Below are 72,089 nucleotides of genomic sequence, written 5' to 3'. Positions count from 1 at the left end.
ACTTTATTTCTTCCTGTTTGTGGAACTCCGTATGAGGCTGTAGGTGTGTATTGAAGGAGAGGAAGAAACACAGCATGAGTAATTGTTAAAGGAGTGTGAACTATCTGCTCGTACATCTTGTATCTTCCATACCTGTGTGAACCCAGATTCTTTTATACTTTTTTTCCTTTGATTACAGATTATGTCAAACATGCCCAAACTCATGGTTTGGTCTATCAGGTCCCAGCTTATGATAGGAAGCTCAGATTGCATGACCAAATGATATTAAATGGATAGGCTTTCAAATCTCTATATAGCATTCTCATTTGCCAAAGACACTTAATGTCATTAGGTCTACACTCAAAAGACCCTAGCGGAAAATCAGTTTTCACTGCAGTATGAACTTGCCTTCTTTTTCTCAAACCCAGCAAACTTACCAGAGACTTGGTAGGTGGTCAGAGTAGCACATTCAAATGTGGAATATGTTGCCTCTCAAATCCATGAAGACTTACCGTGTCTTGTACCTATTTTTGCATGGTAGGTTGTGAGAGATGCAGTAACTCATTTTTCAAACTCAAGAGGATATCATCACACACTCCAGACAATTGTACCCCTAGAATTTTCACTGAGTTTATAGGTCCGTGAATTTTCATGAGATTTATTCCTTATTCTCTGAATTGCCTGTCTTACTAAGGCATCTAAAGTACTTGCTACTTCCTGTGTATCAGATCCAGTCATCATAGTGAACCAATGTGATATTTTGCAGAATATTGAGATGGCCAACATCTCATGAACTATGTTGTGACAGAGAGCAGGACAGTTGTATTGTAAGATGTTATGGAAAAACCTGGGCAAACTCTTTGGCCAACCCAGTATTAGCCCTGAGGAAAGATTGTGAAGGTGTAATTTTGGCCTTCTCAGGTAAAATAAAACTACTTTTGTTTGCTCTCATATGTTGTTGCAGGAAAACACATTAGCCTGGTCACTAGCTGCATACTAGGTACCAGGGGCCATATCAGTTTGCTCTATTACAGATATTACACCTGGGAAAACAGCTGCAATTAAAGTCACTATCTGATTAAGTTTGTGAGAATCCAGTCATCCTTCAGTATCCGTCCAACTTCTTAACCAGCTAACTGTATTATTTAAGTGAGCATGGGATAAGTATTACTACCCCTGCATCTTAACAAGTTTTCAATGTTGGCAGTAATCTTTGAAATTCTCCCAGGAATGTAATATTGCTTGTATGAATATTCCAATGGTGTTCAATTGGGCCTTTCTACTATGGACATTACCCCATGGCTCAAAGGGTCAGTTTAGGTATTCTGCTAATTTCCAATTAGTCTATTTTAATTATACAATGACTGTAAGAACAAACAAACAAGCAAACACATGATAGATCTATGGACTTACTGGGTTCACTATCGTTCAAATTTGGGATAAGACTCCATTCATCACCTTACCATTATTCACCCTCACTTTGATTTGCGGGTTACGATAGCATTTTGAGCCTCTAGGAATTATTGACAATTCACCATGCCTGGCAATCCCCAGAAAATCTCCATATTTACCTTTCCCTTGTGCACTGTCATACTAGTAATTGGCTGTAGTTCCCTTTGGGAGAGGCTTGAAGAAATAATTATGGTATATACAAATAGCATTGCTGCAGGGTTCTTCTACAAGGAGACGCAAATTCCTCTTCAATTAAAAGATGCTGTGTTGCGTGGTTTCCAATAAATACAGATGTAAATTTGTGTATATTATATAATATGTAATTTCCTAGCTCTGTCCATTGATACAGTCTGAGAGCAGTGACATCCCACTAGCAGTGAGCACATCTATCACCCAGATCTTGGTTTGAAATACTGTTCTCCACTAAAAGAAACCAGAGCTTTTTGAAGAAATGGCTGATTCTAAGGCTAGGGTAGGGAAAGTAGAAGATGAGTCTGGAACAGCTTGTGCTACCAAAAAGTAAGGAGGTGCTCAAAGAATGCTGGAAATACGTCAAAAGGGTATAGGAACCAGTTAGAATGGGTTCCCACTGACCAAATCTGGAAAAAATAGAGCATCAAAGTAAATGATAATAGTAACAGATTATAGCAATTGAATAAAATAAGAACCATAAATCCATACACAGTTATAACATTTTAAGTGGATAAATAAATGGGGAGAAGGAAGGCTTTTCCTTGTGGTAGAAAGACAACTACTAAATGTAAAAAGGGTCATGGTATTAGAAATTCACCATTTGGCAACCACCGAGGTAATAATGAATTCAGGCAAGAAACAGTAAGAGATGTTACAACTAGTGGGTGAAGGTGGAGTCACGAATGGGACTTTACACAGTGAAAAAGTACCTCTCACAAAACATGTGTTAAATACAAAGTGGGGGAAGATATCACTTTAAGTGGAGAAACCTGCAGCTACCATCTTAACCAAGCGATCAAAGTTAAAATCACCAGTAAGAGGACAAATAGACACCATGCACATACCACTCAATAGGTTTCCATGAAAAGAACACAGCATATACTCACTGAAGATACATAACCTGGGTCTAATGGAGAGGGAACAATGGACAAACACAAACTGAGGAACATTCTACAAAATAACTACAAAACACACTTCAAAAAATTTAAAGTCATGAAAATCAAAGACAAAGGAGCTGTTCCAGATTGAAAGAGCCTAGAGGAACGTGACAACCAAGTCCAAGTGTAATCCTGTATTGGACCCAGTGCTATGATGGATGTTTCTGGAACATTGCCAAAACTTGAGTGGGGTCTCAGGGAGAAAGATATACAGGAGTTCTTTGTACCATTTTCACAAATTTCTGTAAGCATGAAAAATATTTTAAATAAATTTTTAAAATAAAGAATAAGAGATTCTGTGCCTTTGAACGGCTTTAACTAAAAGGTTATAATTTAGCATTGTGATGGCTCAAGTTAGGTTTTGGCTATCAGACTCAGAGTTATTTCTGTTATATGGTTCGAACAGTATCCTTGTAGGCCACCCATCTGTTTTATTACTAAGGACACTGTGATCAGTTAGTCACTGGCAGAGATCCTTAAAAGCCAAAATATATTTTTCAAAAAATATTGTAACACTTTATTTATAATGACTTTTACAGCACTATACGTTCATTTCCCGCTATTGAGTTTTTTGCTATTTTGTCATACATTGTACATCTAAATACTACAAATCCCATATTACATTGTTATTTTGTATTTTATTTTATTCTTTAAGTATTTGGCTAGTTTTAAAAGAACATTATATTAAACTTTTTTTATATTTACTGAAATGTTTACTGTTCCCAGAACTCTGCATCACTTCAACTAGATCCAAATTTTCACTTGTCATTTTATTTAAATTTTAAGAACTTCCTTTAAGATTTTCTTTGGTGAGTTCTGATGACTAAAAATTCTCTCAGCTTTTGTTTTTCTAAAAGTGTTCTTATTATGCCTTTATTTATTTTATTGAAAAATATTCTTATTATACCTTTATTTTTATGTAATAGTTGATGCACAATATTATATGTTACAGATGTACGATATAGTGATTCACAATTTTTAAAGGTTATACTCCATTTATAGTTATTATAAAATAATGGCTATATTCCCTAAGTTGTACAATATATCCTTGTAGTTTACTTTATACATAATAGTTTGTACCTCTTAATCCCCTAAAATGTTTTGATTACTGGGATATCCCTGCTTCCTTTTGCGGCAAACATGTTCATCTTGTCTTTGGCAGTTAAGTGCTGCCACTTGGTCCCTGCCGTTCTAGGAACCCCATCATCTTTATTGAAATCAGGGGCCCATCTCAATTGTTGCATCTCCGTTGTCATTTCTGGCTAACCAAGGAGAAGAAGCAGAGATTTTCAAGGATGAGGGTGTGAATCTTTAATGCATTTTACAATGCAGAATGAAGGGAGTATCCTCTGGTTTTCTTGGTCAGTGACGGTGCAGATCACACGTTAATCCACTCCAACTTTCCCATCTCCTTAAGCTTTGAATTCCCTCCTGCTCATCCTTCAAGGGAAGCCTTAATATTTCCTTCTCATTGTACATAGCCATTAAATCGTGGTTTCAGTCAATCAATCAAGTAAGATATCAGAAACACTTCTAGGTACATGAAACCAATTCATTAAATTCTGATTATCTAGTAAGTGTACTCATATAAATGCATTTTGCTTGACCTGGTATTATATTCCACCTTCTCACATATATCCTCCAGGACTCACAGTCTTGCAGTTCTTTGGAGTATGGTCTATTTCATCTGGGTCTCACCGTGTAACTGATACCTAGAGTGTACGCTTACAAGCTATCTGTCCCAGGTGAGGCTGTCACAGTTTTCAAGCAAAAGAAGAGTAGTCTCCTCAGACAGAAGGGTGGAAGCTACCGATAAGGGAGGTTCAACTTGTCTCAGAGATTCAAGGTGCTCAGTTTCATCTGAGTCCAACCAGACTTCCTCATTTAAAGTTTTAGGGGCTATTGTTTTCTAATCAATATCCTGATGTTCACATTAGAGAACTCGAGTGGTATAGAAGTAGCAAATGAAAAAAGCAGCTACTTCCTCTAGGGTTTAGGCACAGCAAACAAGGAAAGACTAAGAATTTATCAGATCTCTTTTACCACAAGACTGAAATTCAAACCTTTTTGGAGGGGTTGGCTGGAATAGGAAAATGCAGCCTACTAGTAACAAAGAAATTTGCCAGAGGTTGCAGGCCAGAGGTAGTGCAGTGTGTAAGAGTGGTCCTCCACATGACTGGAAATACTCACCAGAGGTTGCTAGTTGGACTGGTACATAAGAATAGCCAGGTGGGTGGTTAGAAAAACTTGCTGGAGAGTGCAGGCCATAGTTCTGTGAGGATCATGGGGATGAGTGCTACTGGGGCTACCCACACACCTGGGCACTCCCACATACCAATCTGCTGGCAACAAAACAAAGCCTGCACACTAGAATATGGAAAGGATAGCCCTTCCTTCTACTGTGGCTTTGCAGGGTCCCTCCATGACCCTCTATTAACAAAGCCTAACAAAAAGCTGGCTGGCAGAGGCTTCAGAGTCCAGATCCAGTATCATAAAGCAAGGAAAACAAGGGTGGATCTGGAGCTGAGATGAATAAATTGTAACTAGTATAGATAAGATGCCAAGTACAGTTTTGGACATTGGGATTGTTGACTGAAAAAAATGCATAACCTAAAAATTGAAAATTATGTCTTATTCATAGGCCTTACTGAGGACTATAGCCTGGGATGGCAGCCTCTCACATAGCTCTGAGGGACTGCTCCAAAGACGTAAGGGAGGAGCCAGGATGTATAGGAGTTTCTGCTGAAAAAAAGCCATGTAGTTGAACATCAAAAGATTACAGCTGATCACAATACACATCTCAAGTTAATGATTTTAGGACTTTTTTATGTATGGGAAGATGCAAGAGTCTGGGCTTTTTGAAATCATTCCTTTGATATACATCTTAACTTTCTAGGACCAGTATCTTGTTTTTCTCCATCTTATATTCCCTTCAGGGTGCACTATTGGGTGGCTGCAGTAACTGATGACTTTATGGCTGCCACATATTTTGTTTACTGAAATGGCAGGTTTACTGACATTCTTTGTCCATAGGATTGAGGTGCCTATAACACATTAATGTAAATAACTAGCAAGTCTTTAGATATGGTGTTCCAGAAAGATTTCAGGGGTTTAATGTAGTCAGAGCTGTTATCCACATATGAGTGTTTGAAATCTCCAAGAAGAACATGCAGAGCAATGGCTAGTGGTCTAAAACAAGAGCCAGAGGAAAGGTTATTATTTAAGGGTTGGTGAAGGAGGAGGAGAAGCCTACAAAATAACTCTAGAAGTCCGAGTAGGACATTCAAGGGTGATAGATTTCATGGAAGGCTAAAGAATAGAGTTTCAATAAGGAGAGAGAGATCACCAGTGTCAAATCTAGCAGAAGGGCCTAGCAAGAAAAGACATGAGTAAAGACATTACATATTCCTGATTTAAAGCAGTCTGGAATAAAATGAATCTAAGTTTTTTATTTGGAGAGATATATGATTATTTTGAGACGTTTGGTTTAAAAGGATAGACAAGAAGCAGAGCTGGGGGTGTGATGCAGGTGGCAGCTGAATGATCGAATGAAATATCTAACTTTGCAAGGGAAAAACCTGAACATTTTTAGCCTGCAGATGTCCTTTGCTTGGCTCACATTATGTTCTTTTTTAAAAATGTGACCTTGACAGTCTTGGTGGGAGGGCATGAATTATCTTTTATTTTATTATCCTTTATCCATCTTGAAACATTTATTTATGCTAACTGCCTTATTCCTGCAGACATTTTAGAATACTGACATTTGCAATGCATGTTTCTTGAATTGAATGAGTGGACAAAAGGAGATTGTTAGTAATTTTTCCAGAAAAGCAATTTATAGCATTATAAATATAATGAACATTGGGATTCAAAAAGAACTTTGAAATAGTTGATCTCCACGCCTTTAGTTTTCTTTCTGCTGGGAACATTTTTTTTAATTGAAGTGTATTTGGTTTACAATATTGTATTCCATGCCTTCATTTACTATTTGTGTCCTAAGACAATTGTTGTCCTAAGATCAGCAAAGGTAAATGACTTTCTCAATATCACACAGCCAATAAATGGCAGACTGTGGTTAAAACTGAGGCTCTTATCCACTCCACTCTTAAGAACATCACCATCGTCTACACGGCACTTTCATTCCCATCCTGCCACTCTACTCAGTATTTAGTTTCAAAAAAAATGTAGACCAAAGAGAAAGCTTATAAAAGGCTCTTTAGGAATTGGCCAGAATGTGATTTACTTGTTTTTCTTTTCAACCAGGAGATTTTTCCTATGTATTATTAAACAAGTTAAAACTCTGACTTGCAACTTGCTAGCCCTGGTTTTTAAAGTCAACAATATCACTTATTTTCACCATACCTTAGAGAATCTCTTGGTGTATGTCTTCTTTCAGCCATACTGAAATGGCTAAAAGAAGTCGTTACTGGAAACTATGTAGTCAGTAGAAACACCGTTCTTTAGTCAGTGAAATTGCTCCTTGTCTCTCACTAACAGAGATGAGGTGAGAGTGAAGGAAGTAATGTTGATAAATTGCTTTGAGATTCTTAGATGTCAGTGGAAACCAAATATCAGAAATCTCAATCTTCCTCTTCCTTCTCCAAGGAGTGTATTTTTTTCAGTGTTGCAGTACATAGAAAACCAAGGAATATCAAACTACAGAAAAGGGAGGGAAACGCTCAAACTACTTTTGTAAACATTTTCATGGAGACAGGAAGGAAATGAAAAACCTGCTACCAATTGTTGAACAAATGGTCTTTCTGACAAGGCTCGCTGAGATCTAGCTTGCCCCATTACCTACCTTGTTTTTCATATGGACTGAAGAGACAGTTGAACTCAGTAGTTAAGAAGAGCCTTCTAGAGAAAGACAGATATGGGTGTGATACCAGGAGCTGCTTCTTGCTGTCGGTGAAAACTTGAGCAAGTGATAATCTCTTTGACACTTGGTTTCCATCATTATCAAATATAAATAAAATGATTCTAATTTATTAGAATAAAAATAATGAAAGAAATTGTAAGAAATCAATGAAAAATGCACAGGAAGTGCTTAGCAAAGTGCTTCACAAGCATTTAACAAAAGTTATTATTTATTACTATTATTACTATGGGTAATAATAATACTAGTAATAATGAAAATAATCATACAGTCCTTATGTCACTATTTGGTATAAACCCTTCCAGTGACTTTGCTCCTGCCAGAAAGTTAAAGTTCAATAGTATGGATTCAGGGTCACGAAATTCGTTACTTCCAGATTATAACACACAGACACGAACACACATAGACACGAACACACATTATACTACATCTAGATTGGCTTGCTCATCCTTCCCAAACATGTCAAGTCATTTTGCACCTCTCTGGTAGATGTTTGCACTCTTTTCTCCACTTATCAAGAAAACCTTTACCTCTATTGCTATTTTAATAAAATTCTACTCTCATCAGAACACCTATTATAGAAAGCATTTCTAATCTCCAAAATAGCAGTTTTCTCATTCATTCTTGTGTGGGTCCACTGTTAAGAAGATTTTCTTCTATATTAAATTGTAAGCCTTTAAGATTATGGACTATTCTGTCTTTATCTGTACACACACAAGCATTGGGCTAGTGCTTTGCAAATACTATTAAAGATGCCATACAGTCTGTGAAAAGAGTAAGTTCCATTTCACTCCAGATGAAGAGGGCAGTCCATCTCTGCCTCACAGGCTATTGATTGCCCCTTTTATTAAGTTTTCTTGCTTGGCTAGTTGTCTCCCCTACCTGGTTGTAGATTGGCAGTGGATGTGGTATTCTGTAACATATGACTGTGCTCTGAGGACTAGGAATGTTGGAAGTAGACCGCATGAGGAGAGAAGGAGAGAGACAGTGTGATGGGAAAGCATCCCAAGTTTGCACAGCAGACTGCATGTTTTAACTCTGACATTTATTAGCCATGTGACCTTGTATGTGTTCCTCAGCTTTCCAAGCCTTTGTTTCTTCACCTGAAAAAAAGAGAATAGTTATTTTTACCTCATAGAATTCAATAAAGGACCAGATGAGATAAAATGTGAAGCAACGTGTGCAGATCTTGGCACTCAATACATTGTACTTAGGGCAAGTTTCTTTTTTCCTCTTTTTCTCCTGAGAGGTGTCCAAATATAATTTATCACCAAAAGAATAGGTTCTTGTCCTTCTTATAGGTAAGATATTCAAAGCATGTAGAGTTTTTATGAATATAGGTCACTTGATAATTGAAAACGAGCAAATGAACAGATGATAAACTAGAATTGATAGTGAACATAGTGTTTATAAGGCATAAAAAATCATAGAACAAGTGCTCATTAATCTCTTAACAATGTCCATCACAGAATCAGAGGTGAGTGAGATTAAAGTGTCAACCTTGTGATATGGTTTTTTTACCTTCTAAGTTCTTGGTTTCCAAGTGACACAAAATCAATTGAAGCCTGACAGCTGTTTGGTAAGCCATGTAAAAATGAATTCAGTGAGTCAGCTGAGCTCCTAATGGCTAATGTCTTCAAAGTAGCAGATATGTCTGATAGGTCTAATTTGTCATCGGTTATTGCTGGCTATTCTAGCAATTTGACTGAAAAAAAAAGGATGGGATGTGGGTCCTATTACTGAGTTTTTCTTCTCTCAACAAAAATATCAAAGCACTGAATTATAAACGGCATTAAATATTAATAAGGTACATATTCATACTACAAACAAGCATAAGAGTATACCCTGATCCATTTTGTTCTATCTTTTCTGTTATTATACATTAGGAAACTTTAATACAATTCTGTTGTTATCTCTTCCCAGAAACATACCTTCTCAATTTTCACGGTCTTTTTAATTAATTAATTAATTTATTTATTTATTTATTTATGGCTGTGTTGGGTCTTCGCTTCTGTGCGAGGGCTTTCTCTAGTTGTGGCAAGCGGGGGCCACTCTTCATCGCGGTGCGCGGGCCCCTCACTATCGCGGCCTCTCTTGTTGCGGAGCACAGGCTCCAGACGCGCAGACTCAGTAATTGTGGCTCACGGGCCCAGCTGCTCCGCGGCACGTGGGATCCTCCCAGATCAGGGCTCGAACCCGTGTCCCCTGCATTGTCAGGCAGACTCTCAACCACTGCGCCACCAGGGAAGCCCACGGTCTTCTTTTTGAGTCCTGCTGCTGATCAAATCATAGCTGGACAACTTCTCTTCCTTTCTAATTCATTCAAATTAAAGCAACAATGATTATTTCCCTAAATTATTTTAATCAGATTGCTCCCTACACAAGAAACCACTGTGGCTCTTAATTAGCACTTGAATCAAACTCTTCAGCATCTGACCCAAGGCTTTCAAGTCCTGTTGCTCATTTTACTGGTTTTAATCTATGGTACACATATTCAGATAGAATAAGCCTCCCTCTTTTCATTTAAGCTCACCTAGTCACTTCTGTCTCTGAGTTTTCAGGCTTCTTTTTCTTCCGGTTAAAAACGTGCTCTTCTTACATTGTAGTAAGTTGTGTCCACATCCAACTTCAGATTTTTTTCTTTAAATTCACCATCTTATTCACCTTCTCTGATTAACTCCCCTAGATTCTGGCAAATCCCTCCACTTTAGCATTTACTTAGTTTTGGGGATAAGAATTCTACAGGGTACTCAATAAACTTTAGCTATAATATAGATATATAATAAAACATAAAGATATAAATTAATTATATAAATCATATAAATATATAAATATAACATTAAATTTCATAAATTACGTAAAAACATATAATATAAATTATATATAATAATATATTAAGCACAATGTATATTTATTTAACTATATAAATATATTTATGTAAACATAATAAAAATATATTTATTCCAGGCTCTCTTTAACCACTTTAGACATATGTCAAAAAAAATGAACACAACCCTATAAAGAAGGTGTTTTTCTTATAGTCATTTTACTAATAAGGAAAATGAGGCACAGAGAGGTAAAATACCACGCCCAAAGTAATTGGCTGGTAGGCGTTAGGAGTGGATTCTTTTGTATTCTTCATCACCAAACGCTAAGACAGCTGCATTAGCTTACATTCACCGGTGAGTTTTCTCTGTTGGAGGTTTTCTGTCTTAGTTACATTTTCTCATTTAACTCCCATATTTTATTGGCAGAACCTAGAGGTCAGAAACTCCACAGATGAGTCACATATCTAGAAATATGCTGTCCATAGAATAGAATCTCAAAACATATTGCTGCCTGACCCACTAGCTAATATTTCAGGAACGTTTATTTTTCTTGTGAAATTTTGGACTAAGGTTTTAATTTCTCATGTGGTTTTCACTCAAATTTAAGGAAGTAAAAAAGTTGGACCTCTACAAAATTTTGAAGATGATGTTTTCTTCATGTACTAAACACTACATGTTGGACATTGGGCTAACACTGGGAATAAGCAGGGAAAGAAATCACCTCTATGTGATGGAAACAGCTATCCCATTGGAAGGGATGAATATTAAAACAAAAATAGGCAAATATTAATTTTATTGTAATTAAATTCTATGAAAATATATTTAATTATAATTTTAATTGTAATTTTATTATGGTTTTCACAAGTTCTCTGAAGTAGACATACAGGGAATTATAGGATTGCATAACTTTTTTTTTTAACATCTTTATTGGAGTATAATTGCTTTACAACAGTGTGTTAGTTTCTGCTTTATAACAAAGTGAATCCGTTATACATATACATATGTTCCCATATCTCTTCCCTCTTGCATCTCCTTCCCTCCCACCCTCCCTATCCCACCCCTCTAGGGGGTCACATAGCACCGAGCTGATCTCCCTGTGCTATGCGGCTGTTTCCCACTAGCTATCTATTTTACATTTGGTAGTGTATATATGTCCATGCCACTGTCTCACTTTGTCCCAGCTTACCCTTCCCCATCCCCGTATCCTCAAGTCCATTCTCTAGTAGGTCTGCGTCTTTATGCCCATCTTGCCCCTAGGTTCTTCATGACCATTTTTTTTTTTTAGATTCCGTATATATGTGTTAGCATACGGTATTTGTTTTTCTCTTTCTGACTTACTTCACTCTGTATGACAGACTCTAGGTCCATCCACCTCACTACAAATAAGTTTTAGGGAATCAGAAAAGGGTTCCTTGAGAAGGCAACATTTAAGGCTTAGAGGATCATTGGAAGTTGGCCGAGTAAAAGGGATGGGTATGGAGGAGCATTCTCAACAAAAGAACAGCATATGAACAGGTCCTGAAAGGATTAGGAAGGAGTTGGAAACTTTGAGGAGCTAAAAAGAAAGCCAGAGTGGCCGGACCACAGTGACTAACAGGATTATAGAGCGGGATGAGACTGGAGAAGTCGGAAGTGGGCCGAAAACACAGGGCTTTGTGCATTGTAGTGTTACCTGTGTTTAGCACCATAAAATCCTTTTTCTGCATCCTTGTCTTTCCTCCTAAGAGAGCTCCCTCAGCCCTCAATGCTTCTATGTGCTCTATCTCTTTCCCCAGCTCTTGTGAAATGATGAACTTTTCAGTAGTGATTGCGGAGTCTTAAAGTATAATATTGCTCATGGACTTTTGTATTATAATAGGAAGCAGAGCCTATGTTTTGTTCCAGCCAAACAAACAAAGATATAGTCACTGTCTTTTACTCATTGACCATTTAGATATGTGAGCAGAAGAGCAGCTATTTTGGAAGTGGTAATACTGCCATCATGCCAGTAGGCCAACGACCTGCTAGTCTAGGCTTGGTAATTATATGAAGAAAAAAGTTCTTTCTCCTTATTCTTTGTCCTTTAGGCATGTCGCCTTTGTCTTTTAAGCACATCGTCTATGTTTCCTGTCCTTGTGAGGGTGAAGGGAGTGGGGATGAGAAGGATGTGGGTCATGGCGTGTAAAGAAGACAGTTGAAGCATTCTACATGGTGTGTGTGTGGGTGTGCATGTGTGTTAATAGGAAAGGCAATTCCAATCCAATAAATTTGGTATATAATTCTTTAATCAGGTGGCTGGCCACTCCAGCCCATAAGTAAATCAAAATTTTAAAAAATAATCCTGAATTTTCTACATGTTTTTCACTTAAAGGAAGAAAACACGTTATGAAAGTCTTTCTTCACATATCATGAATCATGTGGTACTTGAACCTGCCACTTAGAGCTTTGATTAATAGTATGCTTAATTGCTTTCCTTTTCCTTCTCACAGCTGGCAGATGGAGTGCTATAGATGTGACTGAACCACACGGATGGTATTTATGTTGCAAACAAATGGTGTTACAGTCTGTGGATTTCTTTGATCCAAATACCCTAAAGACAAAGCAGAATTCTTGAAAATTTATCTGTGTTTCCACTTTGGTCTCTGCTGCCTTCTTAATTTTTAGAGGAGCGCTTTGGGACTTGAGCCCATTTCAATGTGAGCTTGAGGACTGTAGCTTGTTTCTGTTCACTTCTCAAGATGAGTGACTTAGAAAGTAGAAGCCTTGAGAGTGATAATCAGGATATGTATTGTTTGCTTTGAGAAGAGCATACAGTGGCATTCCTGTTCTCCATGCTCTTTGTTCGTGCACGGAATGCGTAGCTACACGATCAGAATAAATATGTGTCATTCATTCACCACATTTAAAAATATCCATTTGGATGTTTTGCAGCTCCCAAACAATTTTATTTTTCACTTTTGCTAGTGTCTCCCTTCAGCTTGGGATACAAGTTCTATTCAGTTCCGTGGCCTCTGGGATTGGAACACTTGGGAGAAGGAATCTCTCTTACGAGGTATACAGTATGAGGGACAGGCAGGTTTTAGTGTTATCAGAGGTGAAGCCATCCTCTTCACGGGTAACACCTGCTGAGGGAATGATTTTTTGAGGGAGATTTTAGTTGCACAAGTCCTATTACCTGAATTGACATGTAGCAGATGGGTAGAGAAGAAATAAACAAGAATTAACTTTCAAGGATGGAGTTTGCTGAGCAAAGGTTTTTACATGGGGTTAAGTAATGTTCAATAGCATCAGGAAAATAGAAAAACATTAAAATAATACATTTTGGATTTTGAGGTTAAGTCAGGGTATATTATCATTTTAAGGTTTAAATAATTTATTAAAATATTGATTTGATAATGCACTATGTTATGTGTTGTAAAAATTAACTGCACAAATAGCCAGCTTCTTGAACCTGCTTCATTCCCCTGTTCCCTCCCTCTTTCCCACCTTCCTTCCCTCCCTTGTTCCCTCCCTTCCTTTCCTCCTTCCTTCCTATCCTTTCTACTTTTGGTTTTTACCAAAGTTACACACACATAGTCTTTAAGGCGTTGACTAATCTTCAGTCTCTTAGCTCTCACCACTGCCTATAACCTTTACCCCTCACGACAGCAAGAACACTTTCTTTGGACTATGTTTTGGTTTTTTCATTTACTTAAGCTATTTAGGGCTATTTTTATATCCCTAGGTAACTTGCTTTATTGACAACTTTATTTTTCAATTAGGTTATTTTTTATTCTCCACTATAGAAGAAGACGATATAGTCTTTTCCTTGTTTCACACTCATTTGACAGCCCCTGTTACACACAAAAGAATCCTTTCCATTCCCATTGTCCCAGTGTTGTTATACTGCAGTTTCAGTCAGATCAATTCCATGTGTATAGTATTTGACTGTGTAAGCACTAGTCACAGCTGAGCCATGATGCTTCTTTGGATTATGTTCTCCGTCCTGCCTATCTTATTTTTCCCCCTTATAATTGTATAGTTGTCTCATTTTCATATAAAATAATTTCTATTCACCTATCATTAATTGTTTCCCAAATCTTCAGTCAATTGTCTAAATCTCAAAATATTTAGATGATTTAAGAGTCTGTAGTTTCAAATTTTTGAAGATACCTTTGCGATCTTTTAATCTTCTGGTTGCCCTGATACTGGGTACATGGTAGTTATTGTGAGAACTCCTTTACCAGCATTGCAGGGCCTCTTTTTACCTCTATTCTGATAAAACCCCTATCTCTTGTATTCCATGTCTTCCTTCTAACTTTTTCACTTTGTTTGCGCACAACCTCTAGTAGCTGTGAAGAAAGGGAGTGATGGGATTTAAAATTTTCAAGATCTGGACTATTTGAAATATTTTTATTCTATTCTCACATTAAGTATGTAAAATCCACTGTTAGACATAATTTTCCTTTTGTCTTTTATAGGCTTCACTGTCTTTACTTTCCATAAATATTATGTTTGGATATTCTGATCCTAGGTGTAGAAGTGAGGATGATGATATTAGTAGCAGACTCACATAAGATTGTTGTGAGGATTTAATAAATTACTCTGAGTCAAGCACTTACAAGAGTACCTGGCATATATTAAGCTTTTAATAAGCCTTAGCTTTTTAAATTCACTTAGGCAAAATTCTTTTGAATGATGTATTTGGGTGAATTTCTCCTCTTCCATTTCTCCATTCTCTCTGCTTGTAACTATATTATTCCTGAGCAGGACCTCTAAATTTCTTATCTTTTCTCTTCTATTTTTTTTTTTTTTTGCCCTTGTCTTTTGTTCAACTTTCTAGGAAATTTCCTTACCTCTGTCTTCTCTTCTCTTCAGTTTTTCATTTTTAATGCCATATCTTAATTTCCAACACTTTTTTTTTGTTGTGTGTTTTATAGAATCTTGTTCTTGCTTCACAGATGCCATATCTTAAATTTCTGAGGATATTAATTGTGATTTTACTTTTAATGCTTTGTTTCCAGTGAACAGTCTACTTTTCTTCTAAATTTAAACTTATCTTTGTTTGGTTTGGATTCTTTCAGTTAGAGACTTTTCCCAGGTACTCAGTCATACTTAATTGTCTGCTTTATTAGAGACCTCTGTTGTCTAACCATTGGATACAAATCTGTTTTTATTGAAGTATAGTTGATTTACAATATTGTGTTAGTTTCATGTATACAGCAAAGTGATTCAGTTATATATATATATATATTTTTGTTTCAGATTATTTTTCATTATAGGCTATTACAAGATATTGAATATACAGGAACTATATTCCTGTTTCAACAAGGACAATTCAATAAGGACAGTAAATCCTTGTTGCTTATCTATTTTATGTATAGTAGTTTGTATCTGTTAATCACATGCTCCTAATTTATTCCTCCCCTCCCTCCCTCCCTTTCCCCTTTGGTTACCATAAGTTTGTTTTCTATGTCTGTGAGTCTGTTTCTGTTTTGTAAATAAGTTCATTTGTATCATTTTTTAATTACATTCCACATATAAGTTATATCATACGATATTTGTCTTTCTCTGTCTGACTTACTTCACTTAGTATGATAATCTCTAGGTCCATCCACGCTGCTGCAAATGACATTATTTCGTTCTTCTTTATGGCTGAGTAATATTCCATTGTTTGTGTGTGTTTCACATCTTCTGTATCCATTCACCTGTCGATGGACATTTAGGTAGCTTCCATGTCTTGGCTATTGTAAATAGTGCTGCTATGAACATTGGGGTGTATGTATCTTTTCAAATTGGAGTTTTTGTCTCTTTTTGGATATATGCCCAGGAGGGGAATTGCTGACTTATTTTAGACTTCTTTTAGATCCTTAAAAATTCTATGCTTGTTTCGCCCTAAGAATATTTGTCTTTTTGCTAGAATGATCTTCTTCTGGATTTTCACAGAACTTTCTCCCTTTTACATTCGACCTTGGCTAATTACAATCTCTTCAGAAAAGCCTTCTCTGTTGTTGCAAGTAAAGTAACAATGCACTGATTCTCTATCATGTCCACTGATTTTAATTCTGTATAAAGCAAAGATCACTGTTTGCTGTTTTTTATGTTTACACTATTTATTCCTACATGTACTGTATTTCTGTTTATTTGTTATCTCCAATCAATTAGTATAAAGTTCGTGAGTGTAAGGACCTGGTGTACAACTATATTCCTACTGGCACTCAGTGGTTACTCAGTAAATATTTGTTAAATACAAAATAATGTATGTAATATAAAATTGCTTATTGAAGGCCCTGGATATAGAGGTATGAGTAGAAAGCCATTGCTTTCCCCCAGTACTCACTCTGCAAATGTATTCCATGAACTTCTTTCCCCCTATGTATTAAATCTCCACCAGGTCCAATAGCTTTTCCATTTGCTCTCAAAAACGAAAAACCTCAGCTAATTTTATATTAAAACTCTAGACCCTTATCTAATGAAAAACGCTCCTGCCCTAGTGGCCTTGATTCCTTCCTGGAGTCCTATGGTAGGAAACGGCCAGGAAGGAAAGCCCAGGGGACTGCCTACAATTTTCCCACATTACTCTTTCCTCTTCAGTGCTCACTCACTAAGATTTTTCTGTCTCCTTCGAGAGAAAGCTGGCTGCATAGCATATCATTTATACTGGGACTCTCTTGTGAGGAAAAGGGCATTGTTAGGAATTACGCCTGCACAGCAAGCATCAAGTGGGACTGCCCCTGGCACACTAGGACAGGGTACATGGCTTTCTTATTCTTGGCCCAGGAATAGTGGTGGCGGGGAGAGATAAAGGGCAGAAAAAATTGTAACTTGGCACCCAAGCTTTCAGCATGGTAGATGCACACTTGCTGGTTTTTTCTTGCATGGAGCACCTTTGAGGACTTCTCAGAACAGCACTGCCCCTGCTTCCCCTATACCTAGACCCAGAAACCTCTCTTTCTGAGGTTTCTGGCACAGGTGTTACCACCTCTGGCTGTTAGCCATGGCCTCTGCCTCAGCATCTGCATTCTCAGCCTCATCCTCTGCCTCCTTCTGCTGAGCTCACTTCAGGGCAGGTGGAGAGCTCTCTTGGGTACGTGTACTTTTCAAGATGAATTACTGTCACCTCCTCTGTGTGGGGTCCATGTTGGGTACCTTAGTCTCTGCCATCAGTTAATGGACACTTTGTTCTTCGGTGGCCCCTTCTCCCTTTTCTGTCAACTCTAGATCACTTGTCTTCTGTAGCCATAAGTCAGGTACAACTTGTGTACAAAGGGATGGCCCCATAACCCCCAGGGATGTGTCAAGCTCCCTAAATATTTTTCTGAAGGCCGCCTTACAAGGTTTGGTATAGATAATCTTCCCTCTTCCTCCCAAAGCTCTCCACAAGCTCTAAAAAATCCTTCCGACCATTGACTTTAACTTCCTGAAGTCTCCTTTCTCCTCCCTTATGGAGCCTGGGGGTTGGCTGTTAATACTGTCAGCACCAGTTCTACAATTAATTTCTACAAAGGCCTAATACCTTCATACCTAGAATATGGAGTTCTGAGCACCTATGGTAGAGTTCTTAGCCTTTAACTCTCAGTTCAAACTCCAAGACAGTAAGAAAACGTCACGTGTAATACCCTGTTACACTAATTTTAATCAAAGACTGTTTATGTGCTGAGAACAGCATTGGGCATTTTGCATGTTATTTCTGATTTAATCCTCATGATACTTCCAATGAAGTGGTAGCCATCTCCATTCTACAGATGAGGAAACTGAGGCCAAGAAATGTTAAATAATGAAAAACAGACAAATCAGTCACACAAATGATGTAAAGTGGAGCCTGGATTTGAATCCAGGAAGACTGCTTTAGACACCATAGGCTTGATCACAACACCATCCTGCAAGTGAGGGGTAGGTGAAGTAGGCATGAAGTCGTCTGCCTTCTTCACTCCTTGTCTTGTCTCAATCTTACCCTAAGTGGTTTATAGCATAATGAGACAGCAAAGGAATTTTATGAAAGCTGATTAATAATAGCAAGAGAAAAGCCTGTTTGCCATGTAGGTAATCCACTTTAGGATTGTGAGGATCCAGGCTAAACTGCGTTCTCCCAGGTGAAGTATAGTGGACAACTGCAAGATGTAGCTGGTACCACGCAGGAAACAGAGATAGAAAAGGGAGGTGACCTGAGGGGGAGAGTAGAGAAATGTTTTCATCTTTCTCTCTACTTCAGGTTTTTCTGCTTAGCTCCAAGGAAGGTAGGATTCTTTCTGATGATGGAACAAAGTTTTCCAAATACTCAGGAGCAAAAAGACAGCATACATATAGTATAGAGAACAGAGAGCCAGAGTATTTATCAATTAGAATCTAAATAGAACAGAGGTGAATAGCAACTCAGGTCCCATTGATTTTGGCTGCCTTTCTAATAATTATCATGACTATTTCATGAATAAAAGTATTTTGTTCTTGCTTCTCCAGCAGTTTAAAATATTTTCAATTTTATTCCTTTATTATCCCATTAACACGTTGCTAAATCATGGTATTTGTAATCTTCTCCATCTTAGAACCCTACAGTTCATACTAGTTTAGCTAAAATAGATTTGGAAATTAAACTTGATATTTTACTGGAGAAGGTAATGGAGCGTAAGACACAATATTTTCCAGGAGGAAAAACATTCTCAGTGATTGTCTAGTAACCATGAAAACTATTGTGTTTGTTTTAATATTGACATTATCCATCATCTCTACAACTATCAGTTCAGGTAAGATAGTTAACTTATTTAATGATATCCCATAACCTTAGTTCCCTTACCCCCACCTTCCTCTGCTAATATACAGACATTACACAAATAGATGGACAGTTTTTTTTACAGGGGAGAGAAATGTATGTAGTATATCTAAGGGCAGCACCAGATTAAAATTTAAGTAGTCTCACATTATAGAATGCATTTAGACTCATGAATCCAGTGCCTGAATTTATTGCTTCCAATAGGTCAAAATTGTCAGAAACTCAAATTGGAACTCCTTCCTTTTTTGTAACAAGGACTTATCCAAATTTAATTTCTAATGCTCTCTCCCTCTTGATCTTCTTTTTATTTCAACCACTTATTCCTTCAGAAAACAGACTAGAATTTTAAACTTTTGTTAACATTGAAAGAGTCCTGATAATTTTAATTTCCAACCACTTGATTAACAGGGAAAAACAGTGAAATATTGGGTTAGGGACATCGTGAAGGTAAGTGTCAGAGGTTGTATCATTCGAATCCAGCTTTCCCAAATTCATTTCAGTGCATGAAATCTTTCTCTATCCCAGGCTATGGCTCTTTTCATGCAGTTACTTAGGAATAAAAAGTAATAACAAAAGCAAAATATCACTGAGAGTTCTCCTCAGTGAGGGAAAACTCATTGGTGTTGGTCATCAATCCCAGTACTACGGTTCAATTTCATCCTATATATATATGCCTATCTGTGCTCATGTTAGCACAAGACATTTCTCTCTTGTCTTTAGGAAGAAATCTTCAATTATGAGTAAAGGGACAGAATGGCTTTCCTTGCTATTTTAGCTTGTTAAAGTAATCACTTAGTGTTTCTTATACTAATTAATTATCTCCCTGTTTATTTTGTGCAATCATTTGCTTTTACTTAGTGGGTAGATAATGAATTCCTGTTGGCAGAAGGGGATAAAAGCAGTAATTAGAAGAGATCTAAAACCTTGACTCAGGATTTGGAACATGAATGGGAAAGTTCAAAGGCGTCATTAGGATTCCATGTATTGGCATGAACTAGCATTGCCTTTGGTCACTTTTTGAGCATCAGTTCTGCTTGCTGAATTACTGAATTATGGTTCCTCAGTGTTTGAACTTGCAATGAACTGCTTGCTCTAATAGGCTTCATCTTCATTATAAGTTGATATGACAAATAAGTGTAAACATGTAATTAGAAGCTAGAGCCCTTAAAGAGTGATCTATTAGAAGACAAATTTTGGGTAACAAATATAAGGCTATTAAGATGTTGACTGAAGATTAAGACAGTCACTATCAGAATTTTATATACAATATACTGTTTTAATGAAACAGTATATTTAAATAAGCAAATTATTGCCTGCATTTCTCCTTGACATTTCACTAACCCATGAATTACGTATTCAGTCTGGCCATCACGATATAAAAGCTTGGTTGCTAAATAGCAGATTAAAAAATTGATGGTGAATATTTCAAAGATTTCAGTCTCTCAGCAGTTCTTATATCGATCCCAGCAATCTATTTCACAATGTGTCAGCAGACAAATGCATTTTAGGTAAACTTGATATATTAAATAGGATACCATCTTTTATCAAGATTTATAACAATCAGTTGACATGTTCTATGATCTACTTTCTGATCGGCCAAATTGATTCTGTCAAAAGCAAAGGAAATTGCCCTTAACATTTCTATTTGTGTTGTTTGCAGCTTGTTATTCAGTTATTTACTAGAATATGATACACATATATATTTGAAATACTCTTAAGATTTAAACACTTTTTGAAGTTTTAAAGTTTTAGAAAATGAAATTATTTGGATTTAGTTGGGAACTTGTCACAGGTTATTTCAATTGGATTCAATTTTCAGCTATGAATATGGTATCAGAGCAAGATGGGATGAAAGTGTTAGTGATGTTTACAACTTCTAGGCATGAAAATTTTTGCTGTTCAAATTAGCTTGAATGCCATTATGAGACATATTAAGGAATTTTATAAGGAATTTAAGCAATTTTTAAAAAGATGTGAAAGGGCATAACTATTGGAGTCAGAAAAAAATCTGCAATTAAATCATTGTTTTGCTACATTCATTATTTAATTTTTAGAAGTAACTTGCTGTATAATTACCTTTTCTTACCTATTATATGGGCTAGTAACATGACTTGTGATGCTGCTGTGTGGACTGAATGTAAAGAAAGAGGGAAAAGTATCTAGCTCGTTCTTGCTTGGCATTTAATGCAGTGTCTCAAGGATGTGTTAGACACTTAGTACATATGATCTTTAATCTTCCCACAATGACAAATAGATAATATTTATTGAGAACTTACTAAATGCCTCCCACAGTTGTAAATGTATTTATAGGTAATAACACATTTGATTTTTTACCATAAGTCTATAAGCGACTGTTGAATTAATTATATTTCACAGGCAATGGAACTTAAATAACATATCCAAGGTCAACATATTTTTATTTGACTTTATTGTGCCATTCCTTATATGATACATCATTATTTTATGTTAAAACTACAAGACAAAAAAAACACTGGAGGTAAATTATGACTTATGCCATCTATTTTGAAGAAACCAATTTCAGAGATGTCAGAATGTGAAAAAATGTGCATTCTTTAATTGATGAAACAATATGACATCTAGAAAGTGGGAAAACGAGGACTTACCATCCAGGCAGTCTTTTTCCAAAGTTTTCCTGCTTATTCCTGCCAATATTCTTTCCCTACACAGAGTAAAGTTTCAACAGATAAAAATTTACTGATTAATACAATGGGCAAGGCCAACAATATGCCAATCACTACACTTTTTGGACAGTTTTCACCTAGCTATTTAGGAGATTAAGGAGGTGAAAGAGTGGGGGTAATGTGGAATTATTTGAAAATATTTCTAACTCCCTTCTTGACAAACGTCACTGGGTGTTTACTGAACAAAGACACACCTGGTATGTATGCAATAAATAATTTGTAGAGGAAATGATCAGCTAATTGTGACAAGCGAAATGAACAGAAAATGTTTATGAATCCTCTTTTCCTGTCACAGTTATTTTTTATTTTATAACATCAACATATAAAAGGAAAGATAAAAACAACTCTCCTTATTCGATGTCCCAAAACAAAACAAAACAAAAACTGTGAGTGCCTTTTTCTGAATTAAAGTTAGCATTCTAGTGTAGAAGGGTATTTCTACAGCATAATGTTGTTTATACTTATATATTCCATACTTTATATTAAGTCATTAGAGACAATTCTCTTGAAACTTAAAACAGACAAGAATTTCTCGTTCATCGATTTCTGGAAGAGTATTTAAGAAAATGAGTATAGGAAGTGCCTCTGAACAGGGAAAAGGGTGGCTGGAAGACAAGGAAAGGGGCATATTTTACTGTATACCATCTCGAACAATGAAAGAAAATGGTTGTTGTGTCATGAACGTTCATTAACTATAAAAAATAAACAATATAAAGTAAAAAAAATTACAAACTCAAAATATTAGCATGCAATTTTACACCTTCCTGCATTTTCCAAATTTATATAATGAACGTGAATATTAGTTAAATAGCTTAGCTTATGTTTATACGATGGGGCTGAATTCACAATGCCTGCTTCACCACTTAGTTATGAGACATTGTGTTGCTTACCTAAGTCCTAACTAGAGCTCTTTGTAATATATTTCAGTAGCATAATTTAATTACACTCATCACACTTTTAGGTTATTAGTCTTGTTTGTATTATCCATCAGACTATAAGATTTAAGAAGGCAGGAATTGTGTCTGTCTTGTTTATTGCTGAATCCCTAAAGCCTAATATAGTGTTGGAGATGAACTTGGCAGTCAATATATATTTATTTAATACAACAGGATAAAAATAACTAAAACAATTGAAAACGTTTATACTTTTTAAATCTTAGAAAAATAATTTACACTTGATATAAACAATAGATTTACAAACACAAATTGAAAATATTAGAAAGCATTATGCAATCTTAGAGAAATACAGTTATTACTCATAGGGTAAACTCAGATTTGGGGTTCTGAATAAAGGGATTCATAGAAGCTGCTTATCTTTCAGGAATAGAGCAGACTGGTTATGTAAATGTTTTGGGAATTTTTAAATATTTAGCTATGGTTGATTTACAATTTTATATTAGTTTCAGGTGTACAGCAGAGTGATTCATTATTTTTATAGATTATCCTCCATTTAAAGTTATTACAAAATAATGGCTATATTTCCCTGTGCTGTACAATATATCCTTGTAATTTACTTATTTTATACATAGTACTTTGTACCTTTTAATCACCTGCCTCTGCCTTACGTCTTGCTCTTCCCCTCTCCCCACTGGTAACCACTAGTTTGTTCTCTATAGCTCTGAGTCTGTTCTATTTTGTTATATTTATTTGTTTGTTTTATTTTTTCGTTTCCAAATAGTATACAGTATTTGTCTTTCTCTGATTTATTTTACTGAGAATAATAACTTTTTGGTCTATTCATGTTGTTGCAATGGCAGAATTTCATTCTTTTATGGCTGAGTAATATTCATACATATAATCACATCTTTATACATTCTTCTGTTAATGCAGGGATCCCCAACCCCCAGTCGGCAGACTGGGCCTGTTAGGAACCAGGCCGCACAACAGGAGGTAAGCGGCGGGCAAGCAAGCGAAGCTTCATCTGCCGCTCCCCATCGCTCACATTACCACCTGAACCATAGCTTGCATTACCGCCTGAACCATCCTCCCCGCCCCCTCCCCCCCATCCCCCCTCCATGGAAAAACTGTCTTCCACGAAACCGGTCCCTGGTGCCAAAAACGTTCAGGACCGCTGTGTTAATGGACACTTAAGTTTCTTCTATATCTTAGCTATTGTAAATAATGCTGGTATGAACATTGGGGTGCACATATCTTTTAGAATTACTGTTTTTATTTTCTTTGGATATATACCCAGGAGTGTAATTGCTGGATCATATGGTAGTTTTATTTTTATTTTTTTGAGGAACCTCCATACTGTTTTCCACAGTGGGTGCACCTATTTACACTCCCACCACCAGTGCACAAGGGTTCCCTTTCTCCACATCCTGGCCAATATTTGTTATTTGTAGACTTTTTCATGATAGCCACTCTGACATGCGTGAGGTGATATCTCATTGTGGTTTTGATTGGCATTTCTCTAATTATTAGCAATGTTGAGCATCTTTTCAAGTGGCTGTTGGCCATCTGTATATCTTCTTTGGAAAAATGTTGAAGAGAGGCTTAACCCAAAAATAAACTTCCAGTCAGTGACTACTGATAATTGGAGCATGTATTTCTTTGGCATGGAATAGGACATTTCCCCCCTTATTCTGTCATCTTAATTTCTTAATAATTATAAACTTAGGAGTAGATCCAGTACCATACTTAAAAGCTGGGGTCTGTGTTGCTTGGCTCCCACGTTGGTTTATTCCAGGTGTGGAGTTTGTGATTAAATAGATCCCCTGGAGCCTGTGATGACCACAGAGATTTCCTTCATTAAAAATGAGATTAAAGTCTGTGTCTTCAAATGTAAGCAGACCAATCACAAGCACTGAAATTGAGACTGTGATTAAAAATCTTCCAAAAAACAAAAGCCCAGGACCAGATGGCTTCACAGGCAAATTCTATCTAACATTTAGAGAAGAACTAACACCTATCCTTCTCAAATTCTTCTAAAATATAGCAGAGAGAGGAACACTCCCAAACTCATTCTACGAGGCCATCATCACCCTGATACCAAAACCAGACAAAGATGTCACGAAGAAAGAAAACTACAGGCCAATATCACTGATGAGCATAGATTCAAAAATCCTCAACAAAATACTAGCAAACAGAATCCAACAGTACATTAAAAAGGATAATACACCATGATCAAGTGAGATTTGTCCCAGGAATGCAAGGATTCTTCAATATATGCAAATCAATCAATGTGATACACCATATCAACAAATCAAAGGAGAAAAAACATATGATCATCTCAATAGAAGCAGAAAAAGCTTTTGTCAAAATTCAACACGCATTTATGATAAAAACCCTCCAGAAAGCAGGCATAGAGGGAACTTACCTCAACATAATAAAGGCCATATATGACAAACCCACAGCCAACATCGTTCTCAATGGTGAAGTACTGAAATCATTTCCTCCTAGATCAGGAACAAGACAAGTTTGTCCACTCCCACCACTATTATTCAACATAGTTTTGGAAGCTTTAGCCACAGCAATCAGAGAAGAAAAATAAATAAAAGGAATCCAAATCGAAAAGAAGTAAAGCTGTCACTGTTTGCAGATGACATGATAGTATACATAGAGAATTGTAAAGATGCCACCAGAAGACTACTAGAGCTAATCAATAAATTTGGTAAAGTAACAGGATACAAAATTAATGCGCAGAAATCTCTTGCATTCCTATACACTAATGATGAAAAATCTGAAAGTGAAATTAAGAAAACACTCTCATTTACCATTGCAACAAAAAGAATAAAATACCTAGGAATAAACCTACCTAAGGAGACAAAAAACCTGTATGCAGAAAACTGTAAGACACTGATGAAAGAACTTAAAGATGATACCAACAGATGGAGAGATATACCATGTTCCTGTATTGGAAGAATCAACATTGTGAAAATGACTATACTATCCAAAGCAATCTACAGATTCAATGCAATCCCTATCAAACTACCAATGGCAGTGGCATTTTCCCCAGAACTAGAACAAAAAATTTCACAATTTGTATGGAAACACAAAAGACCCTGAATAGCCAAAGCAATCTTTTTTTTTTCTTTTTTTCACACACACACACTGTATTTTATTTTTACAAGAGATAAATAGACTGACACCAAGCTTTGTACATGGATGACCGCAACAAAAGCAACAATGATTGCAATTACCAAACATGAAACACACTCATACTATGTCATAATATTGACATTCAGTCCAGTAATCCTCCACTGTAACAGCTCCTTTACTTTGCAGTGAAAATTGATTTGTATATTCTTTGCCTCTGAGTCCTTGTGGGATTTTTTTTTTTTAAATTCAGACAGAAAGTCACAAAAATTATAGTCATCCTCATCAGTTCACTCAGTCCCATGTAATTAATTGTTTTTTTCATCTTGATCTTTTGTTAGCACTTTTATGAGTTCATCAGTTTTTTATTAGAGTTCTGAAAATGCTTATTCATTCAGTTCAGCAGTACAGTCAGTTACCAGAAACCTGTACTTGTCAGAGTGTTTTCCATGAATTTCTTGAAGATGAAACCCTTTTATAGGAACATATTTCAAAGCAATCTTGAGAAAGAAAAACGGAGCTGGAGGAATAAGGCTCCTGGACTTCAGACTATACTACAAAGCTACAGTAATCAAGACAGTATGGTACTGGCACAAAAACAGAAATATAGATTAATGGAAAAGGATAGAAAGCCCAGAGATAAACCCACGCACTTATGGTCACCTTATTTTTGATAAAAGAGGCAAGAATATACAATGGAGAAAAGACAGCCTCTTCAATAAGTGGTGCTGGGAAAACTGGACAGATACATGTAAAAGAATGAAATTAGAACACTCCCTAACACAATACACAAAAATAAACCCACAACAGATTAAAGACCTAAAGGTAAGGCCAGACACTATAAAACTCTTAGAGGAAAACATAGACAGAATACTCTATGACATAAATCACAGCAAGATCCCTTTTGCCCCACCTCCTGGAGAAATGGAAATAAAAACAAAAGTAAACAAATGGGACCTAATGAAACTTAAAAGCTTTTGCACGGTAAAGGAAAACGTAAACAAGATGAAAAGGCAACCCTCAGAATGGAAGAAAATATTTGTAAATGAAGCAACTGACAAAGGATTAATCTCCAAAATTTACAAGCAGCTCATGCAGCTCAATATCAAAAAAACAAACAACCCAATCCAAAAATGGGCAGAAGACCTAAACAGACATTTCTCAAAAGAAGATATACAGTTTGCCAACAAACACATGAAAGGATGCTCAACATTACTAATCATTAGAGAAATGCAAATCAAAACTACAATGAGGTATCACCTCACACCAGTCAGAATGGCCATCATCAAAAAATCTATAAACAATAAATGCTGGAGAGAGTGTGGAGAAAAGGGAATGCTCTTGCACTGTTGGTGGGAATGTAAATTGGTACAGCCACTATGGAGAACAGTATGGAGGTTCCTTAAAAAGCTAAAAATAGAACTACCATATGACCCAGCAATCCCACTCCTGGGCATATACCCTGAGAAAACCATAATTCCAAAAGAGTCATGTACCACAATGTTTATTGCAGCTCTATTTACAGTAGCAGGACATGGAAGCAACCTAAGTGTCCATTGACAGCTGAATGGATAAAGAAGATGTGGCACATATACACAATGGACTATTACTCAGCCATAAAAAGAAACGAAATTGATTTGTAGAGAGGCGGATAGACCTAGAGTCTGTCATACAGAGTGAAGTAAGTCAGAAAGAGGAAAACAAATACCGTAAGCTAACACATGTATATGGAATCTAAAAAAAAAAAAAAAAAAAAAAAAAAATGTTCTGAAGAACCTAGGGGCAGGACAGGAATACAGATGCAGACGTAGAGAATGGACTTGAGTACACAGGAAGTGGGAAGGGTAAGCTGGGGCAAAGAGAGTGGCATGGACATATATACACTACCAAATGTAAAATAGATAGCTAGTGGGAAGTAGCCGCATAGCACAGCGAGATCAGCTCGGTGCTTTGTGACCACCTAGAGGGGTGGGATAGGGAGGGTGGGAGAGAGAAGGAAGAGGGAGGAGATATGGGGATATATGTATACGTATAGCTGATTCACTTTGTTATAAAGCAGAAGCTAATACACATTTGTAAAGCAATTATACTGTAATAAAGATGTTAAAAAAAAAAACAACTCTCGAAACACATCCATGCAGAGGAATAGTATTCAGTCATAAAAAATAATGAAGTGCTGACACCCACTACGACATGGATGTACCCTGAAAACATGATGCTAAGTGAAAGGAGAGAGACACAGAGGCCACATGCGTTATATTGTTCCATTTAAATGAAATATCCAGAATAGGCAAATCTACAGAGACAGAAGGTAGATTAGTGGGTGTCCGGGGATAGGGGTAACAGAGGGGATAGGAGTGACTGCCAGTAAGTACAGGGCTTCCTTTTGGGGTGATAAAAGTGCTCTGGAATTAGACAGTGCATGGTTGCCCAACCTTGTGAATATACTAAACACCACTGAACTGTACACATAAAAGTGGTGAGTTATATGTCAATAAAAATAGTAAATTAAAAAAAAAAAGTCTGTGTCTTCATAGCTGTGAGTACCACTACACCCTTAGAAAAACATTCCTTGGTATCTTCTTTCCCTATTCCAAATGATATGCTTATTATTTGTTTAAGGCTTCTGTTTTTGTCCCCAGTCCTTAGTTTTGATCCATTGCATTTTTTAATATTCCAGTCCCTAACTGACTAGTCCTACACTGTATACCACCAATGGAGGCCCTGGCCTCTGCCTGAGCTCTGTTTATGAATCTCTCTAAAGTTGAGTCTCATCTTGTACCTCTGGAACACTGCACTGGACCCTACTGGGTTTGGACATATATCCCTCCTTTATTCTATGGCACCATGATTGAATGTTTATTCAGTTGTAACTTGAATCCATCCAGTAACAGGAAGCTCATTATTTCATAAAGCAGATCACTCCACCATTAACTATTTGTTTCTCCTCCTGTTTGAAAATTCTGCCTTTGGAATCAGATTCTGGTTCATTGTTCTACTCCTTAGGATCACATGAAAATTGTCATTTATTCCCAAACTTGGGGAGATTTAGAATGAATAAGTTCAGTTCCTCAACTCTGTCTCAAATGTCCTGGTCTGTAGAGATAATGGTCATCAGCATTTGTCCATGTTCCACCTTCTCAAAATTCTTAAAATGTGGATGCTTGAACTTATGCCAAGTGATTCATTATTTAATAGGAATATCTAACTTTTATTGCATGCCTAGAGTGTATGAAGCATTATTCTAAGAGCTCTACATCTATTAACTCATTACTAAAATTCCCTACATTTTTTAACAGACAAAATGAGGAGTAGAGAGGTTATGTAGCTTGTCTGAAGACACATAATCAGTGGTAGAGCTGCATATCTTTAAATTATATACATTTTCTATTTCTACCAGTAATATACAATGCCAAGTTCCCATATCTCATGTGGACAATTAAAGTAGTGTCCTAACTTCTTCCCTCATTTCCATTTGGTCTTTCTTCTATGCACCTTATTTAAAACACTATTATAAAATATACATACAAAGAATCTATCTCCTAGATATTGAATTAATGAAAACCATAAAATAAACCTCATTACACCATAGAACATTTTCAGGATCTTTGAAGACCTTGGTGCATTCCACCCAGTATCTTCTCCATTCTCCCACATCAGAAGTAATGAGTGTTCTCAAATTTGTTAATCATCCCTTTGCCTTTTTAAAAATAGTTTTACCACACACGTAAGATCTTTAAATAGTGTCTTTTAAGTTTTATCTGCTATCATTCTTCTATAAAAGGAGTTCTACTTTTTAATTTTTTGTGACTTGTTCCCTTACTCAGCAATATTTACTTGAATTTTTCAGTGATAGCTGGATACAGTGATAGCTGTATCTGTAGTTCTTCATTTCTAATGACGAATAATGTTCCAAATATGTCTACAACTTTTTAAACATTACAATGTTTAAAATCCCTTATTTTGTTTTTGACTTTATTTTCTTTTTGTTTTTTTCTATTTTAAAACAATTGCGGCATGGACATTCCCTTTTATGTCTCTGGGTAAGCATGTACACGTGTCATCCCAGAGTTACCACATTATAATTAATCAAAGAAAATAAGTATGACAATAGCAAGGGATCAATTAAATATTGTTGTATAATGAAACAGCTTAAAGTGTTAGCAAATTAATGCTGGTCTTGTGAGATTGGCTTAGCTGTTCTGCTTATCTGGCCCAAGCTAAGCTGATTCCTCCTGGGTTTGTCATGTGTTAGCCATCAGTCTGTGAGTAGGCTGGGACTGGATAGACCAGGATGGCGGCATTGGGGAAAATTCAGCTCTGCTCTGCATCATCTCACATCCTGAGCAAGCTAGCTTGGGCTCATTCCCATACTCATTCTCATGCAGTGTCAAGGTACCTAAAAGACAAAGCAGAAACATGCACAGCCTCTCAGAAAAGGCACACCATCCCTTCTGCCACATTTCTTTGGCTAAAGTAAATCTCAAGTCCAGCCAGGATTCAAGGAATAGAGACATAGACTCTTGATAAGTGGAGCTGTGAAGTCACATTGCAAAAACCATGAGTACAGGGAGCAGGGTTGAATTGCACCATGTTTGTAATCAGTATACCACACTGACTCAGAGGATGAATTGTAGCGGGAGCTCTCCTACTCTGCTGGCATCAATGTAATTGATACAGTCACTCCGGCAATCAATTTTGCATTACATAGTAAACTTCAAGATTCCGTTCTGTTGCTCCATGTCACAAGTTTTTCAGGGGCAGGTCATCTAGGAAGGACAGCAGGCAAGCCTGTGATTGTCCTGGTGTACCTGTGCCTGAGTAGGTACATTACATGCCTAATTCTGGGGTGCAGTGTTAGGAAGTCTTCTGTTCCCATGTATTGGAGGTATCAGGAATAGGGCTGACATTTTGACCTCTATCTGCCTCACTCCTTGTTTCTCTACTATTTCAGAACAAGGGCTGGGAAAAGCATTATTATGAATTGGGCTCCCTCAGATCACAGCAACACATTGCCTAATATCTGTCTTCATGTCTAAAAAATAAACCTCTTTTCCCCTGCAATATAAGTCATCATGTCAGTGTAATTCAGTACAGTATTTCTAGCACTCAGAACAGTGTCAAGGTACTCCATAAGTGATTACTGGACTGACTCAGTGAATGAATGAATAAAAGAACTTTTTCCTCTTGAAAGCACTAAGAGAACAAGGTGAAGCACAGTCTTGTTCTTTAGGCTGCTGAGATATTTTTGGCTCCGACCCGTTTTATTTTTACACCACACTATAGTCAGCACGTTTGGCTCGTGTTCACATGGTGTATGCGATCCTTCACATTATGACGCTGAATAATCACTACCCACTGGTAGGTATCACTTCTTTCCGGGTTGTCCTGTGATGGTGACCTCTATAAAGACAAAGGCAGCACAGTGAATTAGCAATCCTGCCTACTTAGCATCTCAGCAATGGACAGTTGGTTTCAGGTTTTTGGCACCCCCAGCATTTTTCGTTCATTATGATTCATACAGTGGGATCTACTGAGAGCAAACACATTAACAAGGGCATTTATAAAACCACCCTTTGTAGAAGACGATAAGAGAAAAAACTAGGTTTCGTTTCTCTTAGAGGGGAGAAATCTATGCCAAGCAGCTTTCTCCAGAGGGTGTTGCTGATTTATGGGACGCTTGAGAATTATGTATTTTTAAGCTCGTTATTTTAGAAAATTTCATATTTATACTAAAATAGAGACAATAGTATAATAAACTTTATTACCACCATCATGCTGAAACAAGATACAAGAGGACTATAATCTGGATAATAGGACACAGAACATCAAAAAGCTGAAGGTATAAATTCTTATCTTGTTCCATCTTTCTTAGAATGTGATGGTTACAGAGTAATAAGAGCTCTAAAGTCAGAGTCAGAGGTTAAACAATAACTCTGTAGGACTGTACTATTGATTATTATCATTTCACCTATAAGGACACAGAGGCAAGGAGAGACAGAGTAATTGACACAAGATCACAGAGGTGGTAAGCAGTGGAGCGAGGTTCCACGGGTCTCTCTCAGTCCTGAGGTCACGATTTTACCACCATCCCACTCAGTCTTACTGCTCTCCTCAGCACACCTGCATCCATGCCATTGATTCTTACTTGGATCTCTGGATCCCCTCTTTCATGGTGAACAGACTCTATGAAATCGATAAATTCTCTTTCCCTTTTTTCTTGTTTACTTCTCCAGTGAAGCTCACTTGTCCCATGCCTTCTGGAACCCATACTGATCTTTGCTTTATGTCTACTTCTGGGCCATTGTTGTGCTGTACTGCTTAAATAGTATTTTTTGGAATATCATTCCTCTGCCTAAGACATCTATTTTCTTGGGGGGGGCGGTCATCTCTTGTCTCTTCTGTCTTCCCCTTTTCACAGTATCTTGCTTATCCTTCCCCTGACATTAGCCTTTAGCATTTGTGTTGATGACCCTTAAACCCCTGTAGTCTCACAATTATACAAAATCCTTGATGGTGATGATGTTCTCCACTACTTCACATTTGGCAACTCATTATCATTGCAGAGAGGGTGAAACAAAGCTTAGTGATAAAGAATATCAACTTTGAAGTTAGATAAACCTAAATTAGAAAATATGGCTTACTAGCTACATGGCCTTGGGAAACCTGTCCTCTGTAAACCTTATTTATCATGTGTAAGATTACTTAAGAGTATCTTTATAATACAGTTGTTGCTAAAACTAAGCGAGAAATTATCTGCTAAAAGTATAGCATAAAGCTTGGCATGCTGTGTAAATCCTTAGTAAATGTTGGCACTAACAATGTGTGTATACACATTCTTCTTTCCTTAGAATTACTCAACCTTTAAGGTCTGTTTTCATTCTTTTTATAACCATTTCTATGTCTCTCACTTCTCCACTTACTATAAATACAAAAGCTGTATTCTACATTCACAGCACATTTTTGGTTATTGTTTCAATTTGTTAATCCTTCTAAATTCAATGGCCTGTCTCTTCACTATAAGCCATTTTCATAAATTGCTTGCTAACAAGTACCATTGAATCCTTTGTACTCTTCCAAATGTAGAAATTCCTCAAAAACTACTGCCCTCTTTCTTTGAGCCTGTATTTTCAGCTTACATATCTTTGGAAAAGTCATATTTTTTCTTAATGAATCTCTACATATTCATGCTGTTTAACTTCATCTGGTCCATTTATGTTCAGAAATGTTTTATTTATTTAATTGACTCCAAATAAATTGAATCTGATATAATTTCTTAAAATTTTCTTTTTTTCTCAGAGTAGCAACATTGCTTTAGTGAGACTGTCAAGACTTTTGGATGAAAATATCATTTACCTCTTTGTGGGTCTTATTCAGAAACACATCGCTCCTATTCTAATTTTTACCTGATTGCTAAGATATTAAGTTTGGCCCTCCCAGACTCGGTGGGGTCATTTTTCCTATTAGACATTTCTGAAAACAGAGAAAACAATTGCAACTACCATTCTAAACAACTGCACATTTCTTATTTTAGACTGAAATTGCACACAATACAGCAGGAATATCAGTGTGTCCATATTGTTAGAATACTAGCTTCTGGTGATCTTGGGTCTTGTCAAGGATAGCAGTTCTTTATAGTGGTTGTTGCAGAGTTATCTATGTTCTTTATCTGGTGGTGTCTTTTACTTCCAGTAGACAGCAAGGACATTGATAATTCCTTCCCCTCTCCTTCTCTTTCGCTCTTTACCTAACATTTATTATACCACTACTACTGTAGTCCCTATTATATTGTGTTGGCCACTGCAGGATATAAATATCCAATCTCTAATTTCAAATATCTTATAACTGATATATGCCATTCTGATTTTTCAATATAAGCCATTCTTATGTTTCCTCCCTGTATTTGAAATAACGATTCTCTCTACTCAGTATCCACCCTGTCTCATCCTTCTCTTCAGCAAAGGGAAAGTCTAAGCTAGATCTGTAAGCCACATGGTCTGGCTTACTCATTTCACAATTCTCAACCAAGTAGCATTCCTCTCCTGTTGTAATTTACAAGTTAGACTTTCTGTAACTTCAGAGTTGGGGATCAACTTAATTTCTAAAGTTTAAGAATGAAGTAGGAAAGAAACAGTTCAGCAACATGATTCAGATGTCATGTCTAAGCATTATTTTTTCATCTTTAAATTTTGTTAAAACTTATATTGAAGGAAGAGAGAAGGGACCTTGATTGGTCTCAGGAGATACACAAATCAGAGAATGAGATGGTCTTACAAAGTCACCTCCGGGAAAGCCCAGCCTATAGAGGATGCTTCTCTTTATTTATGGAATCAGTGAGCTGCTTGTAAAAGACTGGCTGGGAAAAATATGCTTTTTTAGAGAAGATGCTGTCTTCGTCTTTGACTAGAAAGGAAGCAGCTTTAGCTTACCCTCATTTTGCCCTGGGACTGCCACATCTGCAGCTGAGACTTTCCTGAGTCTCAGATGAAAGAATAGGCAGATGGAAGTTCTAACCTTTATAAAGGGTATATCACATAAAAACTGTTGGGAATTTAATCAATTAAAAGATAAAGCCATTTATTCAGTGGTCTTTTTCCCTGAACAGGATGATCTTTTGCCTGCAGGCATGCAAAGGCTACTTTACTGTTTCTTAGGTTATTTTTAGGTCAAATGTAAAAACAGAAAAGTCATTGCCCAAAATGTCAGTGGACACTACTTTCAATTAGTACTGACACATAAGTGAGTTTTCAGGAAGAAAAAAAGCCCCCTTACAAGATGGTTTTATTTTAAAGTCTGAATATACATTCTTAGCAATTTTAGTAGGCAACAAATTTCTCTCCAATGAAACTGCATGTTTTTCAGAGTCTTTACCTTCTTGATACTTTAAAGATTAGAGATTACATCTGTTTAATGAAAAAAAAATTCATTTACCAATGTATGAAGTGTTATTGAAAAGAAAATCTTAATAAAAACTAACAGCATAAAATTTAGTGTTTTTCTATTTCTAAGAAACACATTAGGTGGAGTATACTCATCCACCTCAAGTGTTTTAAGTGGGTATTTTGAATTCTCAGCCTCAGAAGAACTTAAACAGCTGACAGGATGTTGGCATATCTGTAAATATCTAAATAATGGTAAGGGTAATAGGGATGAAAACAGATAGTCAGAAGGAATAAATGGCATATCCAGAGACTATCTGGATCTGGAAGTACTCTTGAGAGAGAATTTGATCTGTTACAGGTGAAGATACCATATTGTAAACAACACTATGGAGAGATGTCACCTACCACTCTACATCTAGTACTGAGCACAGTGCCTGGCACAAACGGTCATGAAATAAATCTTTGTTGAATGGATAAATGAGTGAGTGACCTGGAGTGGAGTCATTTTATTTGGATTTGATGAAATTCTCTTGTCTCCAGAATAAGCGTAAGACTGCCAGGGATAACAGCTCCACTCAGGGTATCACAGTATTGAAGGAACAGCTCTGGACAGTTCGTCCCTGAGGATTCAAATCTCAAATGTCTATTTCTCTATGTATTTTTCCTGTCACTTACTAAAATTATTTTTAATCCATAGATTGAGGAGTCTAAAATTTTTTGGAAAGCCTTTCCTGCAATCTAATCTATAACAAATTTCTGTTGGTTCTACCTCTGAAATATATCTTAAATATGTTTCTTCTTCACCATTCCCCTTCCTGGTGTATATCATGTGATTGATAAATGCTTTTTGAATCAAGGAGTAAATGGATTAGAGAACAGAGTGATCTTATTTCAGGTATTCACTCTGAAAGTATTGAAGAAGAGAGGTAGCTGTGCACAAATACACTTTCCTACTTTACAGGGTTTTTCTCTGTGTACTTAAAATCAGGATGGAATAAGATATTTTCTCAGCTGTTATTTTTATTTCTGTCCTCTACAGCTCCCATAGTGCCTGTTTGGTATCCCTATTTGTACGTCTTATTGTGACTGCAAACACAACACTTTTAAAGCAAGTTTATAATCCCCTCCCCCTAAATCCCTCTCCCTTCAGACTTGCATTTTAGTTAATAATGTCATCATTTTTCAGACCGTACACTCCCACAGCTGGGAGCCAAGTTTAACCACTGTTCCTAGCAAAATCAATGGCCACATCCTTTAACATATTTCTCACATCTATCCCTTCCTTTCTATTCTGACTGCTGGTACCCATGCTTAGGTACTTATATTTCAAGGCTGGACAATTAAAAGAGATCCATAATTGAACTCTCTGTCTCCCAGTGTTGCACAAGTTCACCCAGGCTGTAGCTATGGGACACCTTCAGTAACCCCAAGTCCTTTGGTATTTATATGTCTTTGGCATTTGAGGTTATCTAAAATCTGATTTAGCAACTTTCTCTCTGTGTCTCCGATTGTTGCCCCAAAGGAACTTTTTGCTTCATTCAGACCTGATCATGAACACTTTGATATCAGACACAGGACCCACCCTCTTTCAAGAATAATACTCCACCCTCATACTGCCACCCAATTAAATAGTTCAGTTTGACTATTTGCCGCTGCATTATAGAAAATGCATGTAAATACTCTAACTGCGAGTGCAGCCACAATTTATTATAACACAATATGAGCAAGAAACAAATAACAAGGGAAACGACTAATACTTGAATAATACATATACAAAGAACAAAGAACATGATAATTGGCTCTGAGACTGGGGGGGAAAGATCATAAAAATCTTTTATAACATTCCTAATTGTGCCCAAATTGAAAACTAAGAGTTTATGGCTAAAAAAAAGGGAGCATAATTCAGCAATTCTCTCTTTTGTGGATAATGGACTGGGGAGGGTGTCAAACTCTGCACATATCAGCTTTTTGGTGTGTGATAAAGGATATTATAAATGTATTTACTAAATTGCAACCTATTTCTGTTATTTATAAGGGAAAAAATCTCTTATTCATCTTTATTTACAAAGAAAATTCAGCAAAACTTTTTAAAGACATCTTTCAGAAAGATTTGAGTATTTATTTTCTGAATGTTCAGGAGTGAGCTATTTAGAATTCATCATAGTTCTTTCCTAACACAAGCAGAAGTACCTCAGGGAAACAATGGCTTTGGAGGAAAGTCTGACTTTGCCATGATTATGGATCAAAGTCACAAATGAAATGTATCTACATGGAGGATCACATTAAACTGGGAAATTACTATATTATGCACAGATCTAAATAAGTGCATTTTGACTATATTTTATTATTGTACTTTTCAGTGAAAATACGGAAAATATCCCCACTGCTGACTCAATGCTAATTTAAAATTCAATTATTTATGAAAAATAAAAATCTTGAGGTATATTTTACAAGTACTTCAACTGAAGTTAAATTCAAAACCTAGACTAAATGGGATTTATTTAATGGATTTTAAGATGGACTCAAACATTGTCACTAAAAGAAAAAGGGGGGTAATTAAGTGATAAAAATATGCTAAGGTTTTACAAAATAAGAAAAAATATTGTAATTATAGAAGCTTCACCACATAATGTATTTAAAATTAAACAATAGCAACAACAGAAAAAATAGAATATTTATCAACCACATAGGAAGTTGACAAGTATATTTTGAGTTTTAAAATATGCATTTTAGTCTGATCTATTTAAAAGTTAATGTTTTGAGCTATAACATTTGATCAGGTAAAATGTAATCAATCAACTGAAAAAGAGAATCAATAAAAGGCTAATTCAGTCCCCCCATTTTAGCACTTCCTTTTCTGGAATTAAATATCTATAATGGAGATGTTTTTTATCATCTTCCAGTCAATGAACTATTTTCACTATATTTTAAGTGTAAGCTAAGTTATAGGGTGTTGGAACAGGGGCTTGAGGAATTTCCATATGCTAGACTAGGAGAACAACAACCTAGAAAATTTGGCATGTCCATCTGAGACAGATAAATGTTGGGGGCAAACTCATTGGCAGGTTTGGGGATGAAGCCCAGTCATACCAGTGTGGTCTCTGGAGAGAGATGGCTACAGGTGATTGGTAGCCTTGACAGAGGATTGTTGGTAGGACCATCTAACAAGAGCGACAGTTGTCAAGGGGTGAGCATCACACTGAGGATCCTGAAAACAAGAAATATTCAAAGGTGGAATAAGACAGCATTCTGATCGACATCAAAAAATTTGACAGCAGAGATAACCCCATCTATTTCCTATGGTGTCCAACAGAACCGTAGTACAAAGATCTCTAAACAGTTTTTGAATGTTACCTCTAACAGCAAAGACAGAAGTGGGTATCTACATTCCATATACATATATTTATGTATGTACTATATATGATTTACAAGAATTTGTTAATATCTAATGGCTTACTATACACTAAAGGGGGTTCATAATTAAAATAGAAAGAGTAAATCAACATTTTAGATAGTCTTCTTGATTATTTGATTACTTTGACAAACTTCTAGTCATATGTGATGAAATCGTCATTGTTTCTCCTTTGAAGTGTAGTTGATGAAGAGCTTATATTTGTCATTGCCATTTTCTTAGTTTTTTACAATTCTTTATGAATATTATTTTTAATCTTTGGTTTACTTGCATGGGCTACTTTGAATTCATTTGTCCTTTTTGTGAGGGTTAGTTTACATTTCAATAAATATCTAAAAAGTTGCTCCATCTTTTTAGATACCTGGGAGATAAAAATTAAAACCACAGTGAAATACCTTTATACAGTTTCCAACATGGCTGAAATTAAAAGTACTGATAATACAAATTATTGACAAGAATGTAGAGGTACTAGAACTCTCACTGCTGATGGTGAGTCAATTGCTGCAATTATTAGGAAATGTTTTTTTAGCAATTTCTGCTGAACATATGCATAATAAATGACCCAGTATACCAACTGGACTCTTTAGACTTTATACTCAGTGGTAATCCATGCACATGTGTACCAAAAGATGTGTGCAAAAATGCTCATAGAATTGTTATTAAAGCTGGGAACAATCCAATTTCTATCAACAGTAGACTGAACAAATGAATAGTGCTACATTTTATAAATTAATACTACTAAGCAATGAACTACCTAAAATGTGGATGAATCTCACAAATAGAGGCCTTAGCAAAGGAAGTCAGGTACTGAAAAAGTACATATATCTTATTCCATTAATAAACATTTCAAAAACCAGCAAACTAATATGTATGGTAATAAGTCAGGTTAGGTATTACCTTTTTGGAAAGAGTAGATAGTGATTAGGAGAGGTGAAGAGGAAGCTTTCTCTGGGACTACTAATGTTCTATTTCCCAATCAAATTTTCCTTAGTAAAAATTCACAGAGCTGTACACTTATGACTTGTGTAAATTTCTATTTTTTTAAAAACTTTTAAAATAAAAGGAATTAATTAAAGAAGTTGTTTTAAATCAGACAGATTGGTTTTATTTCTCTTTTATCCATTCTCTCTCTCTGAAATTAAAAGAAGAAAATGGAAATTTTTACGTAAACTGAAAGTGAACAACGTTCTGGTGACATGATTGTTAACGCTTCAGACTTAAAACTGTCCTCTTCTTCCCTAAATTATCACTGCACGTTTTTGTGTGTGTGAGGTGACATCTTCCATGTGGATCCAACAAAAGTGACAGTGTCTAATATTAAATATTAGTTGTTTCAATTTTCTTATATTTTAAGATGAATAGAAATAAAATAGAAAGTCTAAAAATTGTATACCCACATCCACTGGATCACCCACTGTGTGTCTCCCCACTTTGTAGATTACTACTATAATTCCCCCTTAAGAACACTTGAATGAAAGCCTCAAGCTTGTGGAGTTAGGTAGTGATTTCCAAAGAGTGTAGAATTATAGAGGTTCAATGAAGAAGATTATTGGGTCCACCTTTGCTGAAGGGATTTGAACAGAGATAACAGATAAGGAAGCGGTTTGAGAGTATAGGGATGCATAAGCATAAATTCCAAAATCATCTTGTTAAATATCGTTTGTATAGATTGGTCTTCATTGAAATGGAGGTTCCAGTACAAAAAATAGCACCTAATGATATAAGAAACTGGTGTCACACCTGGAAACAAAATGGCAAACAATTTTTAGAACTGGGGAATAAGTTGTGACATTTAGTCACAAGAGCAAGGAGAAATAAAGAGATTAGAACTGAAATGCTGGCAGGACAGAACTAAAAATGATGTTGACTTGAGTTTGAATAATCTAAGGAAATGAGGAAGCGTAAAGATGGTCTAGAACTTCTTATCTTAAACAGCTTTTTGTGCCCTCTACATCTTCCTGTAGTTACTGCCCTATTTTTTTCCTTTGTGCCCCAACCAAACTTCCCTAGAGTTACTATAATTTTCTCTCATTAACTTTTGAATCCATTGCAATCTGACGGCTCCCACCACACCACTGAAAAACTGTTTCATAAAGACCCTAATGAGCTCATCTCACTTGAATAGCTGAGCACTGTTAATGTATTTGTCCATGCTTTCCCTGTGGAAATACTGTAAACATGCTTTTCCCCTGACTTTCATGATACCACGCTCTTCTACTTTCCCACCTATCTCTTTAACTGATCATTCCTAGACTCTGTTTCTTCTAATTTAACGTCAAATTCTGGACTTTCTCAGGGCTCAATCTTGTTAACTACATTTACCTCCTTGAGAAATATCTTCTACATCTATGTTTGGAATGCCATCTATATACTAAATGTGTATTTCCAGTTCAGACCCCTCTTTTGAATTGCATATCTATAAATGCCTCATAAGTAGCTCAAATTCAGTATATACAAAACAAAACATATTACTTCCCAAATTTTTTATACTTCCAATAAATGGTATCACTATTCTTCCAGGTGTGATATATATTTCTTACATACTAATTAAAAATTAAGCAATAGCAATTCCTAATCCCAAATAGTTCCCTGGATTTTCACCTCTCTCCATTCCTACAACCATTCCTCTAGTCAAAGGTGTTACTTCTTCCTTTAACTCTTGCACTCTTCATGGTATTTTGGATTCTGATAACTGGTCTTTCCTTATAAATTTTGGAATCGCCATGGTCTCTTGCCTGTTTAAGAGAACAGGTAAAACTCACTTTCCCCAGTGGACCTGGGAACCCTCAGCTCTATCGGGGCAGGGTCTTGGTGAGGAGAGCAGTTTAGATTAGTTCTGAAGACTTTGCATCGTAACATCCTCTAAGGTCCTTTTCTGTGTTTGTGGTTTTGTACGGATTTGTTCTTGAGTGTTGGGTAGCAAGGACAAGGTAAGGGGAGTGTTCTTTTTTAAGAAAAATTGTTTTAGTTGTCATTCTCCCTGTTTTGTGGAAGTTCTCATACTGAGGAATTTGTATATTTTACATTAAATGATTTCTTATTAAAAAAAAAAAGAGAGAGAGAGAACAGGTAAATCTTTCTCCTAAAAGCAATTGTAAAATTCATATGGAATCACGAAGTGCCACCAATAGTCAAAATAATCATAAGAAAGAAAAACAAGCTAGAGCATCACATTTCCTGATTTCAAAATATATTTAAAGCTATAGTAATTAAAAGATCATGGCATGAAGACAGACATATAGACCAACAGAACAGAATAGAAACTCCAGAAAAATACTCACACATATATAGTCAACTAATCTTTGACAAGGGTGCCAAGAATACACAATAGGGGAATAATAGTTTCTTCAACAGATATTGCCAGGTAAACTGGATATCCACATGCAAAAGAATGAAATTGGACCCTTTTCTTACAGCATACACCAAAATCAACTCAAAAATGGATTAAAGAGTGTAAAACTCTTAGAAGAAAACATAGGGAAAAGCTTCAGGACATTGGTCTTGTCAATGAGTTTTTAGCTATGACAGTAAAAGCAGAGGCAACAAAAGCAAAAATAGACAAATGGGACTACATCAAACTAAAAAGATTTTGTACAGCAAAAGAAACAATTAACAGAGTGAAATGACAGTCTACAAAATGGAAAGAAATATTTGTAAACTATATATTATAATGGGTTAATATCCAAAATATATAAGAAGCTCCTATACCTCAATAGAAAAGAAAATTTTGTAATTGAAAAATGGGAAAAAGTACTTAAATAGACATTTATCCAAAGAAGACATACAAATGGCCAACAGGTATATGAAAAGATACTCAGCATCACTAATAATCAGAGAAATGCAAATCAATACCAAAATAAGATACTAGTCCACACCTGTTAAGAGAGCCATCATTTTATGAAAGATAACAAGTATTGGTAAGGATGTGAAGAAATATGAACACATGTAAACTATCAGTGGAAATGTAGAATGGTGAAGGTATTGTGAAAAACAGTGTGGAGATTCCTCAAGCAATTAAAAATAGAGCTACCATATGATCTGAGCATATATCCAAAAAAATTGAAATCAGGATTTCAAATAGATATTTATACTCCTATGTTTATTGCAGCATCATTCATAATAGCCAAGACAACCTAAATGTCTATCAACGGATGAATGGATAAAGAAAATATGATCTATACATACAATAGACTATTATTTATCCTTAAAAAAGGAAGGAAATCCTGCAATATTGTCGGATGCAAGGATGCATGGATGCATCTTGAGGACATCATGCTAAGGGAAATAAGCAAATCACAAAAGGACAAATATTTTATGATTCCATTTATATGGTGTATCTAAAATAGTCAAACTCAGAGAAGCAGAAAGTAGAATGGTGGGTGCCAGGGGCTAGGGTTAGGGGGAGATAGGGAGTTGCTAATCAAAAGGTATAGTTTCAATTATGCAAGATGAATAAATTCTAGAGATCTGCTGGAGAACATGGTGCCTATAGTTAGCAATACTGTGTAGTACACTTAGAAATTTGTTAAGGATGGATCTCTTGGTAAATGTTCTTACCGCGATAAAAAAGAATTAGAATTTAGAATTAGCCTTATTTCTTACAACATTTGCTCTTGCTCACAGGGTTTCAGTCACACTAGCCTCTTTCTGCTTTTACCAAGCCCCTGCTAGCCCAGGCTCTTTGGAAAACTGTTCCGTCTTGTTACTGTGAATCTGGTTTTCCTCACTTCCTGACCTCTCTCCCCCACCTTCCCTCCCTCTTTTTCTCCCGGGTATTCCTAATTATTCTCCTAATGTCACTTCCTCGTGGAAGCCTTCTCAGATTGCTGCAGTATTTCCTCTCATTGCACATTGTATGTGTCCTTTGAATAACTCATCACAATTTTAGTTAAAAATTCTTTATATTATTGTTTAATGTCTGTCTTCTCACTAAATTAAAAATTACTTGAAGGCAGTTCTGTGCCTGATTATTTATTATCACAGCAACTCTGGCAGGCCAGAGTCTGACAGATATTGGCTGCTCAATGAATATTTGTTCAGTAAATTCATACATGAATGAATAAAAAATAGTCGGGAAGTGAGCCACCATTAGACTTTGCATTAGGTAACTTGTTCTAACTTGCACTCAGCTACTGGTCAGCTGTTGTCCTTGAGCAAGTCACTTGAATGATTCAGATTCTCATTTTTTCATCCCTTATAAAAGAAGGGATTAATCTAAATCATTAATGCATTTATTTCTATAACTTTGAGTTCAGTTTGTGTGTCTAGATAGCTAAGTGAATGTCTTTCACAAAAATTTTTACTACAGTTCATAATTAGTTTTTCTCTTAGAAAGTGATATTACTAAATTATAATAAAGATTTGATTATAGATTATCTTTCATTTGCTACATATGACTCTAGGTTAGATTGAATTGAATAGTTCATTTTTTAGTTTTGGCTACATTTAGAATATTTTGGGAAAATGAGGGAAAATATTTAATGATGATTGGAACCTTATGGTTATCACTAAGGAATAGTGTACTTATGTCTTATTGTAGCAGTCAAATAAATGACATACTCTTTTAAAAAACATGTTATTTTGCTTTTTACTTTGTTGCCTTTAAATTAGTTTTCTTACTTATAATATGGGAGTAATAAATAATTCTATTAAACCATTTGGTCCTAAAAAAAAAATCCTCAAAAAAAAAAAAAACTTAGAAATGATCAGGGCACAGTGTGAATAATGATTAAACCTCAAATTAAAATTACAGTCCTCCCTGAATTGACTAGCTTCTGGTTTTTAATATCATTAGTAAAATGGTCTTCCTCTTACTGAATATTAGGCTCAGTTCTCTTTGCTGTTATTTTAGCAGAGAATTATTCTTTGCAGATTCTCATTCATCCAGGTCTGACCATAGCAGGCAAAATGATTAGTGTCTCCTAGCAATTAAAGACCTGTGATACTGGCATTTGTTACTTTAATAACATCAGAAAGAACAGGCATGGGTTTAAAATGAGAATTTTGCTAAAACAATAGAATCTTAAATGTGGTAAGCTATAATCAAAGGTAATAATGAAACCTTTATAAAAAGGGGAAAAAACATTAGAAACTTACTATCACAGGGATTATACATGCAGAATATTTAAAGTTGTTCAAAAAGTATTTGGATAAATTCATAGGTGAGAAATGTCTTTCTGGAAAGACACAGGTCCTGGTACTTGTGGGTCCTTGGGAAAATCATTTAACTATTCTGAAGGGCTCAGATTTTTCATCTGTAAAGCAAACAAACAAACAAACAAAAAAACAGCATAATACTATGCACTGTATTTTTAATATGGTTGTTTTAAAGAGAAAATTAAATAATGCTTGAGGAAGTGCTAGCATGGACTCTGACACGTATTCAACAGATATTTTAGAAATCTGAACCTATTTAATATGAAAAGCCAGGGGAATGGACTAAGGAAATGGTTGCAGAAATGGAGAGAGGTAAAACTTAGGAAACTATTTGGGAGTTAGAATAGATAATCCCTTCTAGAACTATTTGGGAGTTAGATATTATATAGGTTGGTGCTTAATCAGGGGTGTATTGCAAAGGAGCATTCCTGAACCTTAGGAATAATGTCAAGAAATTAAAAGGGCATTATGTCCCATAGATCCCTTTTTAGCCTCTGTCACAGAGAAATTCTTAGATAAGAAAGGAACAATTCAATGAACATACTGTGCAGAATAACTCAAGCGAGTGGAAGTGGGACCATTGCCTCTTTAATATGATTCCCAACTTCCTTCCTGCAAGAGTCCAGGAAACATCTTTGACTTTACGAAATCTGGATTGTAGTTTTCCTGGTTTTCAAGATGAGTATTTGTGTCTTCTTCAAGTTTTATTTGCTTAATCCTGGGAAAGATTTATGACCTCATGATATTCTTCACATTTCTAGGCAGCATGAGGTTTTGCACACAGCAAGTGCTGGACTCTAGGAGACTTCATCACATGCCTCTCTGTGGTGCTGTGTATGTCCTAAGAGTCCAAGGGTGTGTGTGAAGACCCAGCAAGCCATAGGAAACATGAAGAAGAAAAGCTCCAGATCCATGTGGAAGCAGAGTATAAAGCAATGTAATGGTGCCTAAAGCTGAGAGCAGCAGGAGGAAGAAGTCTATCCTGGCAGGAGAAGCCCAGCATTGCCTTGCAGGCAAGGAAATGAGACCGCGCATTATAAAACTCCCTGTGGCTAGCAGCAGCAGCCATTGTTTCTGGAACAGACCGTGAAGATGACTAGTGCTGAAGGACACAATAGTCTCTCCATTTTCACCTCTAGGCATAGGAAACTGTATCTATTAAAAGCTGAAGTAGAGAGAAACCAGGGGAGGCAGCTCTTGTTCTATCCGGGCATTGCCATTCTCTACCTTCTCTCTCTATTTGGATATTTATATTTAATTCTGAAAACTGAAACTCAAGCTCACTTCTTTTCCTCTCTTTAAAGGGGCAAAATTAGAAAACAAATTAAACACAGGCTGAGAAGAGCCTGTCTTTCATTTAATAACAACATTCAGTAATACTTTTCTTTTTAATCTGGGAGAATAAATCAGCTTCTTTAGTTTTTGCTCTTGACCCCTATCCTATAGTCACATAGCCAACTTTGAACTCATAGGTGGTTCCTCCATATTGTTTGGCGTGGCACCGAGAGGAAGGCCTGTAGCCTGTCAGTGCACTGTTGTGTGCACTGCAAATAGAACTGACCCCTTCATCCTCATGAATGGTAATATGAATACCTTTGCTGACTGTATTATATATACAGTTCCTAGAATGAACTGAGACATTCTCTATTAAATCTCTCTCTGAAACTAGTCTTCTGTTTTCCGATTTTTCCCTTAGAACATATACCTCCTTCTTATTGCCCCTATATCCCTCACTTGGTCTGTTTTTAATAATCTCCAAAACAGCATGCCTACATTCCATGTTTTCTCTTCTGTAGCTATATTTTATCCTGTGGGAGTCCTCTCATTTTGTTTTTTAAAGATTTCCATAAACTTATGTATCGAAATATAACATACATAGAGAAAAATGCAGAAATAATATGTGGACAACTCAATGAATTTTTATATATTCCATCATGTTTCTTTCTTACTCAGCTTACATTCCATGGTCCATTGTTGCAATCATTCTCTTTCATCACATTCAACTAATTTTCCTCCTCTCAATTTATTGTATGCACTTGATGAAACTCCAACCCTATTTAAATCAAGCTCTCTGCCTACTCAGTTCCTCCATGCAGTAAACCATGGTGACTGTATTTCAACTCAAGACAAGTTACTTTTTTTTTTTTTAACATCTTTATTGGAGTATAATTGCTTTACAATGGTGCGTTAGTTTCTGCTTTATAACAAAGTGAATCAGTTATACATATACATATGTTCCCATATCTCTTCCCTCTTGCGTCTCCCTCCCTCCTACCCTGCCTATCCCACCCCTCCAGGTGGTCAAAAAGCACTGAGCTGATCTCCCTGTGCTATGTGGTTGCTTCCCACTAGCTATCTATTTTACATTTGGTAGTGTATATATGTCCATGCCACTGTGACAAGGTGAGAGAGTGGCAAAGACAAGTTACTTTAAGTTGACCCTTAGTGCTGGATGGCAAAAATACTATATTTCTTAGTCGTTCACTCTCCCACTTTTGGAAATCATCCTCATCTGCTCTTTCTTGAAATTTCCCACATCCTTCTCTCATCCTCATTCTCAGCTGATGCCCGTTCTTCCACTTGCTAAGAAAAGAGAATCCATCAGAATGTCATTTTTGCAAGTTTCTGCCACAATATTTTCCCACTTGGCAGTACTCTTGCAGATAGTTTGTACTCTCCCTTTCTCCCTGTTACTGTGGTGGGACTGCTCATGCGCCTATCTAAATCCTCTACTTATCACTAGATCACATTATCTCTCACATACTCAAGAGAAAACAAACATGATTATGGGGGGAGGGCGGGAAGGGGAAGGAGAGATAAATTGGGAGATTGGGATTAACATATACACACTACTATATATAAAATAGATAACTAATAAGGACCTACTGTATAGCACAGGCAACTCTACTCAGTACTCTGTAATGACCTATATGGGAAAAGAATCTAAAATAGAGTGGACATATGTATATGTATAACTGATTCACTTCGCTGTACAGCAGAAACTAACACAACATTGGAAATCACCTATACTCCAATAAAACTTAAAAAAGTAAAAGAGAGAATCTCTATGTTAATTATCCCCTCTCAACACTGCAGTGTCAAAATTCCATTGATTGTGTCTTCCTCACAAGCATAAAAACAAGTGATTTCTCCAACCTTAAAAATAAATATTTAAACGTATATATATATATTAAATCCACTTACTCCTCCAATCACTGCCTCATTTTTCAGCTCTTTTTTACAGAAAAACTCTTTGGAAGAGTAGTCTCTATCTGCTGTTTCCAACCCTTCTTATCCCAGACAGGATTTGATTTACACGATTTCTTGAACACTACTCTTTTCAAGGTCTCCAATGCCTTCTACAATGCTACACCCAATAGTCAATTCTAGGTTTCCATCTTTCTTGATCTATCATCAGCATCTGACAGAGGTATTATTCCTTCTACTATAAAACTTCGCCTTTACTCAACTTCCACTCTCCCCTGGTTTTTGTTCTATCTCACTGACGACACCTTCTCGCATCTTCTGGACCAGTGGGTCAGCAAACATAACTTCTATAAAAGGTCACATGGTAAATAGATTAGAATTTGTGAACCAGGTGTAGTCTCTGCTGCATTTTCTACTTCTCCTCTTTTTTTAACCCTTATAATATGTAAAAACCATTCTTACCTTGTGGACTGTAAAAAAATAAGCTGCAGGCTAGATTTGGCCCTCTGGGCCAAATCTATAGTTTGCCAGCCACTGTTTAGACTTCTAAATTTGAAACTGTCCCTGAGCTCAGTCCTTGGATCATTTCTGTAGTCTATATGCTAGAGTAGAGATCACTCATTCACTTGGGGATTCCATTCAATCTTATGGCTTTAAATGCCATATATATGCTGATGTATATAAATAGGTGTGTACTTATCTCAGACTTTGCTCCTGAATTCCAAAACCATATATCTAACTGCCTACTTGATATCTCTATTTGGACATTCACACTTAATATGCCCCAAACTGAAAAATACTGATTTCTTCCCTAAAGTTGTCCTTGTATTCCCCATTTCAGTAAATGCAGCTCTAGTTTCTCAGGATCAGAAGCTGCTGTTCTCATGAACTTTATCTGTTGTTGTTGTATACCCCAAAGTTAATGCATCAGCAAATCCTGTGAGCATGTAGGGATATAGTTATTTATATCTATATCTATATCTATATAGATATAACTATATCAAATGGGTCTTTTCTTTTTATCCATACCACTACCGTGGTCTAAAACACCATCATCTCTTACTTGGCTTATTGCAATAATATCCTAAAATAGTGCTTCTCAAAGCATGATCCATTGAATGGCCTATTGCTCTACAAGGAGGAAAAGAGCTTATCTCACTATATAAATGAACTATATCACTATTCATACAATTTAGGTCAGTCAGCTTTTTTCCTTGGTAAGACTTTCTCAATGCAGGAAGCAGTGCATTTAGTTATATTTGTCACAAACTTCTCATCTAGTTGTGAACTGACATTTTGAGTATCACAATCCTACAGGTCTTTCTGCTGATGGATTTTTATATCTTATATTTTATTCTCATTACAGTAGCTTAAGTCGTCATTTTAAAAACAAAAGCTAGATCATATCAAAACCTCCCAATGGCTTTACATCTCACTTAAATCCCAGTCCTTAAATGGCCTTCATTCCTCTATACATTGTCTTCCTTGTCACCTCTATGAATGCCTTTCTCTTTCTCCCTTGCTCACTCCATTACAGCCAAATGGGCAAAGCTCCTTCTCTAGGGTCTTTGCACTTGCTCTTCCCTGTGTCTTCTTCCAGATAGCTGTAGGGTTCACTTTCTCATGTTTGTGAGGTCCTTGCTCAGATGTCAGCAAAACATCAGCATACCCTTCTTGATTAGTTTATTTAATTTTTCCACTTTTATTTCTAGCATTCTATCCCCTTTTTCTGCTTCTTTTGTCTTTATTGCACCTATTGCCATATGACACACTATATATTTTATTCATTTTCTAACTTCTATACTAGAACATAAATTTCATGAAGGCAGGGCATTAGTTTGTCTTATTTAATGATGCATTTCCAGTGTCTAGAACAATGTCTGATACATAGTACATGCTAAAAAAGATCAATTGAACCAACTAATAAACAGAATAAACAGGTTATATTGCAAACTTTTATTGTAACTTTTATCATAGTGTAATAATTACATATATATCATTTTTAGGGTATAAATTAGCAAAAGAAACATTTCTTTTTGCAGCAATAGTTCTTAGCACAGTGTCTGTAGGAGAAAATGCAGAAGGCACACAGGAAATTGTTGTTAAATATAAGACCCTATAGCAGGGGTCCTCAACCCCCAGGCCATGGACAGGTACCAGTCCATGGCCTGTTAGGAACCGGGCCGCACAGTAGGTGAATGGAGGGCAAGTGAGCAAAGCTTCATCTGCCACTCCCCATCACTGGCATCACCATCTGAACCATCCCCAATGACCCCACCCAGGTCCGTGGAAAAATTGTCTTCCATGAAACCAGTCCCTGGTGACAAAAAGGTTGGGGACCGCTGCCCTATAAGACCTTTTGCCTGCAGTGTAAAACCAGTACCAACAGATGGTGATGACTTATATATAAATTACTGAGATGTACTCCAAGGTATCTAAAAATGTGAAAGCCACCACAATTAACTGCCGAACAATCATTGACAGGAAGACACTGGAACTCACCAAAAAAGATACCCCACATCCAAAGACAAAGGAAAAGCCACAGTGAGATGGTAGGAGGGGCGCAATCACAACAAAATCAAATCCCATAACTGTTGGGTGGGTGACTCACAAACTGGAGAACACTTATACCACAGAAGTCCACCCACTGGAGTGAAGGCTCTGAGCCCCATGTCAGGCTTCCCAACCTGTGGGTCCAGTAATGGGAGGAGCAATTCCTAGAGAATCAGACTTTGAAGGCTATTGGGATTTGATTGCAGGACTTCGACAGGACTGGGGGAAGCAGAGACTCCACTCTTGGAGGACACACACAAAATAGTGTGTGCATCGGGACACAGGGGAAGGAGCAGTGACCCCATGAGACTGAATCAGACCTACCTGCTAGTGTTGGAGGGTCTCCTGCAGAGGTGGGGGTGGCGCTGTCTCACTGTGAGGACAAGAACACTAGCAGCAGAAGTTCTGGGAAGTACTCCTTGGCGTGAGCCTTCCCAGAGTCTGCCATTGGCCCCACCCAAGAGCCTGGGTAGGCTCCAGTGTTGGGTCGCCTCAGGCCAAACAACCAACAAGGAGGGAATCCAAACCCACCCATCAGCAGACAAGTGGATTACAGTTTTACTGAGCTCTGCCCACCAGATCAACACCCAGCTCTACCCACTACCAGTCCCTCCCATCAGGAAGCTTGCACAAGCCTCTTAGATAGCCTCATCCACCAGAGGGCAGACAGCAGAAGCAAGAAGAGCTACAGTTCTGTAGCCTGTGCAAGGACAACCACATTCACAGAGAGACACACAAAATGAAAAGGCAGAGGACATGCACCAGATGAAAGAACAAGATAAAACCCCAGAAAAACAACAAAAGGAAGTGGAGATAGGCAACTTTCCAGAAAAAGAATTCAGAATAATGATAGTGAAGATGATCCAGGACCTCGGAAAAAGAATGGAGGCAAAGATCAAGAAGACGCAAGAAAAGTTTAACAAATACCTAGAAGAATTAAGAACAAACAAACAGAGATGAACAATACAATAACTGAAATGAATAATATACTAGAAGGAAAAAATAGCAGAATAACTGAAGCAGAAGAACAGAAAAGTGACCTGGAAGACAGAATAGTGGAATTCACTGCCACAGAACAGAAAAAAGAAAAAAGAATGAAAAGAAATGAAGACAGCCTAAGAGACCTCTGGGACAACATTAAAAGCAACAACATTTGCTTTATAGGGGTCCCAGAAGAGAAGAGAGAGAGAAAGGGCCGGAGAAAATATTTGAAGAGATTATAGTCGAAAAATTCCCTAACATGGGAAAGGAAATAGCCACCCAAGTCCAGGAAGCACAGAGAGTCCCATACAGGATAAACCCAAGGAGAAACACATTAAGACACATAGTAATCAAATTGGCAAAAATTAAAGACAAAGACAAATTATTGACAGCAGCAAGGGAAAAACAACAAATAACATACAAGGGAACTCGCATAAGGTTAACAGCTGATTTCTCAGCAGAAACTCTATAAGCCAGAAGGGAGTGGCATGATATACTTAAAGTGATGAAAGGGAAGAACCTACAACAAGATTACTCTACCTGGCAAGGATCTCATTCAGATTCCATGGAGAAATCAAAAGCTTTACAGACAAGCAAAAGCTAAGAGAATTCAGCACCACCAAACCAGCTCTACAACAAATGCTAAAGGAACTTCTCTAAGTGGAAAACACAACAGAAGAAAAGGACCTACAAAAACAAACTCAAAACAATTAAGAAAATGGTAATAGGAACACACATATCGATAATTACCTTAAACGTGAATGGATTAAATGCTCCAAACAAAAGACACAGGCTTGCTGAATGGATACAAAAACAAGACCCATATATATGCTGTCTGCAAGAGAACCACTTCAGACCTAGGGACACATACAGACTGAAAGTGAGGGGATGGAGAAAGATATTCCATGCAAATGGAAATCAAAAGAAAGCTGAAGTAGCAATACTCATATCAGGTAAAATAGACTTTAAAATAAAGAATGTTACAAGAGAGAAGGAAGGACACTACATAATGATGGAGGGATCAATCCAAGAAGAAGATATAACAATTATAAATATATATGCACCCAACATAGGAGCACCTCAATACATAAGGCAGCTGGTAAGAGCTCTAAAAGAGGAAATCAACAGCAACACAATAATAGTGGGGGACGTTAACACCTCACTTACACCAATGGACAGATCATCCAAACAGAAAATTAATAAGGAAACACAAGCTTTAAATGACACAATAGACCAGATAGATTTAATTGATATTTATAGGACATTCCATCCAAAAACAGCAGATTACACTTTCTTCTCAAGTGCGCACGGAACATTCCCCAGGATAGATCACATCCTGGGTCACAAATCAAGGCTCAGTAAATTTAAGAAAATTGAAATCATATCAAGCATCTTTTCTGACCACACAGTATGAGATTAGAAATGAATTACAAGGAAAAAAACGTAAAAAACACAAACACATGGAGGCTAAACAATACGTTATAAATAACCAAGAGATCACTGAAGAAATCAAAGAGGAAATCAAAAAATACCTAGAGAAAAATGACAATGAAAACATCATGATCCAAAACCTATGGGATGCAGCAAAAGCAGTTCTAAGAGGGAATTTTATAGATATGCAAGCCTACCACAAGAAACAAGAAAAATCTCAAATAAACAATCTAGCCTTACACCTAAAGGAACTAGAGAAAGAAGAACAAACAAAACCCAAAGTTAGCAGAAGGGAAGAAATTATAAAAATCAAAGCAGAAATAAGTGAAATAGAAACAAAGAAAACAATAGCAAAGATGAATAAAACTAAAACCTGGTTCTTTGAGAAGATAAACAAAATTGATAAGCCATTAGCCAGACTCATCAAGCAAAAAAGGGAGAAGACTCATCAACCAAATTAGAAATGAAAAAGGAGAAGTAACAACTGACACTGCAGAAATACAAAGGATCATGAGAGATTATTACAAGCAACTATATGTAAATTAAATGGACAACCTGGAAGAAATGGACAAATTCTTAGAAAAGCACAACTTTCCGAGACTGAACCAGGAAGAAATAGAAAATATGAACAGACCAATCACAAGTAATGAAATTGAAACTGTGATGAGAAATCTTCCAACAAACAACAGTCCAGGACCAGATGGCTTCACAGGAGAATTCTACCAAACATTTAGAGACAAGATAACACCCATCCTTCTCAAACTCTTCCAAAAAATTGCAGAGGAAGGAACACTCCCAAACTCATTCTATGAGACCACCATCACCCTGATACCAAAACCAGACAAAGATACTACAAACAAAGAAAATTACAGACGAATATCACTGATAAATATAGATGCAAAAATCCTCAACAAAATACTAGCAAACAGAATCCAACAGCACATTAAAAAGATCATACACCTTGATCAAGTGGGGTTTATCCCAGGAATGCAAGGATTCTTCAATATACACAAATCAATCAATGTGACACACCATATTAACAAATTGAAGAAGAAAAACCATATGATCATCTCAATAGATGCAGAAAAAGCTTTTGACAAAATTCAATACCCATTTATGATAAAAACTCTCCAGAAAGTGGGCGTACAGGGAACCTACCTCAACATAATAAAGGTCATATAAGACAAACCCATACAAATTTCACAATTTGTATGGAAACACAAAAGACCCTGAATAACCAAAGCAATCTTGAGAAAGAAAAACGGAGCTGGAGGAATCAGGCTCCTGGACTTCAGACTAAACTACAAAGCTACAGTAATCAAGACAGTATGGTACTGGCACAAAAACAGATATATAGATCAATGGAACAGGATAGAAAGCCCAGAGATAAACCCACACACATATGGTCACCTGATTTTTGATAAAGTAGGCAAGAATATACAATGGAGAAAAGACAGCCTCTTCAATAAGTGGTGCTGGGAAAACTGGACAGCTACATGTAAAAGAATGAAATTAGAACACTCCCTGACACCATACACAAAAATAAACCCAAAACAGATTAAAGACCTAAAGGTAAGGCCAGACACTATCAAACTCTTAGAGGAAAACATAGGAAGAACACTCTTTGACATAATTCACAGCAAGATCTTTTTTGATCCACCTCCTAGAGTAATGGAAATGAAACCAAAAATACACAAATGGGACCTAATGAAACTTAAAAGCTTTTGCACAGCAAAGAAAACCATAAACAAGATGAAAAGACAACCCTCAGAATGGGAGAAAATATTTGCAAACGAGCCAACGGACAAAGGATTAATCTCTAAAATATATAAACAGCCCATGCAGATCAATATTAAAAAAACAAACAATCCAATCCAAAAATGGGCAGAAGACCTAAACAGACATTTCTCCAAAGAAGACATACTGATGGCCAAGAAGCACATGAAAAGCTGCTCCACTTCACTAATTATTAGAGAAATGCAAATCAAAACTACAATGAGGTATCACCTCATACCAGTTAGAATGGGCATCATCAGAAAATCTACAAACAACAAATGCTGGAGAGAGTGTGGAGAAAAGGGAACCCTCTTGCACTGTTGGTGGGAATGTAAATTGATACAGCCACTATGGAGAACAGTATGAGGTTCCTTAAAAAACTAAAAATAGAATTACCATATGACTCAGCAATCTCACTACTGGGCATATAGCCACAGATAACCATAATTCAAAAAGACACATGCACCCCAATGTTCATCGCAGCACTATTTACAATAACCAGGTCATGGAAGTAACCTAAATGCCCATGGACAGCCAAATGGATAAAGAAGATGTGGTACATATATACAATGGAATATTACTCAGCCATGAAAAGGAACAAAATGGGGTCATTTGTAAAGACGTGGATGGATCTAGAGACTGTCATACAGAGTGAAGTAAGTCAGAAAGAGAAAAACAAATATCGTATATTAACACATATATGTGGAACCTAGAAAAATGGTACAGGTGAACCAGTTTGCAGGTCAGAAATTGAGACACAGATGTAGAGAACAAATGTATGACACCAAGGGGGGGGGGGGGAAATGTGGCGGAGGGCGGGACTGGGGGAAAAGATAAAAAAATAAAAATAATATAAGCACCATTAATCCAAAAAAATAATAATAAATAAATAAATAAATAAACATGTGAAAGCCAAAATTTCTTTAACATTAAAAATATTGCATAAAAATTTTAAAATAAAATTAATAACATTTTAAAAATATATAAATTGTAATTTAAGTTTATATTAAAATATAAGCACAAATGTTAGTAGCAGAATAATGTTCCATTAAGTTGTCTGATTTAGAATGCCACTTGGTATTTAAGGAAAACAAAATTATAGCCACTGAAGTAGCTTACTATATCTAACTTCCTATAATCTGTGACATTTCTAGGAAATTTTTAATGGAAAATTTATTTCAAAATCCTCTTGGTTCTTCCTTTGGAACTAGGAATCTCTTTAGAGACTGGTATGGTGTTTTTTTCCTAGCAAACTTTTATTAATTGTCTTTGTTCATAACAAATAGCTCCCACATTTTCCTGGGCTTTACCTCCAGGAACTACACCAGGCTCACAGTTGAAGATGTAGAATGAGCCCCTTTAGCTTTGGCAGGGGGTAAGGAAGACAAACTCTGTGAAATACACCTGGGGCCTCTTCCATGATAAAGACCCATACTCCAGGTAAAATGACTTTGCTAGACATTTAATCTTCCTTTCTCACCTAAGGAAGGAAAGAAAAAACAGTCAATAAGAGTTACCGATTCAAAGAAAGAGCCTTGAGAAGCTAAAGAGGAAAGCAGTGGGCAGAAGGATAAAGCTACACCACTGGAGACACATTGTGAAGGTCACAGCCCCAAGTCTGTGTGACTCACAAAATGACTGATACTTAATCATAAGATTCTAAGGTTATCACCACACCAGCAATGTTCCAGCATGACAACCATGGGTAACAGCTGAAAGAGCTGAAATACACAGACTTTCCTTAAGGAGGAGGACTTAAGGAAGGCCAAACTCAAGAGGGGAGACAAAAACAAAGACACTAGAGGAATCTGAAGCCTCTGGCACATATACTTATAGCCAACATTAAACACATCCCAGCTCCTGGGCAGATTAACATAAACCCTCACTTAAAAGCCTTGTTTACCTCAGTTTCTATTACTCAGTGCAGCATGTATAGCTTTCAACAATAACAACAACAAATTACAAGGCATGCAAAAAAAAAAAACAATATAAAATAGAGTCTGAAGAGACAAAGGCAATCATCAGAATAGGACAAAGATATGACACAGATGTTGGAAGATAGGTAATTTAAAATAACTATGCTTAATATGTCAGAGGTTCTAATAGAAAAAGTGAAGAGCAAGCAAGAATATATAATGTAAACAGAGTGATGGAAACTCTAAGAAAAATCTAAAGGAAATGCTACAAATAAATACCATGATAACAGAGATAAAAAATGCCTTTAATGGGCTCATCAGTAGACTGAACAATGGTTAAAGGAAGAATCAATGACCTTGAAGATAGGTCAAGAGAAATATCCCAAACCATAACTCAAAAAGAAAAAGAACAAAAAATAGAACAGAATATCAAGAACTGTGGGACAGTATTAAAAAATGTAACATAATCATAATTGGAATACCTGACAGAGAAGGAAGAGAGGATGGAGCACAAGAAATATTTGAAATAATAATGGCTGAGCACTTTCCAAAAATAATGACAGACACCAAGCAAAAGATCCTGGAAGCTCAAGGAACACCAAACAGGATAAATATCAAAGAAAGTCACATCTGGGCATATCATATTCACACTGCAGAAAACCAAGGTCAAAGAAAAAGATCTTGATAGAAGCTGAAGTGGTGATGGTGATGGAAATCCTTACATATGGAGAAAGAACAGGAATTACAGTGGACTTTTTGTCATAAACCATGCAAGGAAGGAAAGTTTGGAGTGAAATATTTAAGGTTTTGAAAGAATAAGCCCACCAAACTAGAATTCTGTATCTAGTGGAATTATCCTTCAAAAATGAAGGTGAAATAAAGACTTTCATAGACAAAAACAAAAGCAAGCAAACAAACAAAAACAGGGAATTCATCCTCAACAGATATGGCCTAAAATATAAATTAAAATAAGTTCCTCAAGGAGAAGAAAAATGTTATAGGTCAGAAACTCAGATCTATATAAAAAAGAATGACAGAGAAGAAATAAACAAAGGTAAAAAATATTTTTCTTATTCTTAATTGATCTAAAAGATAACTGTTTGCTTAAAGCAATCTAGTAATAGTGTAGTATTCGTTGATTCTAGCATATGGATAAAGAAATGAATATATGATATATGCAATGTCACAAGAAATGGGAGGGAGCATCTGCACAGCAGGTGAAGTGGTGTAGTGTTAGTTGAAGGTGATGAGTCAAAAATGCATATTGAAAACTTCAGGGCAACTATTACGGTATTGTCAAAAAAATGTATAATTGATAAACACATACACAATGGAATCTAACAAAATGTTCAATTAAACCAAACCGTGTAGAATAAGAAAGGAGAAAAAAAATAAAGAACAAATGTAACAAATAAAAACAGTTGTCAAAATGACAGATATCGATCCAAATATTCAAATAATTGCTTTAATTGTGAGTGGTCTATAAGGCAGAGATTATGAGCACAGAATCAAATTAAGACCTGAATGTATGTAGTTTAGAAGAAACAAAATTTAAATATGAAGACTCAGATAGGTAAAAATAAAGAAATAGAGAAAGGTATGTCGTATTAAAACAAATCAAAAGAAAGCTGGAGTAGTTATATTAATTCAGAACATAAAGATTATTGGGGGGAAAAGGGATATAATAATAATAAAGGGCTCAATTTTCCAAGAAGACATAATAATCATAAATGTGTTTGCACCTAACAGCATAGCATCAAAATACATGAGGCAAAAAAAAAAAAAAAAAAAAGATAGAAGCGAAAGGAGAAATAGACAAATCCACAATTATATTTGGAGACTTTAATACTCCTTTGCTAATGATTGATAGATCAAGGGGGCAGAAAATCAGTAAATATATAGATGACCTGAACAGCATTTTCACTATTAATCAACTTGCTCTAATTGACATTTATAGAATACTACACCCAACAAGAGCAGAATACACCTACTTCTGAAGGTTGTATGAAACATTCACTAATATAGACTATAATCTGGGCCATGAAATACACCTTAACAAATTTAAAAGAATGGAAATCATACAAAGCATGTTCTTAGTCTATAATGAAGTTATATTAGAAATCAATAAAAAATGTAGCTGGAAAATCCACAAATACTTGGAGGTTAAACAACACACCTTTAAAGAACAGCTGAGTCAAATCAGAAGTCTCAAAAGACCCTTTAAAAATATTTTGAATGAAATATGGAAATACAACTTTTTAAAATTTGTGGAATGGGAAGAAATCAGTGCTTATAGGGGAATTTATAGCTTTAAATGCATATATTAGAAAGAAAGAGAGTTTAAAAATCAGTAACCTGTGCTTCATTTTAGGAAACTAGGGAAAGAAGTACAAATTAAGCCTAAAGCAAACAAAAGGAACAGAATGAAGAACATTAATTGGGAGGAAGCATGGTATCAATAAGCAGTTGTCCCAGGTGACTGCCCTGATAAAGACAGGAGATTTCATGGTAGATGTGAAGCACCACTTTGGCATTGCCCGAAATGTAATTTTCAGTGTTAATTTATCCAAGTATTTTTCTATTCTTGATACCTTTGCAAATATAATAACCTCTATCTGTGTATCTTTTTAAGTGAATATGTAGAGCCTGTGAAAGAATATGTACAAGGCGTCTTTTCCTTGTGATTTTTTTTTTGCATTCAGATTCAACATTGTCTTCACACCTTGATTTCTATGACCCATAGATAGCAGCAGACACAGACTCACAAATGAATGATGTTAGGTTTATCAGAACATGAGGGATCAGTGACTACTTCTGACAGGAGTGTTTTTCAGAGAAGGCAGAGTTTGTGCTGAATCCTGACTCACCGTTCAGGCACTTGATGATATTACTGGAACTGAGTATCATGGAGGACAGGATAGGTCACAAGCAGGAGGTAAGGATGCAGTTAGATAGGTTAAGTAATATTGTGAAGGTCTTTGTATTTCATGCTAAGGAGCTTATGATTTAATGGGAGATAATGGAGGGTTATTGAAAACAAGTTAAAAAAAATAAATTTTGAGAAAGAAAGAGCCATAGTTGGGTTAGGACTGGAATTAGGTAGTCATTATATTTGGTATGACTATATATTATAGACCAGCATCCTCCATGAATAGGAGAATTTGGGGGCTGATGGCTGTAATTTAGAGCTGGAATAATATTCATTTTCAGTTCCAGCCAGGAAAATGCTAGAGAAGTTTTATTTATGTATTGACCTGCCACAGATCAAATTCTCACCTCTGAGTCATCATCTGTAGTGACAGAGTAATACAATAACATGATGACCCAACCAGTACCACATGATTGGTGTATGAGTGAGAAGTAGTTTACCAAAAAAGATTCACCAGAAGGTGGGGTATTGAGCAGAGTAAACAATGGGAGTCAATGGAAGATTATGCAGAATTGGTTACATTTTTACAACTCTTTGGAATTTGGAAGGTTAGTGGAAAGCAATGAAAATGACTTATTACAATCTCAAAATTAGCAAATTAGTGAATCAAAGAAAATCTAAATTCCACTTACATCTAAAGTCCTTCAGCAAGCTAAACAAGTAGAAATATTGACCTAGGCATAAATTTGCAGTCCTCCTGTTTGTGTTCCTGTTAATCTGGCTAGGTTTAATGGACTCAGAAGTCTGACCTCTAAACATGAGCAACTATTTACAGGCTAGACATAGGAATACCAGGCTCTTTAAGAGGCAGTCTCTCTTATAGAAAAAAAACCTTTTTAGATAGTAACTAAGTAACCAGCCACATCTTAAGGTTTCTGAATGTGAGACTGATAGAAACAGAGGCAGTAGAAGATGAAGTGAGATGCTCAGAGTGGAGTGAGAAGTAGAGAGGGAAGGAGACAATGAGAAATACTGAGTGACAAGCACAGCAACATCACTAGCATACGTCAAGTGGACACCTGTTTCTGAAAGGTTGTCAAGATGATCAAATTGTGTAAGTTGCTTGTAGATTACATCCCCCTGGGAAGCAGACTCTGAGACAGAGATTAATGTGCAGGACATTTATCAATATTTAGGGAGTGCTTTGGGAATATGAATAGGAAGGATGGGAAGGAGGTTTGGGCAGAAGGAAAATTTGAGCTGTGATATAATTCCAAGGAAGTTTTCAGCCAAGCCCATGGAGAGTTCTGGAACTGGGATAGCTTTGAATTTTTCCCAACCTGGGGCAAGAGGATCAGGACTTTACACCCACATTGTAATTAATCATTGGATCAGAGCTGCCTGTAGAAGGTGGCATGACCTTGGATAAGAAAGTATTCTTAAGTCAAGGCAATCTCCAAAGACGGCTGACAGCAAAGGGCCATCTTCCAGCAGCAATCCCAGCAGCTGGGGGGTATGTCCTTCCTCCCTGAAGGAAAATCTGGGTGGCATGTCACACAGGGATATAAAAGATTGCCTATTTCATAGCGTAGTTGTTAAGATTAAATGAATTAATATGTGAATAACACTTAGAACAGTGTCTGGCACATAGTAAGCATTATATAAAAGTGATTGCTGTCATTTTTCTTATTATTAATGACTGAATGGAAAGCATTCGTAAGGTTCTGACAGGTTTGTTTTGACATGTTTATGGTAGTGGTTTAATCAAACTTTGCTCCTAACAGCTTCCAAAGAGAATAATGTTTAATGAATTGAAATGTTTCCTTCATTTCTTGTGGAAAAAGAATACAGAGAAGAAAAACCTAAATGTTATCCTAATCTGTTTGCATACCTCTTGATTCAGATTTAAATCCTAGGGTTGATCTCAGCTGCTCTGAGTTCTGTGCATGATCTACCATCCTGCACTCAGTTCTAATGTGCTCCATCATTGCAGTCTGAGAGGCGTTGTGGCATTTAGCTTAATATTGATTCACAGTTGGATTCTTTTCAATTTTGGCTTGTATTTACTGTGATCACCGTTATGAACTTGGTCAGGCTCCAGATGCTGTCCGGAAACATAATGAGAGGGCAGGGCTGGTGGAAAGAGGCAACATTGCCTAGGGATGCAAGAGAAATTTACACGTATCTTGTAGGATTCTTGAATCCAAGGCAGAAGCACAGGCCAGATGGTCTGAGTTCAGGCTCCTGTTTTTGTATCTTGGACTGCAGTCCAAACAGAGCTAGCTGTGCTTAGTATCAAATAGATATAAACTTCTTTAGTTGGCTCAAATATTTGGTTGGTTCAAATATTTATCTTCCATTTTGAAAAATCTCCTTTGCCTGATGAAAGTATATATCAGTTGTAGAACCATAGTCAGCATTTATCTGTATATACACACCCTTTTCTATGTGGTATATACAATAGTGGATGGCAATAGGAAGAGAGAAGTGTTGTTCTTTATTAAAGACTTCTTCACTTTTAAAGTTTTGAGTTCTCCTTTGACTTTGGAAAATATTTTTATAAAAGTGGCTATCAGTCCTGGCTGAACATAGGGATCACCCATGGAGTTCTTTAAAAAATAGAGATGGCTACACCTTGCCTACTGAATAAATATCTCTTGGGATGGGGTTTGGTGTCTCTAGAATAATTTCAAAAGTGATTCTGATGAACAATCAGGATTTAGAACACTGAGTTACACATGTTAGTTCTTTATGGTCTGCTTCTTTAAACAACAATGATGGCTTTTATTTTGTGAGTGTCAGGTGCTTATTAAGAACTTTCTCTGCAATGTTTTCAATGAGTCTATGAGTTACACCTTATTATTTCCATTTTATGATGAGCTCAGTGAGGTTGAATAACTTGCCTAAGCTTGGTCTGTCTGACTTCAAAGCCTATGTTCACTCCACAAATTCATGCAGTCAAGGATGCTTAGAATTCAAGAGCGTGTACTAAGACTCTCTGCTAAATTGTTAGGATTATAGACACCCTTTTGCTGATGCTCAAATTACTAATCATCATAGCTCATAAGAGGGTAATTTAATGTGTGTAACTTCTTACTATTCCCATGACAAATTGCAGTGTAGTAAAAATGCACAAGAAAGGAGAAAAATAGTCTTTATTAGTTTTTACTATCACATTTTAAGTCTGAAGCTGGGGAAATAATGTATTATTACCAGACACATTAAATAGCCCAGTGAGCAGATCAATAACAAAGTGCAAAGACCACAAAGTCCCCTCTTATCTCTGTCTTTTAGATATATATCAAATTTATCACTCTTCCTGGATGCTGTTCTTCTTGGCTTCTACTAAATTACTTCCCTGTTAGCCCTTTACTCCGGGTCTGCCTTCCTCTCTGTTAGATTTTGCTTTTTGGCTGTGTCACAATCATGTTGCAAATGCTGATGCGCCCGTGTGATATCAGAGGATGTTAGTCCTAACTGCTTTGTCAGAAAAGTCAGTGTCATGTAGATCTTCAATGTTATGTTATTTTCCCAACTTTCTGCTTCATGACAATGCTTTTCAATTTAAATATATGTTCTCAGGACAAGGAGACGTTAATAATTCAAGCAATTGCAATGTATTAAACTACTAGAAAACTCTTATAGGCCAGTAGTTTTGTTCTGTTTATTCCCCTGGTTATTTTTTAGATTAGTAGTTAGATTTGGCAGAGTTATAGTGAAAGAATAATGGAAGGACCCAAAGTTAGGTTCCTTATTTTAAAAACACTAGCCAGGATTATTCTTTAGCTTATAATAATTTACCTTAAGAAAAGAAGATCTGTGATAAAACACTATGGCTTCGCTAGAGTACACCTTATTCAGAAGGACCTACAGTGTTAATTCACAGCACAGACAACTGTTATCTACTTGAGCAGTGCTTCTGAACTGTTTCCTGATTGAATGTGTGTGTATGTGTGGCACTTTATATTAAAGCTTCAAGTCAGAGATATTTATGTGAAGCTGTAGTCACATGCTTAAGGCTTTCATTGAACGCTTTGAGTTTCAGCTGATTCAACACAGCTGCTTTAAATAAAGCAAACGTGACCTGAAAACAGGATGAAAAACGGAGCCGAATTGACTAAAATTGAGTGGCATGGTTGTTTGGGCTCAGAGGTGAATCAGTTATTGAGACAAACCAGACTGGCAAGAGCTTGTAGTAAAATATGCATGCCATTTAGGGAGGGCAGAGGCATAAACTGTCCTCTCACTGGCAAATGGCTTATGGTCATTATGGAAATAACTGTTTACAAGAGCTCATTTAAGCTTTTCCTTATATAACAAAACCTCAGGTATTAAAACCTATAGATAAAAAAGCATTCTGGGAGTTTACTATTCCTTCACACATCAGCATTCTTGAAATGATAAGGTGGTACATTATAAGAATCATGTCTTGCATTCCAAAGTGTCTGTCAATATCATCTGAATACATTTACTTTAATCAGTTACTGAAATAATTTCCTTCCTCATTGGTAAATACATCAATGCACTTAACATGATTTCCTATCTTTCTATGCTCTTTCCTCTGTCTACAACATTTTTCCTTTACTTAGCCATTATTCTTTATACATAGATGTATCTCTTCCTTGATAGAGCTCTCCCAAAAGTGTAACTGAGGTCATTGGCTGCTTATTTTAACAGAGGAGTTTCGTACGTATCCATATATCTTTTGCAAATTATTAATCATTCTATAGTTATAATTTATCCTCATTATTATTTTCTTTAGATTGTTTAAAATAACTCAGAGTTCAAAACCCCTTTTAAAATTTGTGTGCTGGGGGTGCTTTGGTTGACTATCAAGGATGGAATGACTAGAACTTAGTGAACTGAATAAAAGGCAACTTGACCTGGTGGTAGACACAGGCTGGAAAAGGAGAAGAGGATTTTAATCTCAACTCTATTAATACTAGCTATGGTCAGTGGTCTACTAACTTAACCCTTTTGGCCTCTCCTTGTTCAGCTGTAAAATGAAGTATTCATTTGAACTAGATCAGTGATTTTAAAAACAGTTTCTTAGCAGACAAATCTATTCCTCAATTAAGTGGAAAAATAATGTGTTCAAGAGATACAAGAAATGCTGTGATGATTAAGGTAAGGTGACAGGCCCCCTGAGTCCAACCTCCTTTGCTCTCATCCCCTGAAGCTGCTTCTGAGATATATCCATAGAATCCCATAGAATCCATAGAAACCAGTATTAAAACAAAAATAAAACAACAACAACAAAAATTTACTATACCTTAGATTCTTTCCAAAGCCAGCTTTCCAAAGATCTTTTTCAAACTGAAATGTGCTTTCATAAAAATAAACCCTCCAGATTGTGTGCCAATGCCCGGGCATCATCCAGTTGTCTGCCTTTTAAACCCTCCCCCCAGAGTTCATTGATTGTTTGCACTCTGCCTTGTTTTGTTTGTTCAGCAGTACAAATCTATACCCACACAAATGAGAGAACGGGGCCTTTGTGAAGCACAGCCACCTAGAGAGTATAAAGCATACGTGCAGATCAATGGTTCAAATCATGGCTACAGATACATTTCGGGTGGAAGGTAGATGATGATTCTTATTACTGCAAGACAATGTAAAAAGTATTTGTCCTCCTCCAAATGCTACAGCAAAGCTCTTTTTCTCTCCTTATTTACAGCCCCCCTTCACCCGCTATCTGAGTTAAGGAACATTGAATGGTTAGCTTTCTTTTCACTGGCATTTGTTTTCCAATTTACATAATTGAATTTTTGGTTGAACTCTGAGCTCTCAAATACGATTTGAATCCTACTGTTCATTTTTATACAGAACACAAATACAAAGCAATAACTTTTCAGAAGTGTTACTAGAGAGCTAAGCATAATACATTTCTGCGAAAAATAACAACTAAAAGACAACTAAAGACACTAGCCTGAGCATTATTAAACTGAGGGGACTAAAGCATCCATTTTTTGGTGTTAAGGAGCAAATGGTTGTTGGGTTAAATTCTAACATGAGGTTGGAATGTTGAGACCTCTGGAAGTTTATGACCCTAAGACATTTTGGGATATAGATTATTGGGAATAAATACAATAAAATCATTGTTTGATTTTCTTAAGCCCCTTTTGATTAGGAGTTACCATTGTGGGATCTTAAAAAATAATTAGACATGAAATATCAAAAGAACATTTTAAAATCACATATGTGTGAATTCTTACATAAAATGGGGTACATCTTATGAGTCAGATATGGAGGAAAAGGCTGATTTATTTATTTACTTTTATTGAAGTATAGTTGATTTACAGTATTATATTAGTTTTAGGTGTATAACATAGTTATTCAGTATTTTCACAGATTATGCTCCATTAAAAGTTATTACAAGATAAGGGCTATAATTCCTTGTGCTGTACAGTATATCCTTGTTGCTTATCTATTTTATACATAGTAGTTTGTATCTCTTAATCCCATACCTCTAATTTGCCCCTCCTCCCTTTCCTCTCCCCTTTGGTAACTACTAATTTGTTTTCTATATCTGTGAGTCTGTTCTGCTTTGCATATACATTCATTTGTGTTATTTTTTAGATTCCACATATACGTGATATCATACAGTATTTGTTTTTCTCTGTCTGACTTATTTCACTAAGCATAATATTCTCTAGGTCCATCCATGTTGCTGCAAATGGCAGTATTCCATTCTTTTTTATGGCTGACTAGTATTCCATTGTTATTTATTATTAATTAATACTAGTTAATATAATTAAAATTACTTTTTAAAGAATGCATGTATCCTCCCTAACCTGAAGGAACTCACTTGAGGAAACAGACATACCTTAACATAAACCAGTATGATAAGTAGTATAATAAAAGTAATAAGCTTTAGTAATGTTTCAGAATCCTACAACTCTATCTATGCCCTGTTCACATACCGGACAGCCTGTAACTACCATCTCCAAAGCATACTATCTCCTTTCACCCTAAAATACTATCTCTTTCCCATTTATGGAATAATCTCTACTATGTATTTTGGTGGGATGCAATGCCCCACCTCCCACCAGAGAACCTCAGAGGAGAAATCCTGGAAGCCAAGGTTTGAGCAAGTGACCTGTGTTCAACCAATTAAATTCTTCCCAGAGAATTCTCCCTGTCTCCTCTCCCCATGTAACTTGAGTGATACAAAGAGGAAGGAATAAACAAAGTTTGGGGGTAGTCTGCCAGTGGTGTCCAGTGGCAGTGGCTGTGTCAAGCAGTGGCAGTGGTAACAGCACAGGAGTTATGTAGAGTGATGGGATACTCTTCCTGCTGGCTCACCCAGAGCCTTGCCAGTCCCTTCTCCTTTGCTAAGCCTTCCTCGGACTCCCTGAACACTCTTAAGACAACCAGAGTTGGTGTCTATCAAGAAGAACTATGACTGTTAAATGCCCCTAAGATTTTAAAATTATGTCTACAGGGTGTCACGTGGACACATATTAAATTACCTAAATAAAAATGACCAATAGTTTTATAACATTGACGTTAATTAATTTATATTACATATTTATCATGCACTATGTGCTGGTCATTTTATCAAGGTATTAAACTGTATTGAAAAAAGTTAACAAAATGCAATATTAAACATATTTAGTATTGTTGATTATGTAAAGTACTTCTGTGTCAGAAACTAATCATAATAAAATAATAATAATAATACTGCCACCTTGACTTACAGTGTGACTGTTAAGTTTTAAAAGTCCAAGAGGCTGCATCTGGGGAGAACATTTGAAATCACATCATTGGCTGAATTGTGATGCTTAGGATGGTTGTTATATGGCAGAGATTTTTAAAGGTCAAGCTCAGACTGGAAATTCTTTTTCTGCCACATCTCAGGGTGTGAAATAAAACCCCTTCCAAGGAGGCGTTCTATGTCTAAGAAGTAGAGAGCAAATCTGATTATACAGGTAGCAGAGGAGCCATTTCTTGAGTAGTGTGGCAGAATTGATATTTTTCAGAAATATTTCTTTGCAAAAAAGAACTTCTTTATTTTTAAACTTATTTTTAAACATATTTGGATATGTGTAATAGAAGTTCAAAAAATTCTAGTAAGCAAATCTTTTGAAGTCTCAGGAGAGGATAAAAAGTTCAGGAATGAGGTAGACTAGGACAATAGAAGCAACATCTACACTGAATATAGTAGGATCGGGGCAGGAAGGTTTTCGTGAAAACGGATAAACTAATCTGTAGGGACAAGGAAGTAGAAGTTATCATTGGAACCAAAGTGCATAGTATCACAATGCATTTAGTTCTATTTAGGTTGTAAATGATCAGTAAATTAAACATGGTTTATTTTATTAAGCTGGGCTCAAGCATACTCATTTATCCTTTTTGTTGTTGGTTTTACACCATCCTTGACTCTTCCCTTTCCTCAGTCCATTAGTATTTTTGCTTCTCCTTCCTGATTGTTCTATAATCTTACTTCTTCTCTTTACTCTCAATGCTAATACCTTGCTTTAGATCTTCATTATGTTGCACTTTGTTTATTTCAGTAGCCTTTTAACTGGTTTAAAAACTCCAGGATTTTCCCTACACAGCTGCTCCTTTCTCCTGCGTATAGAGTACCATTACTAAAAATACAAACCTAATTTTAACTTCTTTCTTTAGAATTGTTCAGTAACATTGCATCATTTCAAGATAAAGTTCCAAATTCTTTGTGCAATATGCAAGATGATTCACAAACTAGTTTCTGTTTAATTTTTTTTCCTTTTGCTCCACTAAACTTTTGTGCTTTCTTTAGAAGATACTACATCTCTCTTGCCACATACCTTTTTGCCTATATAGTTCTCTGAAATTGAGCTGGCCTTTCTCTGTTTCTATGCCTACCCAAAACTCTTTTTTCTTTAAGATGCATCTCAAATATCGCCTCTTATGTGAAGTCTCCCAGTTGTAATTGCTTCTAAAGCGTCCAGTGCATTTAGCAAACTGTTTTGATTATTATCTGCTCTTTTGTCTCGCTCCCGTGTTAAATGCTGAGTTCAAGAAACCATACTTTCCTGTTTTATACATTTCCAGTATCTAACATAAGACCTGACATACTACAGGTACTCAGTTGTATTTGTTGATAGGATGCATATATTTTTAATGAATGAATGATAGAATTTTCACACACATTAACTTATTTGAAATGTAGAAGAAGTCCTTTGAGTTAAGCCTTCCATATTATTATAATAACATTTTCAATGCATATTGGGAGCTTTGTATAAATTAAAAATGCATTTGTATATATTAGCTCTCCTAATCCTAGTAGCAAACCTCTCTTGTAGATAAGGTAGGTATTGTCATTTCAATTTGCAAACGAGAAAGTAAAAAACAGTAAATTTAGGTAAGCTTATCCAAAGCCATAGAACTAGTTGGGGGAAGATTACAACCCACCTCCAAATGGAGCTTTTTGATACCCAAAGAATGATTTCATTTTTTCTGCTTCCTCTATTTGCCCTCTACCCTTGCTTCTCTATCTCAATGTAGCTTCAACTTAGTGCATTTGATATCTAGAGGACTATAAGACTCAAAACCTTCTAGAAATACCAAGTGATCTTTCTTGAAGAGTACTAATAAAGCAACTGCATTATGTGGCATGGGGGGAGGGATAAATTGGGAGATTGGGATTGACATATACACACTACTATATATAAAATGGTAACTAATAAGGACCTACTGTATAGTACAGGGATCTCTACTCATTACTTTGTAATGACCTATATGGGCAAACAATCTAAAAAGGAGTGAATATATGTATATGTATAACTGATTCACTTTACTGTACACCTGAAACTAACACAACATTGTAAATCAACTATACTCCAATAAAAAATTTTTTAAAAAAGCCTAACAAAAAAAAATGCAAGACAGTATTTCCAGCTGTGATATCTTGGACTAACTATTGTAGTGAAGTCCTTATCCAATGTCTGCAGAAAGATGTAATTAAAATCTTAGAGCCAGATTTGGAAGAAACCTTTGAATTTCAACTCTAGCCTCTAATCTCTGAATAACCTTTACAACAAAATAACACTTTTTCTCAGATTTAAAATTAAAGAGATTAAAAAAAAAATAAAAGCCATGATTTTACCTGTTTTCTTTAATAGTGGAATTACTATTTAACTTTAACTTTTAAAAAATTTGGTAATTGCTTGAACATGATCACTTAAGGGAAAAGGAAGTTATGTTGCATAAATATTGCCAGTGAAAACAATATATATTTTAGAGTGTGGAATAGTTTCACATGTGTTTTCAGTTTTATAAATGGAAAACTCAGGTTTTTATTTCTTTATTTTACATGAATAACTCTAAGATTTTTCATAAACTGGAATAAGAGATGTTCTTATTCTGATTTGACCTTAGTTGTATAGAAACCACAACACTTTCATTATTATTTCATTACTTTTAATTTTAATTACTTTGAGAGATTTATTTTGTTGTCGTTAAAAATATAGCCAGTTTACAATAAGGACAAGAGCATGGGTTTAGAGTGAGAGAAAATGTGTTTAAATTCTGACTTTTGAATCTACTGCTCCTGTCATTGGACAATGCAATGAATCTTCTGAGACTGCATTTCCTTACCTGTAAAATGGAATTCTATTTTCCCTAGATTAGATCCCTTGTCGAATAAGCTCCTTGATAACATAAGCCAGGTCCTGTCTACCACTCTGTCCTTAGCACCAATGATGCCTCTAGTGTCATGAAGATCAAGGGAAACAATGCCTTGCAAACACTGAAGTGATTTAAAAATCTAAGCTGTCATTCTTGTAATGGTATTTATTTCCATTTGGTGGAAAAGAAAGAAGAATCTATAAATTTGAGGCACTGTCTAGAGTGCTTGTTTTTTGTAAAAGGACTTTGAATATATAAAATGCTCACGATGTTTCTCTGCCATGAACATTCTTGTAGATGTATTTACGCATGGGCAGAAATTACTGTAAATTATAAACCAGGGTGGGAGTTTTTCTACATCATAGTGAAACTGGGTATTAGGGTAAGTGTACCTTCCATTGTACTTAATATTACCAAATTGGTCTTCAAAATTTTACACCAGTTCATATTTCCACCATCATTATGTAAGAATTTCCTTTATATAATCTCTTCACAATGCTTGATATTCTCAGATTTTACTTTTTGTCGTTCTTATGTTTATGAAGTGACATCTAATTCATGCATTTATTTATCTAACAAAAAATAATTGAACACCTACTATGTATCAAACATTATTCTAGGTGCTGGAGATACAGCAGTTTACGAAACAACATGTCTGTCTTTATGAAACTTGCATTCTAATGAGGAATGGGGACAGATTATAAACAAATAAAGAGATATATAAAACAGGTTAAGAAAAAAATGACTATGGAATTGGAATGCTATTTCATGCAAGGTGGTCAGGCAAAGCTGCTCTGGTGAGCTGATATTGGTAGAGAAATCCAACTAAGGTTGCCTGGTCCACGTTCCCTCAGCACTTACCGCTTATGTACATCTAATAGCTTCTTTACTGCGGCAACTGGTACTCTCACCTGTGAGTGTTCTCTGGCTACTGGGGTGTGCTAGCTCTACACGTGGGTTAGCCCAGGGGTGCTAGGGAGATAGCATCTGCAGAAGTAATCTTCAAGTAATGATGGATGAGAGAGTAGGTGGATAATGTCCCAGCTTCTTTGATCCACGTGTCTCTCAGAGGCCTCCAGGGGATCAGGGACTTACACAACCTGAATTGGTTTTCTTCACTTTTCTGTTCAAATAATTCATCTATCTGTTCTTCTTGGGACCACTTCCCAAATATACTAGTGGCTCTGAAATCTGTGTCTTGGTGTTTTCTGTGGAGAGAACCTGATATAATATAGAAGTTAGCCATTTAGATATCTGAGGGAAGATAATTCCAGATTGCAAGAACAGCACTTTCAAAGGCTCATTGTCATTATCATGATTACCAATTTTAATATAATCAAAAATTTCAACAAAATCTTTTCCTTTATGGTTTGTGATTTTTAAGCCTTGTTTGTAATTCTTTCTTTTTTTTTTTTTTTACATCTTTATTGGAGTATAATTGCTTTACAATAGTGTGTTACTTTCTGCTTTAAAACAAAGTGAATTAGTTATACATATACACATGTCCCCATATCTCTTCCCTCTTGCGTCTACCTCCCTCCCACCCTCCCTATCCCACCCCTCTAGGTGGTCACAAAGCACAGAGCTGATCACCCTGTGCTATGCGGCTGCTTCCCACTAGCTATCTATTTTATATTTGGTAGTGTATATATGTCCATGTCACTCTCCCACTTCGTCCCAGATTACCCTTCCCCCTTCCTGTATCAAGTCCATACTCTACTAGGTCTGTGTCTTTATTCCTGTCTTGCCCCTATGTTCTTCATGACCACTTTTTTTTTTTTTTGCTTCCATATATATGTGTTAGCATACGGTATTTGTTTTTCTCTTTCTGACTTACTTCACTCTGTATGACAGACTCTAGGTCCATCCACCTAACTACAAATAACTCAATTTTGTTTCTTTTTATGGTTGAGCAACATTCCATTGTTATATATGTGCCACATCTTCTTTATCCATTCATCTGTTGATGGACACTTAGGTTGCTTCCATGTCCTGGCTATTGTAAATAGAGCTGCAATGAATATTTTGGTACATGACTCTGTTTGAATTATGGTTTTCTCAAGGTATATGCCCAGTAGTTGTATTGCTGGGTCCTATGGCAGTTCTACTTTTAGTTTTTTAAGGAACCTCCATACTGCTCTCCATAGTGGCTGTATCAATTTACATTTCCACCAACAGTGCAAGAGGGTTCCCTTTTCTCCACACCCTATCCAGCATTTATTGTTTGTAGATTTTTTTTTTTTAATTTTATTTCTTTATTTATTTATTTATGGCTGTGTTGGGTCTTCGTTTCTGTGTGAGGGCTTTCTCTAGTTGCGGCAAGCGGGGGCCACTCTTCATCGCGGTGCGCAGGCCTCTCACTATCGTGGCCTCTCCCGTTGCGGAGCACAGGCTCCAGACGCGCAGGCTCAGCAATTGTGGCTCACAGGCTTAGTCGCTCCGCAGCATGTGGGATCTTCCCAGACCAGGGCTCGAACCCGTGTCTCCTGCATTGGCAGGCAGACTCTCAACCACTGCGCCACCAGGGAAGCCCTGTTTGTAGATTTTTTGATGATGGCCATTC

This window comes from Eschrichtius robustus, chromosome 11 (assembly GCF_028021215.1).
Source record: "Eschrichtius robustus isolate mEscRob2 chromosome 11, mEscRob2.pri, whole genome shotgun sequence".
NCBI lineage: Eukaryota > Metazoa > Chordata > Mammalia > Artiodactyla > Eschrichtiidae > Eschrichtius > Eschrichtius robustus.
Note: the sequence above shows the minus strand (reverse complement) of the source record.